Source organism: Cyprinus carpio, chromosome B15 (genome assembly GCF_018340385.1).
Source record: "Cyprinus carpio isolate SPL01 chromosome B15, ASM1834038v1, whole genome shotgun sequence".
Taxonomy (NCBI): domain Eukaryota; kingdom Metazoa; phylum Chordata; class Actinopteri; order Cypriniformes; family Cyprinidae; genus Cyprinus; species Cyprinus carpio.
The window spans coordinates 27,120,576-27,192,664 of record NC_056611.1 but is presented as its reverse complement, the minus strand read 5'-3'; the positions used below and the strand labels follow the sequence as shown (position 1 = coordinate 27,192,664).

The following is a 72,089-nucleotide window of genomic DNA, read 5'->3' as shown; positions in this document are numbered from 1 at the left end:
TGTACAGTATTTATCAGCTGTTTGGACTCTCATTCTGACGGCACCCATTCACTGCAGAGGAACCATTGGTGAGCAAGTGTTATATTTCTCCAAATCTGATGAAGAAACAAATTCATCTTGAATGGCCTTAGGGTGAGTAAATGTTAAGCAAAATTTTAATTTTGGGGTGAGCTATTGCTTTAAAAATGAAGGTTCCAGAAGGGGATTTTCATAATGATGCCATTGAACAACTATTTTGGTTCCCCAAAGAACCCTTTAGTGATCAGAACCATTTTTTTTTCTTAGTATGAAGAACATTAAAAATCTAAAGCAGCCTTTTCCACTATACACTCTTTAAAATAAAGGTTCTTTATTAGCATTGGTGGTTCCTTGAAGAATCTTCAACATCCATGGAACTTTCCATTCCAGCAAAACGCCTTTACAGTGGAACCAAAAATGGTTATGCTATTGCATCACTGCAAAAAAAAAAAAAAAAAAAACCTTTTGGACCCTTCATTTTTAATAGTGTAAAGAACCTTTTGGAGAATGGATAGTTTCCATGGATGTTAATGGTTCTTCATGGAACCATCAACGTAAAAAGAAGAACTATTATGTGTAAGAGTGTAGAGCAGTGTGAACATTCTGCTAAACATTTCATTTTGTGCTCCACAGATTAAAACAAGTCAAACAGGATTGGAACCACATGCAGAGTGAGTCAAATGTTCATTTTTGGGTGATCTGTTCCTTTAATCATGGAAATTATCGCATTTGTTGTTGGTGTCACCAGAGCATGCATGTCTGCACTTGGCAGGGTTAGTGTCACGTTCTATTTCATCACATCCTCCCAATTCTTCTCTCTTTCTGATGGATGTTTTGGCTCAGCTGCAATTGGAGATCCCATAATGTGCTTTTATTCGCGACGAACAACTGAAGCATTGTGCATTTGCATTGCAGCGGTATGTAAATGTCATTAGGCATTGCGTGTAACTGTGCATCTCTCTCTCTCTCGCTCTCTGTGAGTGTGTGTGTGTGTCCGTATTTAGCGTATTAACTTTATCGGCAGTGCTGTCAAAGGCGCACAAGTCAGCGGCCGCATCTCATTATGGCGTGCGACTCTCCATCTCAATGAGCAATGCAGAGACTGAACACACACGCAAGACACATCCTGCAAAAAGAGAGGGAACTGTGTGTCTGTGAGAGAGAGAGGGGTGGGCGGGCATGCATAGTGGTTTGTTGATGTTATTCAAACATAGAGCTGCAAATCTGGTGAAATGGGGAAACTTTGATCAGACTCAGATGGGAAGAGGTCATCACACTAGTACAGAAAGACAAGACCGAATACTGCAGTGATGCTCTAAACTGGTGATGAAAGGTACAAAAGCGCACTCAACATGCACTTGACCACAGTCTTCATCATGATGACCACAACTCATGCATGCTAAAGTACTCTAAACCCTTGAAAACATAATCCCACCCTAATAACACTGCACATGCAGAGAATCACAAACCATTAAATATCACATTTAAGAAAATATGGACACTTTGTAGGGCTGTAACCACCAAAGACACTGTCCTCCTTAGTTGTCCCCTTTGTGTCCAATGAATTGTCCCAATTTTAAAAAATAGTGTTTAACCAATGTGGTCTGATTTTTAAATTTTAAATTTGATTCCCATAATCTTTTGCTTTTAAGTTAATTGGCTTAATGCTTTTGGTTCTCCAAAAAACACCTTTTTTTAGGGTCCTTTAAAGAGAATAGTGCATGATCGAAACCTCTAAACCCCAAAACAAAGAGGAATTATAGCACACAAGGATCTTTATGCAAAAAAATACAAATAAAAAAAATAAATATTTAAACCCTATTGTAGACTCATATCTCTGTGTATATGTATAACGCAGTGTATAGATTACTTATTGTGAATTATTATGCACTATTCGCGCACCGTATTCCTAGCCATCATGTTAGAAGTGTAACTCACCGATTTGGACACTGCTGGGAAAAGCCCCTTCACTGAGTCCCCACAGCAGCGGAATCAACACCAGGATCCGCATTCTGTCCGAATCAGAACCCGTCTGGACTCATGGATGGATGGAGACGAGATAGTGTGACGGGAGGGAAATGAAAGGAAATAAATGGGTAATCTCTCGAAGGGAGTTTCAGCAATCCATCCTATAAGCAATCCGTGTGTTCCCCGTAGTATCCACTGGAGAGAGAAGAAGAAGAATCTGTCCGGATGAACGCTTGAGAGTGAGAGAGAGAAAGAGAGAGAGAGAGAGAGAGAGAGAGAGAAAGATGCGCGCGCACGCACGCTCACTCTGCGCTCTTTGCCTCTGAGGTCTTTGGCTTTTCAGCTGTGTTTGCTGAGGCAAGTACCGCTGTTACTACTGCTCATACGGCTAGATATTTAAACAAACCCCTAAGCATGCCAATTAAACTTGAGCGAGTTACTCATCCCGCAGACGTGAACGATTTTCCTCAAACCAAGTGTCTTTGCACGCGTCTTGACTGAGTGATCAGACGCATCGTTTTCACCTGCTGGACCAGAAAACAGTGGAAAAATCCCACAAGAGAGCATATTGAAGGAGAGACCAGAGCCACAAACAGACCAGCATATCAAAGTGACTTGAGGGTTGATTCCTTTGACAGGAAACGAACATCATAACAACGCCCGAGCGATCACATAGTAACACGCTAAAACACTCACTTCAGACAAATTGAAATACATGTAATAGTTATAGAAAAAGCAAATAAATGGTATATATATAATAAAAGAATAAAAGTTAAAACTTTTAAAAATGAAAAATGTGTTAATTATTATACACAAAATATATAATTATTATATTAAATGTTATATTAATATAAACAATTGTTATATTCATTATTATATAACTTCTATAAGGCTACATTCTTTTAAATAAATTTGTATTTATCGGATTCAGTCTGAGTGAATCACCTAACCTCTTAGCAACGCCCTGATACCGCTTAACCCCACGCATGAAGCCGCTCGATTGCCTCTTTTATCAAGTCGAGCGCCGTATACCCGTTTGCTGAATATAATATTTCGTTATAGACGCGTTTTTTGTGTCCGTTTTAAACATGCACTAGATGTTCGTCTTTGACCCTTGTTTATATCATGGCGTTTTCTGTTAAGAACAGCTCAACTTTTACAAACGCGCCGCGAGCCCCCCTTGCGTTCGGTTCCATCCCAGTGCGCTGCATCTGACTGCTTTTGAACGCTAGAATACGTCCTGCGTGAACGCCTCTGAGGATTCGCCTGCAATATTTACAGACAGAAACATGGTGTTCAGGGGTTAGTGCACACTACTTCTCTCTCCTTCTGTTCTCTTCTGATGTCTTTCTCTCGTGTGCAACACAGTATGAGCTACAATTTCATGTTTCAGCTTCAATAAGAGTGAATAGAATAGAATAGAATAGAATAGAATAGAATAGAATAGAATAGAATAGAATAGAATAGAACAGTGTAGAGTTGAAGAGAATAGAATGGAATATAGAAAAGTAGAATAGAATGTAGTTGTAGGGAAAAGAATGGGAAAGGAATCGTGTACAGCATAATAGAATAGAAAAGAACAGAACAGAGTTGTAGGGAAAAGAATGGGAAAGGAATAGTGTTCAGTAGAAGAGAATAGAATAGAAAAGAACTGAATAGAATGTAATAGAACAGAATAGCCAATAATAAGAACAGTTGAATAAAGTGGAGTTGTATAGAGAAAATATAAAAGAACTGAATAGAGAACAGTAGAGTATAATGGAGTGATAGAGAATAATAGAATGGAACAGTGTACAGTAGAACAGAATATACTAAAACAGAATATAGAACAGCATAATAGAGGAGTTGTATAGAAAAGATTGGAATGAAATAGAAGTGTACAGTAGAATAGAATAGAAAATAACAGAATAGAGAACAGTAGAATAGAATGGAGTTAGAGAATAATAATGGAACAGTGTACAGTAGAATATAAATATACTATAACTGAATATAGAACAGTAGAATCAAGAGGAGTTGTATAGAGAAAATTAAATACAATAGAACTGAGTATTAGAGTATTAGAGAATAACAGTTTACAGTGTACAGTAAAATAGAATATGCTATAACTGAATATAGAACAGTAGAATAGAATGAAGTTGCATAGAGAATACAGTTGTACAGTAGAATACAATATAATAGAGAATAATAGAACCGAAGAGTGTATAAAAGAATAGAACAGTATAATAGAATGGAGTTGTAGAGAATAATAGTGTACAGTGAACAATGTACTGTAGAATAGAAAATGCTATAACTGAATATAGAACAGTAGAATAGAGTGGAGTTGCATAAATAATGGAATGGAATAGAAGCTTATAGCAGAATACAATATAATAGAGAGCAGTAGAATTCAATGGAGTTCTATAGAGAATAACAGAACCGAAGCGTGTATAAAAGAATAGAATATAATAGAACAGAATATTATACAGTAAAATAAAGTAAAACAGATAAGCGTACAATGTAATAGGATATAATAGAATAAAAGAGAACAGAACTGAATGGAGTTACGTAGAGAATAATAACAGTGTACAGTAGAATAGAATATAATAGATCAGAATATAGAACAGCAGAATAGAATAGAATAGAGTAACAGAGAATAACAGAACAGAACAGTGAACAGACGAACAGAATATAGTAGATCAGAACAGAGAATAGTTAAACAGAATGGAATTATATAGAGAATAATAGAAAAGAACAGAATAGAGAACAGTACTAGAGAATGGAGTTATATAGAGAATAATAGAACAGAACAGTGTACAGTACAATACATTACAGACTATAACAGAACTGAGGAGAATAGAATATAATAGAACTGAGGAGTCTCTATCTCGATGTATATAAAAAAATAATAATGAAATAAAGTGTAATAAAATGTAAAAAATAGTTTCAGATGTTACACATGATGCACATATAGCTAGCGTATAACAGAATAGAGTAGCACAGGAATATAGAATTTGTACAGTGCATAATAAAACAGGATAGCAAACTTTACAAGTACAAACACCCTGGCAGTGCAATAACACTTAGCATGCAATACAGTTCACAACACAGTAAAATAAATAATGTAAAGTACAGTATAAATGGTGTTTGTGCAGGTAAAGAGCCCTCTCTCTCTCTCTCTCTCTCTCTCTCTCTCTCTCTCTCTCTCTCTCTCTCTCTCTCTCTCTCTCTCTCTCTCTCTCATCCTCTGACTGAAAACTCTGCCGCCGGAGCACGTGCAGCCCATAAATCCATCAGGCCTTTTCATTCCAGAGCAGCCCGGATCAGTTTCTCCTCAGCGTTCACCTCTCTAAAAAGGTTTTCGTCCCCTCACATATTTATATATTCTCCGGTTAATATACGAGTCGGCGTTTTACTGCTTTATGACATTTGGCTCGTTCCCGCGGCACGGGTCTCCACGTGGCCACGCGTCTGGTCGCAGCTGTGTCTTATTGCCCATTCATAATCGTTACGGCCTCCGGTGCCGCTGACAGACGGATTGTGGAGGCTCCCTCGGTTTCTTTAGAGACTTAAACGACAGAAGCTTGTCTCTTGAATGGTTAGATGGCTGGAATATGGCGTATGGCTGCTGTAATCATTAAGAGCGATCAGTGAAGGGTTCCTGTGTGTAATAGAGTGTGAATGCTGCTGTCCGTGGTGCTGAATGCTGGACAGAGCCACCAATTGCTTTTTAAACAATAATAAGTAAGTAAAGAAATGCATTATTTTAATTAATTTTATTATGCATTAACATTTATTATTCTGTAACTGTAAATATGCAATATTATTTTTCTAAATTAACTAAATATCCTGGACTGGTCAACTTTTTTGACCTGTTTTGTAACTTTTCATACCCATTCCCATAAAATACACTGTTTTTGAACTCTGTTTTTCTCACCGAAGCTGGATTTATTTGATCAAAAAATATATTAAAAACAGTAATATAGTGAAATTTTATTACAATTTTAAATAATTGTTTTCTATTTGAATATATTGTAAAATGTAATTTATTGCTGTGATCAAAGCTGAAATTTCAGCATCATTTCTCCAGTCTTCAGTACTTTGATGAATAGAAAGTTGAAAAGAACAGCATTAATTTGAAATCTTTCTTAACATTATAAATGTCTTTATTGTGACTTTTGATCAATTTAATTAATCTTTGCTGAATGAAAATATTAATTTCTTTTTAAAAAATCTGACAGCAAAGATTTTAACAGCATTATATACTATTTTTTTTAAATAAATACTATTTTTATGTGAAAATTGCAAATAAATTTAAAGAACAAATTGTTTGTTGTTTCCATTGTACAAAAGCCAAAACTAATTATAAATATACAATAATAAATATAAACAATCAAGTTTTTTTTTTTTTACTTTTTTAGTTACAATTTAGTATTTATGTTAGATTTAGCTTACAGCGTATATATTTTTTAGACTATTAGAGTAGTGTTACATGTATAAACCTGTACTTTCAAATTAAATAAGTAAAAATCATAAAATTACAGAGAATATTGCAATTAAACCTGCCTTTATGTATAATGCATATAATGCAAGGTATTAATAATGTACATTGGAATGCATTATATCTTTTCATGAATAATTGTAACCAAAGTTAAATTGCATTAAAATAATATAAGGTTTGTTTGTTGTGTGTTTTTTTTTTTCTAAAAGGGTAACAATGCATAGATATATCATAATGTATTAAACCTGTGGTTAGAATTATTCATGCAATGCATTGTAAGGTGCCACTTAATTAATATTACTTTTATAATGCATTATATATAAAGTGTTACCAGTATTGCCTTAAAATTACAGTATGTTATCATAGTACACAAAACTTTTATTTAAAGAGATCAGTGGAAAGTTGAAATCTCCTGATGTTGGAGCATTCGAGGTGTTGTTGTGTCTCTTGGTGGGCTCTTGTGCAGTGGTGTAGTAGTATCTCTGTCTGTGAGGCATTACTTTGATGACTCTCTCAGTGAGGTGTAATGACTCTCTCGCTCTCAAAGACTAATGGCCCTCCTGAGATGTTATTAAAGAACTGGATGGCTCTGATTTTAGGGGCATTTCTTTTTACCATGTTGAGCATGTATTTCATGGAGGTCGTAAGAGAATTGATGCATGTGAAATCTCTCTCGCTCTATATTCGTGTGTTTCTCCACCCCGCTTTACCTCCTCCTTTAATACCCTAAAATCAAGTGCTTCCAAAGAAAGCTTTCAAAGGATGTGCCGATCAATGGAGTCTGGAGGGACGTATTGGATCCTAGTGCCAGAGAAAAAGAGATTCAATTTATTGATTAGATAAAAAGTAACAAGAGCAATTGGTTCAGTTTCACACAATTTCATGAGAAACTAAACCACAAAATAGCTCTTCGCTTGCTTTCCCAGTGGAAAGTTATATTGCTCAGAGACTGCTACTTTATAGCTCAGGAGATTTTGAGTTCTTGTTCATTACACATAAACTTTTCCCCTAAAATTACTTTGGTGACAGAATAGAGAGAATATCCATCATACAAAAGCTCTGATATACTGTAAATGTAAATATCAGCTCAGATCATGTGATATCGTTAGAATCTAATGAGAAATATTTGAGCTCATATTGAGATCTCAGACTTTTCTTTTATGGCTTTTCTGATGTAATAAACTTGCTCGGTAGTTCACCTGGTACAGCATTGCACTTTTATTTTGCTTTGAGTCCCGTAAAACACAATAAAAGTGCTCAAAGACTCATTTAATCAAGCTAAAATAGCATGGTAACTTTAGTTGTGTAATAATGTAATAAAATGTTGACAGATTCACATTTATCTGTATCAGTTAAAACTGAACACACTTATTCTGAACCACTCATTGGGCATATCACTCTGAATGTGTCATGAAATGTACATTAATAATCATAAAAAAATGTTGCCAGATTCACATTAATCTACTTTAGATAAATCCGAATGCACTTTTAGTGCCACTCGCTGGACATTTTATTTCCAAACTGCCACATTTCTTACAACAACCAGTAAAAAAGCTGCCATATTTATGATAATGTTTTGGATAAAACTGAACGTGCTTTTAGTGCCACTCAATGGACATTTATTTTCAAAATGCTGCGATTCAGACAACAAACAACAATATGGCTCTTACAAAAACGTTACCAGATTCACAATAAACTGATTTGGATAAATCCGAATGTGCTTTTCCACCACTCATTGGAAATTTCACATGGAATGTATCACAAACATAAAAAAAATAATAAAAAAAGCCAGATTTATGCCAATCTGTTTTGGAAAAAACAGAATGTGCTTTTAGCGTCACTCATTGGCAGTGTTGGGTAAGTTACTCAAAAAAGTAATCCACTACAAGTTACTAATTACTTCTTTAAAATTGTAATTTGATTACATTACTGATTACTGCATTTAAAAAGTAATCAGATTACTAATTACTTTACTTTCAAGTTACTTTCAAGTTTATTTTACTTTTCAAGTTATCAAACCTAAGAAAAAACACTACAAAGTGAAATCTATAGTTCTTTCAGTAATTTATTAGTGACTGAAAAAGTACACAGGTATCAAAACAGCTACTTGAACGATCACTTGCATTTTTTCCTGATAACAGCAAAAAAAACTAAACTTTTTGATTGTACAGATAAGAGTAATACATCATTTGAAACTGTAAAAGGTCTACTTTTATTTGTATACACTCGCAATATAAACAAAACATTGTGCTTTTGTAAAATAAAGAAATCAGACAGGGTGCGCTTTCTGCCGTCTCAGTTTCCGCGAATATTTTTCTGAAACGTGTCACTAAAATGAATGAAAACTCAGTGAATATTTGACACACAGACATGAGAAATATTTCTAAAGAAAGATTGAAGTGTCTATTTTTAAATGAAGTAAGTCATGTCGAAAACAAGTATTCCCTGTTAAAGTAATCCGTATGAAACCAGTGCAAGGTACAGTCTCTCCTGTCTGAACTTATTATCACTATTATTATCACTATTCATATGATAATCATTCACGTGACACTCGCAAAAACACCTTCATCACCTCCGTAAACAAAGTGTGAAGATTCATCAAGTTCATCTAGGTTACTTTTAGTTTTTTGAAGAAGACGCGCTGTGAGGAATATGCTTGTATTTACCTCAGAAGAAGAACGCGATGTGACACATGGCTTGATTCATTGGAGGAGATCATTTCTAATGAATCGTTTTTTGAACTTATATTAGTGTCATTGTGACATAAACTTGTATGCATTTACGGTTCTAGTTGAACTTTTCCCAAATTATAATGTCAGACTAAAATATGTGAAATCAAGTGCAACATTTTGAAATATGTTGCACGTTTCATTGCAACTAGATGTTGTACAATGCGTCTCAATGTTAGCTCGCATTCTCAGGTGATTTATTAAATGGAATACTGATGTGCAAATCATGATTTTAAACATGATTCATAACACTGCATTTGTAACTTAAGTAAAGTCATTTTATTGGCATTAGTAACTGTAATCAAATGACATATATTTAAAATGTAACGCATTACTTTACTGCGTTATCAGGAAAAGTAATTAGAATACAGTACCCATCTCTGCTCACCTCATTTCTGAACTGCTTCAATTTGTATGTCAACCATCGTAATAAAATGCTGCCAGACTCACATTCAGCTGTTTCAGATAAAACCAAGTGCACTTTCACACCAAACATGCAAGAAGCAATGTAAATGTCAGCGTTTTTCTGCTGAGCCTGTCCTATGTGTTGATCTCCACACACACAGACTGACACTGAAGTGCTCCTGTTTGTGCGAGTATTCAGCTCATGTCGTAGCACACAGGGCGCTGGAAGGCTAGCACGCAGCATCTGGGTGCTCATCTGCTTCTTAATGACATGCTAATGGCGTTAACGTGCTGCTTGCTGTGGGCGCGAGTGTGTGTGTGTGTGTGTGTGTGTGTGTGTGAGTGTGGATGTATCAATAAACCCTCACGGGCTGAAGTGCTCTACAGCTGAGCTCGTAACACAGTTCAGCAGTGCATCTGTAAGTCCTGATGTTCTCCCATGATCCTGATTCAGATCTACATGACTGTGACTAGACTTTATATTAGAGGATTGATGGTGATGAATAAAAAAAGTTTCTATTTTGCATAATGATAAAGCCTGTTAAGCAAACAGTATGTTTGTAAAACACTGTAACCAATCCTCTCTGTTGATAACCATACAATTGCAGAACAAATTTTAGCATTGCATTGCTTTTTATATTTGGTTGATAGACTTCAGTGTTGTTAGTGTTAACTAAAACTAATCTCATCTAACTAAAACATAAATATTAGACCAAAAACGTAAAGCTAAAAAAAAAATTGAATCGTTGACTTGGCAACAATCTGGAAAAAAAAATTACTAACTTTAATTACAAAAACTTAAAATGTAATCAAATTGAAGAAAGCACAAAACAAAATAGCTAAAATTAAAAATATTAAATTAAATATAAAAAAATATTGTAATATTATATAAATCAGTGTTATTTTAGTATAATTGATATACTATTATAGTTTATTATTTTGAATAAACAGTTTGAGTGTTCCTGTGGCTTAGTGGTAACACATTGCATTAGCAATGCAAAAGGTTGTGGGTTTGATTCCCAGGGAACACGTTAGGTAAAAAATGTCAGTCTGAATGCACTGTAAGTCGCTTTAGCATCTGCTAAATGTAAATGAATTAGATTTTATTTTTATATTTTAAGTATTCACTTTAATTTAAAGTTTTAATAATTTTGTTTTATTAATTTTTATATATTAGCCTTAGATTAGTTCGTTTTATATATTTCAGTGTTTCAAATTTAACTAAACATAAATGAGAAATGTTGTCAACTAGTGTACTTTTTATGTTTTATTTCAGTTATCGTTTCTTCTATTCCAAGTAAAAAAAATAAAAATTTATTTCAGTTTGTTAACTATAATAACCCTGATATAAATTATATTTAAACAAAACAAAACACTACTTGAGTTCTTTGTTGATGATCAAACCTGCAAAGTTGATGTTAACATTGCTGTTTTGTTTCTTTATACAGTACGTCATAATTTGAGCAACAGAATGGTTCTCTAATATCCCACATCCCTCCAACAGATCCACGTACAGCCACTCGTATACACATGAGTGGGACAAACTCTGGCATGTCCAACGTTCGTGTGTAAAACTGTGGTCTGAGTAAGTGCAGGTGCTCATGAATATTCATCATACGGAGAGAAGGCGCCACTGTCTGATCACACGCCGTTAGCATGTAAGTAAGTGAGGGAATCATACAGATAAATCTCATCTGTAACACATGATCACATTAGTGGAATACTTTAGTGTTAAAATGGAATTATTTCAGTCTGTTTCATTGACCGTCATTCCAGACAAGCTCTTTCACTTTGATGTATCTCACTTCTTCATACAGTAAAGTAATAAAAAAGTAAAATGTGGTAAAAAAGTATATATTTATATATCTACAATCCAAAATTTATGACATAGTTTATTATTATCGAATTGCATTTTTTAAAAATGTATTTAAATAATCCTATTTTCAAAACAAATGTATTCATATTGCTTAGTATCAGTGTAAATCTGTTTATTGTTTAAACAAATGTATTCAAAATATGGCTGAAGTGTTGTTATGTGGTTGTTAGGATGTTGCTCTGTGGTTGCTAGGCAGTTGCTGGGGTGTTCTGGATGCTGGGTGGTTGCTATGCTATTCTGGATGCTGGGTGGTTGCTAGGCAGTTGCTAGGGTGATCTGGATGCTGTATGGTTGCTTGGTGGTTCCAACGGTGTTCTGGGTGGTTGCTAAGGTGTTCTGGATGCTGGATGGTTGCTAGGGTGTTCTGGATGCTGGGTGGTTGCTAGGCATTTGCTAGGATGTTCTGGATGCTGTATGGTTCCTTGGTGGTTCCAATGGTGTTCTGGGTGGTTGCTAGGGTGTTCTGGATGCTGGATGGTTGCTAGGTGGTTGCTAAGGTGTTCTAAGTGGTTGCTAGGCAGTTGCTAGGGTGTTCTGGGTGTTGAATGGCTGCTAGGTGGTTACTAGGGTGTTCTGGGTGCTGGATGGTTGCTAGGAGGTTGCTAGGGTCTTCTGGGTAGTTGAGACTGAAACAAATTGGATACTGTATAAATATTGGCAAAATAATCTGTTTTTTGTGTATTTGTGCATTTAAAACACATTCAGTGTATTAGTACTATTACAGGAAGTTTATACCATTTCATTTTGTATTTGTCGGACAAATATGTATCACATCACAGATTTATTTGTTTGTTTGTGTTAAAACTAAATCAATTAAAATTTTATATCCAATTTAAATACATATCTCATAATATCTCTTATTTATCTCATATTTTCTTAGTAAACAATGGGGAAAAATGTCTGAGAAAGACTTTTAATGGCAAATTTACTTAATGAAATCTCAAGTTCATTTGTTTACATTTTAGATGCTGTTAATGTTTATATTTTCTCTCAAAATGTCTAAGAAAATGTATGTGTGCTGGAACTTTTCATAGGAATACCTACAAAACCTAATGAGATCACATTGCAATTACAGATCGTGCAATACAAGGCTGCTTTCCAGCGGCAGAAAGAAAGTTTAATGAGTAAAATCTGCTCCGAATGGTGTTTCATAATTACAGCTCGTTCCCTAAAGGACCAGAGCGGTGCAAGACACACAGAACGAGAGAGAACATATGCTAACATCATTTTATGTCTCTTTAAGACAACCGAACAACACAGTCAGCAAAACCAGAGCCGAGCGTGTGGGATTAGTGCGCGTGAAATATGAAAGAGTCAAAATTAGAAAGCGCATCGCTGATTATGAGGACTCTGAAACTTTGCCAGCGCGTAAAAGAGAGTTTTAATGATCCGTTTTTACAGTGGGATTTGTAGCACGTAAAAATGAGCTAAATGCAGTGTTGGGGAGTTATCAGTTGCATGTAATGGAATTACGTAATTTAATTACAAAATACATGTAACTGTAATCAATTACAATTACTGAGAAAAAAATGTGTAATTAAATTACAGTTACTTATGAAAATGTCAGCGTCACTTGAATCTAGCTTGCGCTCACTGTTGCAAACGAAGCAGTTCCAGGGGAATGACGTATGAGGTCAGCTTTGTGCATGCGCCGCTCAGAAGTGACGCACGCGGAAACGCAGCTGAAAGATCAAAACAAAACAACGGTCACTAAGTAGAAGTACAAAACGAGGATTTTTTCAAAGAAGAATGTCAGAGGATTTCGATATATGCCAAGAGGAGACCGCATCACTGACCTCATACGTCATGCTCCCGGAACCTCTCCAGTCTACAACATAACGTTGGTTTTCATGAGACTCACCGGCGCATGTGCAGCGCTGACCTCCATACATCATGCTCCCTGAACTGCTTCTGTGTACAACAGTGAGCGCAAGCTAGATTCAGGTTATTATTATGTTTTGAATATGGATATTTTTCTTACTAAAACGCATCAATTCACCATGCAAGGCACTTTTTTTATGGAATGGCGCTTTTATTTAACTTCTTTTGGACTGAAGCAATGCAGCACCTGCTGACTGCAATGATAGAGCTTGAAAGATCAAAGACAAATTTGAATATAACTCTGACTGGATTCGTCTGAAAGATGAAAGTCATATACACCTAGGATACCTCCGGGGTGAGTAAAAGGCAGCCTAAAATGCATACAACATCTACATTACTGTTTTGGGGAAGTTGTGGCCTAGTGGTTAGAGAGTTTGACTCCTAAGGTTGTGGGTTCGAGTCTCGGGCCGGCAATACCACGACTGAGGTGCCCTTGAGCAAGTACCAGATATGGGTGTCATGTCATAAAACATTTAAACACTATTTAAACACTGACTTTAGTCTAGCGTGAGGTAAGAGCTCTCAAAATAACTCCCGTTATAATTACTGAAGCTATTTACACTGTGAAATTAATCTCTTACTTCGCACAGTCAGCGAGCGCGCACACTCCACAAAACTCTGCCGTTTCAGCGATGACTCATCTGCATTCATCAGCTCAACAGAATCGTGTGTGATTGGATATAATGCGCACTGCTTTAAAAACACGTAAAAAGAAATGTTTTTATTTCATTTTCACTTTATTCGTGACAGCCGTTATAGAATTAGTTTAATTGTGCAGTTGCATTTTGTCCAATTTTGGTGTTTTTTTATTTTTTTAACATTACGTTTCCAGCTAAATTCTTCCTACTTCTTAGATGGAGGGCTTGTGTTTAAAGTGTGATGGTGTCTTCTGCTCCTGAGGGTTTGTTCTGCGTGTGTTTAAGGTACAAGAAAAATGCATAAAGAACAGAATTTTGCTCCTTTGATATTTTGTCCTCAACAGAGTGAATCCCCATGATAGTTTAGTGCTGAGACTGCAGTTAGTGTAGTATTAAACAAAGCTGCCACAGCACTTTTTAAATGTATGACGCTAATAGTGAAGTAATAATGAATTGTAAAGTAATGCTAACACAAACAGTACGTCATAAAGGGGGTCAGTCATATAAGGACAGTTTTATGCAGTGCAAGTTAGGAGTCTAAATATAGCCTTTTTAATTTGATTACAATTTCATAATAAAACAGAATTAAATATTAAATAAACTAAATATGTGGTGTGTCAGGAAGAATGTCTCCATAATTGGTTAAAATTTATTCATTTTGATTTATTTACTATTATTTATAACAACAACACTAATAATACAATTATTATTATTATTATTATTATTAATGGGTAAATTAATTTTATTTTGAGCAAGTTTGATAGTCCATCCAGTTTTTTAATTTTCTTTCATAAGAAATGTATACAACATCTACATTACTGTTTTCAGCATATTTGGAAGATATTATTACATAAATATATATATATACAATTATTATTATTAGCAACAATAACAATAGCAACAATATAAAATGTCTTCCAAATTTGGAATTTTTTTTATTATTATTATTTTGAGCAAGTTTGATAGTCCATCCAGGTTTTTTTGTTTTTGTTTTGTCAGAAATATGCTCAGTATCTACATTAGTGTTTTCAGCATATTTTTGAAAAATAGAATAAAAAAACTGAAGTTACAATCAAACTTATCCACTCTCAGAGTTGTTTAGAGATCTGGATTTAATGTTTGTTTATTTATTTAGTAGGAATAGAATTATAGTTTGAATAGACATGGATGGTAATTCACAGAGTATTATAACAAATATATAGAATATTATTGAAATTCAGTGTATTAAATTGCAGAATTGTCTGTCTGTCTGACTGATTAATGCACCAAAGCATTTTTACACCTACTGTATAACATTTGTATATGCAAATACTGATGCATGTGTTTTGGCGTTTTTGAAAATCCCTGACAGAGTACACACTTCAAAAGTGTTTGCGTAAATTGTAGTCCGTCATGATTTGAGAAAATTTGACATTGCAACACATGCTTTGGTTGATCGATGAGACTCTCAATCAGGCTGATTTCAGGCTATCACAGCTCTTTCCACACACTCAGATGGTTTAAAGTAGCTGTCTGGGTTTTTCTTAAAGAGAGTCGTTATGTTTTTACGATGTTTTCTGTGCTCGACACTCCTCTAGCACGCCTCAGCTTTAAGTATGCATGATGAAGCCAGAACCATAGAGGAGAGGAGGAAGACGGGATGAAGAGCGGATGAATAATTGATTGGTGTTTGGCAGCCCGAGGCTCAGGCATGCTGTGCCGTTCTGTAGTGCATTGTGGGTAAATTCTCTGCGTGCTGTATCTCGGGCGTTTTGGGTTCTCAGTGGTGAACGGATAAAGTTGCAAAACAACACGGAGCGTTTCCGGGTGTCTGGAGCGCATATCGCTGTGAAAGCTGCTGCGGCCACATGACTCTGTTTAGTTGCTTTATGGACTTAATTAAGATGTGATTCTTAAACGAAACAGCTCCAGTTTAATGGGAGATTTACAAAAGGATATGCTGAAAGCAAGAACACACACTCACACACATACTGAGGCTGTTTTTGTGTGATTAGGTAAATATCTGGAAGTGTTTCTGAAGGCTCTGTTATCAGTGAAGTGAAGATGAGTCTAATGCCTGCCGTTAGTGAACCTGCAAGCTGTTACTATCTGTCTGTCTCTCTCTACACACAGAGAATATCACAGAGACTTGAGGATGGACTCTTCTGTCCATCCAAACACCCTTAAACCTTCATGCAAATAACCACAGAGAACACATTAGAAACTATATATCAACACTCTGACAACCATCCATAGTGGTAAGCAATTGTTTAAATAATCATATTTGCAAAATGCATTTATTCAAATAGTATTGCAAGCACCAAGCACTATGTTTACCTCAGAAAAAGCATGTTTTTTGATGAATAAAAAGTTAAAAAGAACAGCATTTATTTAAAATATTAATCTTTTGTAACAATATACACTACTGTTCAATAGTTTGGGGTCAGTAATATATATTTTTTTTAATTAATACTTTTATTCAGCAAGGATGTGCTAAATTGATACAAAGTGATAGTAAAGACTTCTATTGTTACAAAAGGTTTCCAATGAGCGTGTGTGTGTGTGTGTGTATATATATATATATATATATATATATATATATATATATATATATAATATAAAATATTTTGCATAATATGAATTATACAACAAATAATAATAATTCATCATAAAAGTTTAGGTAAAAATATATTTAAAAATGTAATCAAAATGATCAGCAACATATAATAATAGTATGAAAATAATAAGTAATTTGTGGGCTTCCTTCACACACACACACATGCACACACAAACAGTAACTTTTTGTAATGTTTTCTTTAGTTATTTATTCCTTTTATTCTTCCTGAGAAATTTAGAATTTTTTCTTCTGTGGTTTGACAGGAGCTGTAGATCTTATGAGGATGTTGAGAAACCTTTAATTTTTTTGTAATGTTTTAGTCTAAGTGTATCATCTAGTTCTCTCTCTCTCTCTCTCTCTCTCTCTCTCACTCTCTCTCTCTCACACACACACACACACACACACACACACACACACACACGCACACACAGTGTTTATAATGAGGAGAATCGCGTCTGTTCTTAATGGGTTATTTTTCTTTGTGCCGGGATGAAAATGTCAAATGCCAGTCAGAAGAGAACTCCTGCCAACATCCAAAGGGTGAGTGTGTGTGTGTGTGTGTGTGTGTGTTGGTCTGAAGTGACTGTGATTTAAGCTTCACAAACCCTCTCCACAGGTGTGTGTGTGTGTGTGTGTTGTTCATCTGTTCCAGGCTGTTTAATGTAGGACACACATCCAAGATATTCACACACTTCAGGTCAAGAGTGCAAGTTTCAGCTGTAATTTATTTCTGCAGCATTCATTCCTTTAACACTGAACATGTATTTATTCAAAAATACATTCAAATGTAATCCTTTTCTCGGTTTTGCAAGAAAACACACACACACACACACACACACACACACACACACACACACACACACACACACACACACACACACACACACACACACACACACACAGTATATATACAGTATATAGGCCTACATATCACAGAAAAGCTCACAAACAAGCCCCTAATAAATACTCAGTGTGTTGTTGCTCTGTTGATTTCCCTCCTTCAGCTGCGATATTTTAATTACGGAAATGCTCACAGACACGCCTCTAATTAATAGAGATGACATGAAAACGATGTGATGAATATGCAAACGCTGCGTTTACAGCGGAGCCTGTTTTCATTACTGCACAGTGTGAAAATACACAAACACTCACAGTGATGCCAGATTATTAATGAAATGCACTTCTGAGAGATTCAGAGCCTCTGTGTCAGTCGTGCTGAATTATTGTAGTAATATGATTTCGTTTAAGTGTGAGAGGTCAATATGTCATCGACTGTGAAGGTCTGTTCTGAAAATGAGAAACTATTCATTTTGCTTGAGAGGTCAAATGACAGTCAAACAAATGATCACAAGAGCAGAATACATGTGTATATGTGGGTGACTTTTATTATGCTTTCTTGGAAAATATTACCTGCTAACTATCTTTTGTGTTCCACAGAATAAACAAAGTCATACATGTTTTGAATGATGTGAGGGTGAGTAAATGATGAGATCATTATTACTACTACAGTTGATTAATGCTGTTGATTCTGGCTAAAATATGAAATAATACAGTCCATAAACCATAATAATGCTTCCTCCAGTGAAAAAGTGGTCTGGTCTGAATCAGGAGAGAAATCTGCACAAATCAAGTCAGAACAGCTCTAAACAAATATGTGTCTGGATTTTGATGTGAGAGACAACAGGAGATGGACTTTTTCACTGGAGGAAGCGTTATTATGGATTATGGACTTGTGTTTTAGCCAGAAGTGACCGTTTAAAGTTAAAAACATCTTAATGCTGGATTTGTTTCAGCTTTAGTCTTCTCCAGATGTTAACTGATGAACTGGAGTGCTGTGGATTACTTGTGGATTATTGTGATGTTTTTATCAGCTGTTTGGACTCTCATTCTGACGGCACCCATTCACTGCAGAGCATCCATTGATGAGACACTGATGCAATGCTACATTTCTACAAACCTGATGAAGAAACAAACTCATCCTAATCTTGGATGGCCTGAGGGTGAGCAAATTAAGCACATTTTTCATTTTTTGGGGTAAATCTTTTGAAAAATCATTTTTTTACAGTTGAAAACAGCTGTTCATTGTTAGTCTCATCAATGTTAGTCTCATCTATCAGCTCAGGTCCATTAAATAATATTAAAAGATACAACTTTTGATTTTTGTAATGTAGTAGTAAATGTTAACATTAATTAAGATGTTAAAGAAGTATTTTAATTGCTTGTTAATGGTAACGCTGTTAACCAATGGAACCTTATTGTAAAAAGTTTTTTTTTTTATTAATGTTGTGCATTTATGATGTGAATGATCCCAGTCAGGCATGATAAATGTTGACTAAAACAGCGTTTATTAGGCCACTAAGACATTATGACTGGAGTCTTAAGAAGATCTGTGAAAATTAAAGTCTTGAACTGTGTCCTTTATTTGAACTGTCACATAAGGAAACGTAACTAAAGCAGCAACCGCTCCAGCATTCACACTCTCTGGGGTGTGTGTGTGTGTGTGTGTGTGTGTGTGTGTGTGTGTGTGTGTGTGTGTGTGTGTGTGTGTGTGTGTGTGTGTGTGTGTGTGTGTGTGTGTGTGTGTGTGTGTGTGTGTGTGTAAGGAAGCCCACAGGCGTCTTTATCCTACTCAGATCTGACCAGGCCGGGCTGCAGCTGGGTAGTTCTGGCCCTGAATACTCTCACACACACACAGAGCCGGAAAGGGCCCAGGCTATACACACGCTGCCAGTCCACACAGCTGAGCGGAAGATAAGATACGCGTGTCTCTCTCTGTCTGTCTGTTTGTCTATCTGTTTCTCTTTCTGTAGATGTGTTAAAAGTGAACACATTTCTATTTCTTCCTCTGAGTTTTAATGTATAATATAATATAATATAATATAATATAATATAATATAATATAATATAATATAATATAATATAATATAATATATGTTTTTAAATAATATATTTATTTACTTTTCATAATGAAGTAATTATTAATAATAAATAAATTAATTTATTATATATATTTATAATAAATTTAAATGAATTTAGACATGTTTTAATGTATGACCTAAATTGTATTGTTAATAATTATTATTATTATTATTAAAAAGTAAATAAATAATTCTATTGTTCTAAATATTCTTATATCAGTTCTAATGGGTGTAATAATATAATATAAGGTATTCTTATATATATATATATATATATACTGTAAATTAGTATGACATATGAAGGTTCAGAGGGAAGATTTGTATTCAGACTAAAAAAAATTGCATTTGCAATTACATTTGCATTTGATGGTTTTACAAGTGTAATTTAGGTTATGGGAATCTTTTATTTTTTTATCTACATTTCTTTATTGCACACTTTGTAGCAGTTTTTCCATCTAACTTTAAAGTCCCTTTAAGGCAAGTCAGTTCACTATTGTTAAGAAGTGTCAGTTAGATTTTTTTTATGTTTTTGAAAGAAGACTCTTCTGCTCACCAAGCCTGCATTTATTTTATCAAAAAACAGTGAAAACAGCAATATTATGAAATATGATAACTATTTCAAATAGCCACATATGTGAATCTCTGTTAAAATGTAATTTATTCCTGTGATCAAAGCTGTATTTTCAGCATCATTACTCCAGTCTTCAGTGTCACATGATCTTCAGAAATCATTCTAATATGCTGATTTGCTGCTCAAGAAACATTTCTGATTATTATCAATGTTGAAAACAGTTGTGCTGCACAATATTTTTGTGGAAACTGTGATACATTTTATTTTTCAGGATTCTTTGATGAATAGAAAGTTCAAAAGAACAGCATTTATTTGAAATCTTTTGTATAAATGCCTTTACATTCACTACTCAAATAACTACTAATTTCATATTTCATAATAGTCATCACGAGCAGTAGGTAACTACTTATCTGTTTAGCTAGTCAGCGTTTAGCTCATACGCTGTAAATATCTAATGTGCTATTTCTGCAAATGTACGCACAGCTGCGATGATGCATGAGAAACAAAAACGCTTCATACGCAGAGCCAGCATGTTCAATAGTGTCACAACTAATCAACGAGTTTGACCCACTGTGTGCAACAATGACATCTGGAATAATATTTGGAGAAAAAATATAGACTTCTCAGGACATGAATTACTTATGCAAAACAGCGAAATGATTTTTATGCAAATCTGTTTGGTGAAAATTTACCCTTCATATGTATTCGTGTGTGTGTGTGTGTGTGTGTGTGTGTGTGTGTGTGTGTGTGTGTGTGTGTGTGTGTGTGCGTGTGTGTGTGTGTGTGTGTGTGTGTGTGTGTGGCCACCTGACAAACGTTCCCTCTTGTATTGTTTGACATCCTCAGCCTGCTGTTCATGATCACCCAGAGCGCCTGCAGTCGCGCGTGCGTTCGCTGAAGAATAACGCTATTTTAAGACACAACACACACAGCTTAAGGCCTTTGTGTCTCATTCTATTTGTCCCATTCAGGAGTGTGTGTGTGTGTGGGGGGGGGGTTAATAATCAGAGAACTCACACTTTATGAGTACATTGTGTTTGTATGTGTGTTGATGTGTTTAAAGGGATTGTTCAGCCAGAAATAATCATTCTGTCATCATTTACTGTCCTTCAAGTCGATCCAATTTTCTTTCTTCTGTTGAACACAAAAGGAGATTCATATTCTGTAGCTCTCAAATATCACACATTATAAAATATAAATATATTTTACATGCACACACACACACACACACACACACACACACACACACACACAGAATATGTAAAACAAATAAATGAGAAATTCTCAATAATATTAACAACACCACCACAGGCACAAGTACAAAAAAAAAATAAAAAAAAAATAATATCGTAAAAAAAGTATTCACTAAATACAAATAAACCTAAAAAAAAAATCTTTTTTTTTTTTTTTTTTTTTTTTTTTTTTTTTACATTATTTTACTTTGAAATCAGGTTTGTTGCAATTTATTATTTCAGTACATTTTATTGATAAATGTAATTTATGTTTAATTTATAATTTAGTAATATTTATTTATTTCATAATAGTTTACTAATTTAGTACAATTCGGTTATTATAAATTTTTTATATATATATTTTAATGTGATATTTAATTAAATTAATTTTGAAACAACCCTTATTATAATATATTTTTGAAAAACATGAGGCTGTGTAAATGAGGACAGAATTATTATGAAGTGTTGAACTTTCCCTTTAAGTCCTCCACACTGTTCTAATGACTTTATTAGGCATCTTTCATAAATCATTGCTGAATTAATATCACTCTGTATGAACGCAGCAGAGTTGGAAGGACACATTTAGGGAACATTAAGCAATGTTTAGCAGGCGTGACGTCCTCACAGGAGGATATAATGGATGGAGACGCTCAGCACACACATGCACATGCACACACACTCTCTTACACTGACGTGTGTGTGTTGTTTTGGCAGATGTGTGTGAGACGGATGGAGCTGAAGCTGAAAATCATTGCACAAATGGAACTTCTGAGGAAATTTGGACCCAAAAACACAAGAAACACATTTTCAATGTATTTTTGTCTTCTGATATATTGCATTAGTGGGTGAATCTCACAAAAACATATCCGGGTCGTATTTCACCCCCAAAATCAAAGGAAAAATAATATGTTGGATATGGAAAATAAATCCTAGATTTTTTAGATCATGAACTTTTTTTTTTTTTTTTTTTTTTGCATTGCATTGCATTGCAATATTATTTTCAAGACAATTAATCACATTCCCTACAAATTCATATTACTGTAATGTTTCCTGACGTCTTGCTTTTAAGGGCTTTCTTATTAATTTAATACAATACAATACATTTTTTTACCATGTTTTACTGGGGTGGGTGGGTGACTTTAACAAACAAATCTTTTTTTAATATCTCCGTTGTTTCTAGTAATGTTAAAAATTTAATAAATTATATATAATATCAATATAAAAAAATATAAAAACCTTCATATTATAAATGATATTTTATATATGTATTTTAAGTGTATATTTTTCACTTGTTTGAACACTTAAATTATCATTAACTTAAATTATAGTTATTAGAGTTAACTAAAACTAAAACCATAAAAGATATTATTACTTAAAATAAAATAAACTTTAAACATTGAAATATATAAAGGCTAGTTGCCAAAGCAACATTAATCATTTTTGCTTAGTTTAAGTGCTAAAACAAATCACTTAAACTTAATAAAACTATACAGACACAAAAAATACTAAAAATGTCAATGTTAAAAGTGGTAAAAAATACAATAACATTAGTACAACTCTATCTAACTGTCACTAAAATTTAAAATAAATAATAATAATGTATTTATTTTTAGTTTTGATAGGCTTAGATATATTTAGATGTCGTACTCCTGCAGTGTGTTTTTACAGAGTCTGAGCCAAGTCTGAGAACCGAAACAGAAAACAACACTCCAAATGTGATTTTCTACTTCAGAGTTCCCAGAATGCTGTTCTGTGCCATAATCAAACACAAACAATCTTCATAACTTCAACCAAGCACGCAGAGACAAAATACCACCCTTTGGTCTGTATGAATAATTAATAAAGCACATCAAAAAATGGAGCGAAACACATGCAGGACTCAAACGGCCTCAGGAAAATGTTCCCGCTCTTTCATCACTATTAAGATATTTTATATTTTGTTAAATTCTTATAGTTTATAATAAATCAAGACAAAAATGGGAGAATTGTTGTGAGATGCTATTATAGTTTTTGCTAATATTTTTATATATATATTCTGTATTTATTTTAATTTTAGTAAAAACATTTTTTAATTTTGATGTGTTTTGTCTTTTTAATAGTTTCTGTTTTTATTTATATCTATGTTTTTATCAGTTTTTATTTATATTTCAGTTTTAGCTATTTTAGTAAAGTTTACTTGGCACCTGGCTGAAATAAAAAGTTTTTTATTTTCTTTTATTTTAGTTAACATTTATTTTATTTAAACTAAAGAAAATGTTTTTCTTTTATTGATTTATTTTTAATTTAGTAATAATTAATTAATTAAATGTAATTTTAGTTTTAGTTAAAAATAAACACCCTGATGAGAAATGTTTTTATTGATATATTCATATCTTTTCAGAAATTTTAGGGGGAAGAGACTCAATTTGAGCTTATATTTAAGTCTGATAATAAAAAAACAGAGATTTTAATGTGTTAATGAAATATGATACCCCCTTAAATGCAAATATTATTAATTTAATGAGGAATGCTCAAGTTCATATTAAGATCTCTGACTGTTTATTCCAAACAGTGCTGGCTAGAAACTGATTACATGTTGTCTGGATTACATAATCAGATTCCAAAAACTTCCAAAATTATGTATTTGTAATCCATTCCAAAATTAAGTACTTGGAATCCATTCCAAATATTTCAAAAATTAAACACTTGTAAAGCATTCCAAAAATTCTAAAATTTAAGCACTTGTAATCAATTTTAAAAATGTAAAAAAAAACCAAACAAACAAACAAAAAAAACAATTAAACATTTGTAATCATTCCAAAAATTCCCCCTAAAAAAAGTTTTTTTTTTTTTTTTTTGGTAATTTGATTATATTATAGTACATTTAAAAATACTTGTAATCACATTGCAGTTACTTTTTATTGTTTACATGATTACATATTATTCACAAAATAGCAATAAATCATTCATCATTTATGGTTTCTTGTCAGAAAAATATCTTTCAACTTAATATATTTAGTTTAAAGATCCTTATGATTTTAAGGTAATATGTTATTATAATAATTAAGTATCACATGCATGTTCACGGTTCTCTGACACCGATTAATGGTCACATATGTTGTTATTTTAAAATGATTTATTTAAATATATTTTTCTGATTTAATTGAGTAAAACTGATCGATTAATCTGATAAACCCCCTGCAGTTCCTTTACGAAGCCTACTTTGGGAAACCTTGACCTACTGATTAATGCACTTTATGTAGTTAATAACAACAAATGGAATATATTTTATTTTTCTTTGTGTTTTCCTATTTAAATTAAGATGTTCCTATTTAAATTAATGAGATAAACAACTTAGCGCAAAAGTAATCAAAAAGTAGTAAAAAGTAATCTGATTACCTTAAATTTTGTCATGTAATCTGGAATCAGTAACGGATTAGTTTGTAAGTAATCTACCCAGCACTGCACAGAAACATAGAAATGAGGTACAATTTGACATACAGTACAGTAGTGTATAAAGCTATAAAATGAATGTGGATTTTAATTAAACATTAAACTTTAATGTTTTAAATCCAGAGTCTTAGACATTGTTGAGATCTCATCTGAAACTCTAGATTGCATCCATCCTTTCTCTATGTAATCTTATTGTTCAATTTGATATTATTACTGTATTGAATACTCAAATCAAAGCTCTCTGTCGATGAACTGAGGGATCTGATTGGCTGAATATGGGCAGTCAGTCTCACACACACATGGATATGCAAACAGGAAACTTCACTTATTCAGTAATTATATATTAATGCATGAAGTTGCGTTACTAAAGAGAGTCTCTCAGCTCTAATGCAGTATATATGTTCCGTCTCTTGCAGTTTCTTGTATTTTTCATCAAACGCTCGACTCGGTGAGCAGCTGAAAGTCGTGTGTGTCTTTCCAGCGATGAAATCTCGCAGTGAGTCCCTGCTGTCGCGCTTCTAAAGTTGCTTAGTAACTGAGGAAGTGAAGCTTTCGTACAACTTCTGACTGTGAGCATATGCTGCACACACACACACACACACACACACACAAACTCAAACACTCTTGAGAGAAAGTGTGTGTTGATAGTCTTAATTATCCAACTGATTGTAGAGATGAATGAGAGAGACTGAGAGTGGAGACAGACATTAATAAAGACAATCAATCAACTCATTATGTGTGTGCAATATGAGATGTGTCATAAATCAGTATAAAATTATTCAGTAAAACTTTTATAGTCTGTATATATAGGAGCTGTATTAATTTATTTTTAAAAGATTTTTATACTTTTATTCATCAAGGATGCATCAAATGTCACAGTAAAGACATAAAAAATGTTGCAGAAGATTTCTATTTCAACCAAATGCTGCTCTTTTGAACTTTCTACTCATCAAAGAATCATGAAAAATAAAATGTATCTCAGTTTCCACAGAAATATTCAGCAGCACAACTGTTTTCAACATTGATAATAATCAGAAATGTTTATTGAGTAGTAAAACAACACATAAAAATCATCTCTGAAGATCATGTGACATTGAAGACTGGAGTAATGATGCTGAAAATTCAGCTGCGCATCACAGAAATAAATTACATTTTAATGTATAGTCAAACAGAGAACAGATGTTTTGAATTGTAATAATATTTCATAATATTACTTATTTTACTGTATTTTTTTAAATCAAATAAATGCTGCCCTGATAAGCAGAAGAGACTTCTTTCAAAAAGAATAAAAATCATACCTACCTTAAACCTTTGAATGATATTACTTGTACTTAAGTATAGTTACTTCCTGATTTAATGTATATATCACAGTGCATATGAGAAGGTATGTACTATAACTGTGATCATTTATAACAACATACTCCTGATGCATTATAATACATAAAGGATGCGCTGTATATTCAGTCTATATAGAGAATGGTACCAGTTATTCCTGATTACATCATCTAACAACATTTGTCTAGGTTGATTCTGTAGGTTACCATAGCGATTAAGCAAAGAAACTTTTTAGTTCCTTAACTACAAATTTGTTGTCACGACTTTCGTCCCTAACAACAGTAACATGCACAACCACGCAGTCACGAATCAACCCTAAACCAACCTCTAAATGAAGTTTCTTAACCGTGTTCTGTAAATGAGACTTGATAATTTGTTGCTTAAAATAGCTGATATTTTCCTCCTCGTCGCATTGCTCAGAACACGCTGAAGTTTTAGTCACTGTTGGTTTAAAGTGAGCAGATTTACTCCTCACATGAAGCTCTACTCCAGCTGATCGACTTTAGTTGCTAAACTGACTTGATAGGACACACACACAAATATCAGGAGAAGTCCATTTTAATCATTTGTACCTGTTTTCTATTGATTTTGAATCTCCGTACTTAATGAAATCTATTTACTATCAACATCTCCATCAACTCAGTCCACCATCTTTAATGGATTTTTTTTCCACTAAGCATGTAGTAATGCATTCTAGGGTTGCCTTTTCTGCAAATGATACACATAATACTGCTGGATCTGTTGCCTGAGTTTTAGCAAACATTTTCAATATGAAAGATTTTTATTTTATTTAATATTTTTTTTTTTTTTTTTTTTTTTGTAAATACAGTTGGGTAACATGTGAGATGTTATAGAAAGATAGATAGATAGATAGATAGATAGATAGATAGATAGATAGATAGATAGATAGATAGATAGAATACAAAAAGATTAGAAAAACTAGTGTTAGTTTTTTTATTTGTATTTATTTATTTATTTATTGTAAGAAAACAAGCAGTTAGTAAATGAATAGAGTGCAAGTATTCTTTTTTTAAGAATAGAATTAGAATAGAGAGTGCTAGAGTTAGAGGGTCAGAGAATGGAAGGAAGAGATATGTTTTTAGCTGATTCTTGAAGATGGTTAAGGACTCAGCTGCTCGGATTGAGTTGTGCAGGTCATTCCAACAGGAGGGAACAGTTAATGTAAAAGTCTGTGAAAGTGATTTTGTGCCTCTTTGAGATGCACATCTAGAGGCACATAAGTCAGAAGTAATAAATTTAGGTAAAGCGGTGCAGAGCAGTGGTGGTTTTGTAGGTAAACATTAATGCCTTAAATTTTATGCAAGCAGCTATTGGTACCAAATGCAAATTGATAAACAGAGGTGTGACGTGCATTCTTTTTGGTTCATTAAAAATTTATCGTGCTACCGTGTTCTGGATTAATTGTAAAGGTTTGATAGAACTGGCTGGAAGACCTGCCAAGAGAGCATTGCAATAGTCCAGCCTGGACACAACAAGAGCTTGAACATGGAGATGTGAAGCATCTCACTGTCTTTGACTTCTTGCTCGTGTATATGAAAGTGTGTCATGCTCCGTCGCCCTGCCGGTGAAGAATTAACACAAGCCGCTCTCTGTTCTCCGAGATTGTGATCAGTAGGGTTCGCTTTGTCCTTTCATCTTCTGAGAGAGAGGAGATCTTGTCGGGCAGATGTCGAGACACGGCTGTAAGTGAAAGTGTGTGTAATACGAGCAAGCAGGTTTGCATTCGAGCCCAGAATAAGACAGGAACATCCCGCTGGAGTTTGTTTACTAGAGGAATTGAAGCTGAAGGGTCGAGGCAGAATCACGGCGCATATGTAGGTGAAGTAAATGTCAGTGAAAACATGAGCCGTATGAGTGCATCCAAATGTCTCTGTAAAAATAGTAAAACCTACTTTGTCGTTCTAAGAGAAAAACAGCTTCATATAGAGACATAAGGGGCAGAAAGCTTTTTCCCTGCAGGGTTAAGAAGGATCGTAACCCCGAGACAATCACTCTCACACTCACTGCACATGTGCCAATGGGCTTTAAGCACATTTGTTAGAGTAGATGTGTGTGTTCATTTACACACACATTCATGCTGCAGAAATAGACCAATATATAGGGCCCTATGATTTCTGCGATGTGGAAACCGTGGACAAAATGAATCCAGTCATAAAAACGGAATTTACTGTAAAACTCGGAATGTCATGTAATTTGCCAAATTTTGGATGGATAAATCAAAAGTAGCTCAGTACATAAAATGCAAAAATTCCATTTAAATATGAATTCTGCATGTTCTTCATATACAAACAGAAACCTAAAGGTCTTCACAGCAACCCATCAAAATAAAATTTCGGTTTAACTTAAAGTAGCCCATCAAAAAATAAAATTAATCGGTTAGTATAACTTAAAACAGACATTATGTCACCAGACAATATAACTTTATGTCATGATGTGTTTAGTACTCGTCCAGCTACAGTATACTAATACAATTATTTAACATGACAATGTGTGAAAACATTATTTCATTAAAGGAATATTTGTTGTCACCAGAAATTCTGACAGGATTTAGCAGAAAAAATTAAAAAACAAAAGATAAATAAACAAAAATAAAATCATATAGTGTATAGATTATTTTTAATAAAATTAATTGTGATGCTGTTTACTTTTGATTATTAATATTTAATGAAACCCATTAACAACCAGAAAATCTTAACAGACAGCCTTAGAAAACCACCTATACAGAACAAAAACAGGTTAATATATAAAAATCTAAATCAGCTTAACAGGTAAAAATAAACAGCACCTTATTTAAACGACAAAACACATCAACAGCTAAAAAAACACAATCACTAAACACCACTCTTCGCTATGCAGCGTGCGCACTTCTAATCTCGCAGGGTCGAGATGTGCGGTGGAAGCTCGGAAGGTCTAAGAGCTAAGCTAAAGCTACAGTTGCATTTTTCCCTCGCTAATCAGGTTGGAGGAGTTAACGACTTCGCATCACCCACAGTAAGGAGACAGTTTGGATGGGCTGCAATGTCAGGTTTAATTAACACAAGAGCACCCGATAATGTGTTTACATGAAAGACAAGAGGTGGTTGGATTTGTAGTATAAGAGCACACATGTAAACACCGTTAATGAGTGTGCTTACATGATTATGCCTAATAACATGACAATGTGTGAGGTCAACATGTAAACACCGTTAATGAGTGTGCTTACATGATTATGCCTAATAACATGACAATGTGTGAGGTCATAGAAACACCTTTAACTGGGTTCATTCATCAAATAAAGGTCATAAACTGGTCAGATTTGTGTCAATTACACCAATCTTGCTCTGCTTTGCGCAACTTTTTCTGCATTCTGACAGGATTTTTCCATGAAGACTGTTCACGTCTATTAAAACTTGAAAAAAAAAGATAATTAAATTTTTAAGCACTGTTTTCTTGCTTTGTTTTGTTGTAAGAATAAGCAGATTTTATATAGTTATCAGCATAATGTTGTGTGTATATAAACCCACTCAGTGACAACATAAAACCAACTCACTTAAACCTAAAATCAACTTACCTGATATACGATACAAATCAACACCAAAAGACAACACAACAAACACCAAAAAAGAACAACCTAACCAAACCAACACATCAAAACTCCTTAGCAACCACCTAGCAACACCCAGAACCCCTTCGCAACCACCTGGCAACAACCAAAAAATCTTAACAACCACATAATAAAATACAGAACAGCTTAGAAACCACCTAGCAACACCCAGAACATCTTAGCAACCACCTGTCAACACCCAGAATACCTGAGTAACCATCTCCAGCAGCCTTAGCAGCCATTAGAACACCTTAGCAACCACCTAGCAACATCCAGAACACCTTAGTAAAATCAAACTCCCAGAACACTTTAAAAATCACCTAGCAACATCCACAAAACCTTTAGCATCCACCTAGTAACATCCAGAACACCTTAGCAACCACTTAGCACACACCTAAAACACCTTAGCAACATCTAGCCAAAATCAAGAACACCTTAGCAACCACCTAGCAACATCCATAACACCTTAGCAACCATCTATCAAACACCCAGAACACTTTAGCAACCATCTAGCCAACATCAAGAACACCTTAGCAACCACCAGAGAATCTTAGCAACCACTTACCAACACCAAGAACAGCTTAGCAACCACCTAGCATCACCCTGATATAGTTTAGGCTCTAGTGCGTGTCTACGGGATTATTTCAGCGGTTTTCTGGTCCAGCAGGTGAAAATAGTTTGTCTGATCACACACTCTGATCACACTGAACAACGCACATGATTTGAGGACTCATTCATGACTGGGTTAGAGATCTGAGTGTTTGCAAACGAACGAATACCACATGATTTGTCAGTTCTAACTGGCTGCATGGAAGTAATCATCATGGAATGAGATTATGTTTGGAATTGTACTCATGAATATTAAATTCTCGGGCTCAGTGATCCCAGTTTTGGCTCATTATTGTGTCAGTTTCTCACTGTGTGAAACAACAACATCTAATATCTGCTCAAATAAACCAAGAGAAGAGAGGAGGGTGTTTGTTGTGCGTCTAATTTGTATTCTCAACACACTCAATATTCCTGTAAGACCTTACAACCGGTTCAACCTAAAACTATGTGACTTGCTGAAATGTGCTGATACTTTATTGGTAAGCAAACACCTAGCAACACTCAGAACACCTTTGCAACCACTGTAGCAACACCAGAACATCTTACCAACCACCTAGCAACACCAAGTCTTAGCAACCACCAAAGCAACACACAGAATATCTTAGCAATCATCAGTACAACCAGCAACCAACTCCCAAAACACCTCAGCAACCACCTACCAACACCCAGAATATCTTAGCAACGCCTAACAATGCCAAACCTTAGCAACCACCATAACAATACCCACTTAGCAACCACATAGCAACATACAGAACACATTAGCAACCACCATAGCAACACCCAGAACACATTAGCAACCATATATCAAACACATAGAACATCTTAGCATTAGAAGACCACCTATACACACAAAACACCTTAGAAATCACCTAGCAACATCCAGAACACCCAAGCAACCACCAAAATACCTTAGCAACCATCGATCAACACCCAGAACACCATAGAAACCATCTAGTGAACATCCAAAACATCTTAGCAACCACCAAACAACACCATGATCACCTTAGCAACCACCTATCAAAGACTTAGAAACCACATAGCAACACCCAGAACACCTTAGCGACCACCTAACAACACCGAACCTTAGCAACTACTTAGCAATACTCAGAACGCCTTAGCAATCACTTAGCTACACCCATAACACATTAGCAACCATATGTCAAACGTCCAGAACATCTTAGCAATCATCAGACCATCTGTATAACAGTAAGAACATCTTAGAAACCACCTAGCAACATCCAAAACACCTGCACAACCACCAGGTTACCTTAGCAAACATCTTGCTAACATCCAGGAGACCTTAGCAACCATCAAAACCCAAAAGATCTTAGCAACCATCTATTAACACCCAAAACACCCTAGAAACTATCTAGGAAACATCCAAAACATCTTAGCAACCACCAAGCAACACCATGATCACCTTAGCAACCACTTCTCAAAGACCCAGAATGCCCCAGAAACTACTTATCAACACTCAAAACATCTCAGCAACCAGCAACACTGAATCTTAGCAACCACTTAGCAATACCCAGAACACCTTAGCAACCACTTAGCAATACCCAGAACATCTTAGCAACCACTTAGCAATACCCAGAACATCTTAGCAACCACTTAGCAAACACCCAGAACATCTTAGCAACTGCAGAGCAGCATCCAGAACACTGTTGTCACACACACACACACACACACACACACACACACACACACACACACACACACACACACACACACACACACACACACACACACACACACACAGCACACAAAATGAGAAGCAGCACAGCTGTATTTCCGGAGCTTTCCTCAAACACTCTCACTAATGTGTCCGCCGCAGTTGTTCAGGAGACATACACGCACGCTAAAGAGAAGAAGGCAGCGAACAAGAGGTGGGAAATGGAGGGAAATCCATCTTTTTTAAAGTCTAATGTAGGATGAAAGCGTGTGACAGGCCGTACTCTCGCTCTTTAAAGTGCTTTTCCAAGTCCAGCGGCGCTAGCACCAGCGTTTTGATGGATGGCCTCGTTCAGGGTTCAAATTCTGTGAATAAAGACCATAAGTAGCCTGGAACGGGACTAACAATCCTTCAGCCCAGCCTCTTCTCTCTTACCACCTCTCAACCATCAACCAACATCCAAAACATCTTAGTAATCACCAAGCAACACTCACAACACCTTAGCAACCACCAGAACATCTGAGCAACCACCTACTGTAGCAACATCCAAAACACCTGAGCAATCACCAAACAACATCCCAAACACCTTAGTAATCACCAAGCAACACCCACAACACCTTAGCAACCACCAGAACATCTGAGCAACCACCTACTGTAGCAACATCCAAAACATCTTAGCAACCACCAAACAACATCCCAAACACCTTAATAATCACCAAGCAACACCCACAACACCTTAGCAACCACCAGAACATCTGAGCAACCACCTAGCGACATACAAAACACCTGAGCAACCACCAAACAACATCCCAGACACCTTAGTAATCACCTAGCAACATCCACAACACCTTAGCAACCACCAGAACATCTGAGCAACCACCTAGCAACATCCAAACACCTGAGCAATCACCAAACAAGATCCCAAACACCTTAGTAATTACCTAGCAACACCCACAACACCTTAGCAACCACCAGAACATCTGAGCAATCACCTAACAACATCCCAAACACCTTAGTAATCACCAAGCAACACCCACAACACCTTAGCAATCACCAGAACATCTGAGCAACCACCTAGCAACACCCAGAACACCTTAGCAATCACCAAACAACATCCCAGACACCTTAGTAATCACCAAGCAACATCCACAACACCTTAGCAATCACCAGAACATCTGAGCAAACCACCTAGCAACACCCAGAACACCTTAGCAATCACCAAACAACATCCCAGACACCTTAGTAATTACCTAGCAACATCCACAACACCTTAGCAATCACCAGAACATCTGAGCAACCACCTAGCAACATCCACAACACCTTAGCAATCACCAGAACATCTGAGCAACCACCTAGCAACACCCAGAACACCTTAGCAATCACCAAACAACATCCCAAACACCTTAGTAATTACCTAGCAACATCCACAACACCTTAGCAATCACCAGAACATCTGAGCAACCACCTAGCAACACCCAGAACACCTTAGCAATCACCAAACAACATCCCAGACACCTTAGTAATTACCTAGCAACATCCACAACACCTTAGCAACCACCAGGACATCTGAGCAACCACCTAGCAACATCCACAACACCTTAGCAATCACCAGAACATCTGAGCAACCACCTAGCAACATCCACAACACCTTAGCAACCACCAGAACATCTGAGCAACCACCTAGCAACACCCAGAACACCTTAGCAATCACCAAACAACATCCCAAACACCTTAGTAATTACCTAGCAACATCCACAACACCTTAGCAATCACCAGAACATCTGAGCAACCACCTAGCAACACCCAGAACACCTTAGCAATCACCAAACAACATCCCAGACACCTTAGTAATTACCTAGCAACATCCACAACACCTTAGCAATCACCAGAACATCTGAGCAACCACCTAGCAACACCCAGAACACCTTAGCAATCACCAAACAACATCCCAGACACCCTTAGTAATTACCTAGCAACATCCACAAACACTTTAGCAATCACCCAGAACATCTGAGCAACCACCTAGCAACACCCAGAACACCTTAGCAATCACCAAACAACATCCCAGACACCTTAGTAATCACCAAGCAACACACACAATACCTTAGCAATCACCAGAACATCTGAGCAACCACCTAGCAACATCCAAAACACCTGAGCAATCACCAAACAACATCCCAAACACCTTAGTAATCACCTAGCAACATCCACAACACCTTAGCAACCACCAGAACATCTGAGCAACCACCTAGCAACACCCAGAACACCTTAGCAACACCTGTGTGTTTGTTAGTCTCCTTTGAGTGCATCCTTTTTTTTTTAAAGCAGAAGAATAGTGCAATATCAGTATTAGTATTTGTGCAATATCAAACAGTTTGTTCAGTAGAGGTTGTTAGTCATGAACAGAACAGACCGTATTTCTCATTCCTTTATCTGTCTGTACCAGTTTTCCACCTGCAGTGGTTTGTTTCTGAGTGTCAGACAGACAGTATGAGGCCCCGTTGACTCCGCTGTTGACCTCACTGACCTGCTGAATTAGATTCTCTGTAGCGGGACTGTGGCTGTTTTCATATACTGCAGCTTTTCCAGGAACAGGTATTTTGTTCCATAAACTAACTGTGTGACAAAATGTTATTCCTGTAAGATAGAATTGCACACACAGCTTCAAAACGAGAAAGCAACCAAACACACTTCTGTGTAAATTAAAGTTGAGCATTGTGATGCATTTCACTGAATTAGTTTATACAGATGATTCTTTAAAATGATTTTCATTACTCCTCCGTGATTATAGATGTCAGTAATATAAAATTGGTTACTGTTTTTTTAATTAATTTTTTATTACTTTTATTACGTGTATTTTTAAATGCTGTAGTCATAATTTGGATCTATGAATGTTTTTTGTTCCAGACAAATACGGTTCTAATTAAAAATAAATAATAATATTAATAATAATGATAGTAATTTATTTGTTTGTTAATATTTGATAATATGTAATATTTTTAATTAGTTTAATTTGATGTACTAAAATACTAAAAATCTACTAAAATAACATTTTTCAAAAAAAAAATGACTGCAACTTTAAAAATTAAAGGAATGAAAATGGAAAATATAGAAATATTAACTAATTATATATTATATATAAACACACATTCATATAAATTAAGTTATATGACAAATGTATTTCACCTAAATTGTCAATATAGGTACTTTTTATTAATATTATAGTTTGACTGTTAAGTAATTGAGAAATGCATTTCCAACCCATTTTATTTACATAATGTGACATTTTTTCTGAATGAAACAGGATATTCAAGTAAGTAATAAGGTGGTAATTGGTTTTATCCATCATAAATCATTAACTGGATCAAGAAAATGTTTATTACAAACAAGAACGCAGGCAGGTGGTTGGAGGAGAGTGTTTGAGAAGTCATTTCACAGGTGGAGAAAGTTATTACATTTTGATTAAAAATTAATTTAAAAAAATATATTTGCACATTTGCTCCCCACAAAAATAGCAAATGGCATGTCACACACTATTGTACTGTAATTGAAGTATTTTTTTACACATTAGTACTGAATCAGAAGAGAGAAAGAGACAGAGATGGAGGACTTTCATGGAACCCTTACAGCTATAATGCATTAGAAATATCTGCTCACCGCATTAAAAATACAGCCCTGTCAGCATGTAGCTTTACATTAACACAGAAAAGCCATCTATCGCACAGCCTTTTTATCTAAAACAGTCTAATGTTTCAGTCTAATGGGAAACTGGCACAGAGTCACATGCATAAATAAAGAACGAGAGATAAACACAGAGAGAATGTTTTTATTGCTCACAGGTTTCTCATTCGCTACTTGGACGAGTTTTCACTCAGATGTTTCTCCAAAAAAATCCATCTCCATTTAATCTCATAGTTGTTTAGGAAATTAATCTGATATATTAAAGATTAGAGATTTTTCTGTCCTATGGGGAGAGGGGTATAAATCTATAAAATATTATCGGGCAAAAAGATTTAATTCGGAACACGTCATGTTAATTTCTACGTGCTTTCTCTAATTAGTCATTACAGAACATAAAATATTTGAGCCTGAAGGATTTATGAATTTCATCGGTGTATTACAGGATTTAGAATCTAAATAATGACACACACACACACACACACACACACACACACACACACACACACACACACACACACACACACAGCATGTCAAGGCGATGTAATTAGTGGCATTTGTAGAATGAACTGATTATGTTAAACGGTGTTTAATGCTTTGGACGGAATGATTGTGTCTACAGTAATTACGGTCAAACGGTTTAATAATGAACATTACTGTCTCACACACACACACACACACACACACACACAAACACACACACACACACACACACACACACACACACACACACACACACACACACACACACACACACACACACACACAGACTGAAACAGAGGAGAGCAAACAGTTCATCATGGAATAAAAACACTAAACAAAATTTAGGTATATTAACATATATAAAAATAAATAATAAAAACTATTTTTGTGTGTTTAACAAATAAATATTACCATTTCATACCATTTTCATATTTTAAATGTAAATAATACATATTCCATTTCTTTAAATATATGTTTAACAGTTTGATTTACTGTATTAGTGTAAAATAATCAGTTTTTATGTTCTTTCACTCTCTCACTGGCCTTCAAAATGAAACAGGCTGTTTGTGCTTTGACTTCTGTATGCAAATGAGCTCCGTTCTGATTGGCTGACTGCTGTGAACCAGTATAGTTACACTGTTGCCCATCAGGGCGGGTCAAGTTGTTACTGAATATGTGTTGATATGTAAATGTGGGCGGTCATATGTTAATGAGATGTTGCTCTCGTTTTTTTCAACCCCTCCCCTCCAATCGCTCAGCTTCTTTTCCCCACTTTTCAAAATGCAATCAATATTCTATCTATCTATCTATCTATCTATCTATCTATCTATCTATCTATCTATCTATCTATCTATCTATCTATCTATCTATCTATCTAATCTATCTATCTGTCTATCATTTTGTCTCTCTATCTTTTGTTCTATCTTTCTCTAGGGATTCAGTCCAAATGGCAGTACATACACTTATATTAAATGTTGGGTTTAATATGGACAAACCTAGCAATTGGGTTGGGTTAAATTTAGAATATTATATATATATATATAATATTAGCTATATGCGTGTATTTATGATGCCACAAAACCTTAAATAGTATTTTTAACAATATATATATATATATATATATATCATTAAATATATTGTGATTATTATATATTTAAATGTATAATATTGTATATCATGTTTATATATTATTTATTTTATATTATATAAATATATGTCTTTCTTCCTAATTTATGTATGTGTGTGTATTTATGATGTCATGAGATCTAAACCCCTGAGCTCTGTGTGTGTTTGATAATGTTGAGAGTATTTTGTCGAGTGAACTCCTCCAGATCTCTGGTGCTGTGTGTGTAGAGAGCAGTGAACGCTCTGTAGGGACCCTGTGAATCTGAACGCAACTTCTTTTCTCTGTTCTTCCCTCCATCCATAAAAAGAGAGAGCGAGAGGGAGGCGGGGCATTTCGGGGCTTTCTGCAGTAGGACGCTCTCTGAATAAAGAACAGATCACACACACACACACACACACTGATGTGTGTCCTATTGTAGCGCAGTGTGTGTGTGTGTGTGTGTGTGTGTGTTGGTCTGAGTGCAGAGACTCCATCTGAATTCAGAGTGACTCTTATCTGTCTACTTAATTCAGTTAGAGTGAAGCACATAAACTCGTTACACACACCGCTTTAATTAACTGAAGTAGATAAGAGACTGAGAGCGAGCACATTGTGCCTCCGTTTTGTTCTGTCATCTCTGCGAAGTTTGAGCGATAAAGATCATCCATCCATTGATTCTTCTGCACAACAAAAGATGAGAAGAGACAGACGAGCACACAAACACACACAGACAGCAGACCACAGATCAAAGCGCTGATGCTTTCTGATGCTTCAGGAGAGATTCCCGCTGTCACAGGATCCCCTCTCCTTCCTCCTCAGCTTCCCTTTTATCTTACCGTATGGAAAATTATCCCAGATTTTTGAACATTTGTTGATGGATATCTTGGAAAGTTTCAGCTGTAAAATCTAATTTCAAAGCATGCATTACAAGGATTTTACCATGGTTTAGGGAGTAAAATTGCATTGAAGGTGGTAAAGTCACAGTAAAATATGATATATAATAAATATTAATAAACAAATATTTCAATCCAAAATTTCAGTGTATTTCAGTAAGTACTAGATGCATTGTTTTATCATAAAAAAAACATAAACAGGTACATAAAATGAACTACAGTAATGTACAGTACAGTAGTTCATTAGTCTAGATGCGGTTAAATAGCAATGAAGCAGAAAATGCAGTCGCAGGTGTATTTTTATTTTTATCATCCAGTTGGAAGTGAAATTATTCTTTTTAAAATATCTTATATATGGACACCTGTGCGTATGAATCCTTTTAATTCTATATAAATGCGCCAGCACTATATTACAATTATGCATTTTTATAATAATTAAAAAAATAATTTGTAATGATGTATACATTTAATATTTTATATTAGATTTATTTTTACATTTTCTGTTTAAATTTATTTTATTTTTATTTATTATATTATTTTTATTTTTTTATTTATTTAGTCATTTTGTGCATTTTCAAGAGTTTTAAAAATAATTTTAAATATTTCTAAGTAGTTTTAATTCATTTTTATTTTAGTTACCAGTTAGTAATTTTAATACTTAAACATAAAATTATTTCAGTTAGGCAGCAATTCCTGTTTTCATTTAATTTATGTTTTTCATCTAAAATGTTTATATTATTATCTTCAGTTTTAATTAAGGATGACAAACCAGGATAGGGGTCACACAGATGACACAGTATTTTTAACTCGGTGAAGGGTTGTTGTTTAGTACGGGGTGAAATTTCCTGAATTAATAATACCAAGAAATTGCACAAAATACGTCTCTAACTAGCTGCAAATACCTAATGAATCTACCTGGAAATGAAAAAGACATCATAATCTGTTCCACATCACCATGAGACAAAAACAGATCTATTAACACACACACACACACACACACACACACAAACACGGTTAGTGTTATTTGAGAGGTGCTTGAAAACCCTGAAGGATAAAGAGAAAATTAGAGTTTGTATTCACTGTTGATTTCAGTCAAATGCTTTTTATTGTTCCTATTCCTGGAATACTCTTCCATTGTAAGTTCATTACTGTAAATGCAGTTTGTTCATTTGTTTTCTTAACTTGTATTGAACCTGAATAATTCTGACTCTTTTGTACGGTTGGTTTGTACTGGTTGATATTCAGCAGGTGTCTGGCATCTGTGATGATGCTTCTGACTGATGATGAGTTGTGATTTTTGTGGTGGATTCATCAGGAACAGGTCTGAACCGCTTTGACAGTCAAGCTCTTTGTTATAGTCTATAAACTTCTGCACTACCAGTGAATGTGGAGCTCAAATAATCATAAAAACACACCACATGCACACAAATACAACGTAAAAGAATCAATTTTTAATTTGATTTGAAATGTTTATATATGTTTCAATACTGAATTAATTACATTGAACATTATTATTTTATAAAGCACTGATGTTTTTATTGCTGTTGCTGTCATTTTATCAGCATTATTTTAGTATTATGTACTGTTTTATTTTTAATCAATATTTTAAATGTGATTCCTTATTTTTTTCAGCTTTCATCATTCTCATATAATTTCTAAATAATTTTAATTCATTTTTGTTACCATGCAAAAGTGAAATCACTCACCAGTATGCTCACCAATGCTGCATTTATTTGATTAAAAATACAGTAAAACAGTTTAATATTATTACCATTTAAAATATCTGTTTTTTATGTGAATATATTGTAAAAATTTATTTTACTGCTATGATCAAAGCTGAATTTTCAGCATCATTATGCCAGTCTTCAGTGTCACATAATCCTTCAGAAATCATTCTAATATGCTGATTTGCTGCTCAAAAACATTACTGATTATATATATATATATATATATATAGAGAGAGAGAGAGAGAGAGAGAGAGAGAGAGAGAGAGAGAGAGAGAGATTATGTTTATGTGTAAACTGATACATTTTATTGTTCAGGATTCTTTGATGAATTGAAAGTTTAAAAGGACATCATTTATTTGAAATAGAAATCTTTTGTAATAAATTATAAATTTAATGCATCCTTGTTGAATAAAATGTATTTCTTTTTTTTAAACCCTTACAGACTCATAGATACTGAGCCCGTTGCAGTGAATTCTGGGTTTGCATTTTGCATGAGATAAATATGATGTTGCTTTAAAATAGTAGTGATAAGAATGCATCTTAGAAGGCAGCATGACGTCACCGTCTACATTCTGAACAGCCTTTGCATCTTAATTGCATCTAAGAAGCCTTAAAAACATTGTCTAAGTAGGCAGCACACTAGGTTTGTGTGTGTAATGGATAGAGAAGGAAGCAGAACAGAGACGGACCTTCAAGGTCACTGCACCAACACACACACACACACACACACACACACACAATACCTAAGCTGCCTCTTTAACCAAAGTCCTGTCTGAAGATTATGCTAATTGAGAATTTTAGGCAATTGTATTGTGTCCAGTCATAAAGATTTTGTTAATTATGAGCCAGTTTAAATGATGGACTGATGAATTATCTAATTAAGGCTGCAGAGCGACAGAAGACTCTCTCTTTCTGTGTGTGTGTGTGTGTTTAAGGTACCTAGTCAGCATTTTTCCCGCCATCTGGCAGGAACACAGGTGAGATCTGATTGAATAAAGCTAATGTGATAACCACACACACACACACACACACACACACACAGTGAGCCCAGATACTTTTTATTCATGTTAATCTAATCGAGTTTGCTTAGTGTTGAGGGAAATTCAAAACACACTCACTGACACATATTTATCGCCCATCAGGATGTCATAAACCATACAAATCCACTCAATGGTTTCAATCAATAACTGCGCACACACACACACACACACACACACACGTCTGATGCCTTCAGATGAGGTCTGAGCTCTCAACTTCCCGCCGTTTGTCAGATTTATCTAGCAGGAGATGCGACTTCATAAACGCGCCAGCACTGCGGTAAAGGACTCCTGTGTGTTTATCCTGTGTGCTGCGGGTGGGCTTAGTTATCAGACCTCACATTAACATGACACCACACCTCTGCCTGATCATAAATCACACCGAGGAAATGATCTTGATGGTAAGATAAAACGAAAGAGTGTGGGACTAAAAATAGCTCTGCGCTTGGGTCTGTATGTGATATAGTTAAGTTGTGTTGCATTGCATACCGTGCAATAAAAGGTCAGGCCAGAGAGATGCAAACTGGTCAATGCACTGCATTCTGTGGCACTAATAAACCTCAGAACTCAAGGGGGCGATAGAGTTTCCTTCAAGTGTCTGTCATTAATCCAGATGTTGTTATTCAGGTGATGCTTTTTAGCAGCTCAGTGTTGCATGCTGCTGTCTTTGCTCGTCGTCTGCCGTCAGGTGCTTGTCAGAAGATGCTTCTGAAGTCCAGTTGTATGTCAGTGAGTGGTCAGACAGAGAGAATAAGAATCTAGCTGGCCAGCTTATAAGAGAAAAATAGAAAAAAACACTCCTTTATCCATCTACAGATGAACTGAAACTGCAACAGCTAATGAATCATAATAAATAGGCCACCCATCACAACTGAAACTCTTCTTCTCATTTGTCACTTTGATCATATTTTGATATCAAATCATCATAATATGTGACTCTGGAGCACAACACCAGTCTGAAGTCGCTGGGGTATATTTGTAGCAATATTTGTAGCAATAGCCAAAAACACATTGTATGGATCAAAATTATCGATTTTTCTTTTATGCCAAAAATCATTAGGATATTAAGTAAAGATTATGTTCCATGAAGATATTTTGTAAATTTCCTACCGTAAATATATATCAAAACTTAATTTTTGATTAGTAATATGCATTGCTAAGAACTTCATTTGAACAACTTTAAAGGCGATTTTATCAGTATTTAGATTTTTTTGCTCCCTCAGATTCCAGATTTTCAAACAGTTGTATCTCAGCCAAATATTGTCCTCCTAACAAACCATAAATCACTGGAGAGATTATTTATTCAGCTTTCAGGTGACATATAAATTTAAATTTCGAAAAATGTACTGGTTTTGTGGTACAGGGTCACACATTAATTTTATAAAATAATCTTATATTTCATAATTACTTGATTTCCTAGCAAATAGTAATATATTTTATATAACCAACTTTTATCTTATCTCATATTTTATACTCAGAATTACTTGTTTTCCATGTAATTATAAATATATTCTATATTATTTGTATAATATAATTTTCATGTTTCAAATTACTTGATAAATATATTATAAATTATTTTTAAGAATAGCCTACTTCAAAATTCTTTAATTTCCATGTCATAAATTATTCTCTAATTTCCTAACTTATTTCCAAGTAGTATTAATAAATGTGTTTTTATAATAACTCCATTTATGTTATATATAACTTTTTATATAATCCTATATTTCTTAATTACTTGATTTACAAGTAATTATTCATGTATTTATAATACCAAGGGTGTAGGTTTATTTACATTTAACAGCGGACAACAGACATTTAATTTTTTGATCAAATATAGAAGTCGCTAGATATTGGTAGGTACATGTCATAGCATCTCTACTAAATTCTACACCCTTGTATAATACATTTTTACAATACAGTCTTATATATCATAACATAATTATTAATACACTATATATTCTTTGTTTATTATATAAATGTCATGTTTCTTAATTACTTGATTTCCAATTAATTACTATTTTATTTTAAATTATTTGTTTAGAATAGAATCCCACATTTCATAATTACTTAATTTCCATGCCATCAATTTATTTTTTATATTATTTTGATTCTATAATCTCCAATTTCCTAATTAATTTCTAGTATTATTAACATATTTGTACATTAGTTAATTATATTTCACATTTCATAATCTCTGAATAATTATTAATATATATTTTATATCGTTTCTATAATATTATCCCATATTTAATAATTGCTTGATTTCCAAATAATTATTTAAAAAAAAAAAAATCATAGTATTTATTTTATAGTATAATTTCATACTTCATAATTACTTGATTTCCAGGTAACTGTTCATGTATTTAATATATAATACATTTTAATAATACAATTTCTTATTTCAAAATTACTTTTCAAGTCAGCAAGGGGTTAAATAATTTTGAGCGCACCGAGACTAAATATTGTGGAGCTACAGGAAAAATCACATCTTCCTCTTATTTATTTATTTTTATTTTTTAATCTATCTGGATTATCTGTTTGTCCAACTAAAGCAAGACAGGGGATGGGATGTAAGGGGAGACACAAGTGTAATTTACTTTAGTAGTAGTGAATAAATTTCACACTTGACCTGTAATTGTCTTGCTAAAAGCTTCAGGAGCTTTAACCCATGATATAAATACAGATCTGACTGATCATGTGACTTCAGCAATAAAACCTTCCTCCTACTGCATGTTCTCTGTGTTAAAAGAGACGGAACTCATGGCTGGATGCACAAGATTCACTCTACAATGCCACAAAAACTCATGCAGGTCATATGCTGCCTCAAAACCAAAAGAAAAAAATAATAAATAATAAATTATATTTTGAATAACACAAATGAAGCCTACATTAATATTTAATGCACTGCACCATTATTTTCGTGACAATTGAGCATATTTTCCTATGTACTGTAAAGCTGGTGTGTGTGTGTGTGCTGCTCTTGTCCGTATATTTGTGAATAATTAGGAGTTTGCAGTTGTTCAATGCCACACTGAGCGTCTTTGTCATCCGCCGTCTTTGATTATGATGTCGCCGCTGAAGAATCCCATGGAATGTGGCGGAATGCTGCGGGAATCCAGGAATCATTCCAGACCGTCTGAGCATTAACTCTTTCAGGACAGTACAGAGAGAGGGAGAGGATGTTAGAACTCGATTTTAAACCTTTGTATTTTATGAACACGATTTTAAACACATTATAAGTGCTTGAGCGTGCATGTCTCACCACCACAATGCTAATGGTTGCTAGGGTGTTGCTATGCAATTCTGAATGTCATTACAGCATGCATGTTGCATGGATGCTCTAGTTGGCTCCTGTGGTGTTGCAAAGTGGTTGCTAGGGTGTTTTGAGTGGTAACTAGGATATTGATATGATGTTGCTAAAGTGTTCCTAGGTGTGTTGCTAGTGCATTGCTTAATGGTTGCCAGAGCGTTGCTATGATGATGCTAATTTGTTTTTAAGTGCTTTGCTAAGTGATTACTAAATGTTCTGGTTGCTAGGGTGTTTTGAGTGGTTTTCAGTGCATTGTTAACAGTTTCTAGGGTGTTGCTATGCGGTTACTAAAATGTTCTGGTTTCTAGCGCATTCTGAGTGGTTTTCAGTGCAGTGCTTGGTGGTTGCCAGGGTGTTGCTATGTTTTTAAGGCTTTCCTAGGTTCATTAATTTGTGGTTACTAAATGTTCTGGTTGCTAGGGTGTTGCTATGATGTTTCTAAGGTGTTCTCAGATACATTGCTATGTGGTTACTAAAATATTCTGGTTGCTAGGGCATTCTGAGTGGTTTTCAATGCATTGTTTAATGGTTGCCAGGGTGTTGCTGTGATGTTGCCAAGTTGTTGTGATGCGGTTACTAACATGTTCTGTTGCTAGGGCGTTGCTATGATTTTGTTAAGGTGTTCTTATAGGTGCATTGCTTAACGGTTGCCAGGGTGTTGCTATGATGTTGCTGTGTGCTTACTAAAATGTTCGGAGGTTTTTTTAGTGCATTGTTTAATGGTTGCCAGGATGTTGCTAAGGTGTTACTATGCATTTACTAAAAAGGTTGCTAGGCTTAAGTAAAAAGAGACAGATTTAAGGAATTATTCATGTCTCAAGTATAAACACTGTGGGATGTTTAATACTTAGTGTTGGAACTGTAAGTACAGTATGAGTAAACACCACTAAAAATGACATGTGCAACTCTTAGATAAAACACTCGTTGGATGTGTTGTCCATTAGTGCAGCAGTGCAAACATGTGTTTAGTGCAAAGCAAGAATATAAACAGGCGGTTTCCTGTACAAACACATTTAGATAAACTCGGAGTGTGTGTGAGAGAGAAATACAAAGACATAAAGATAAACATCAAGATGTACGCTAGAGTTTCTGTGTCAACACTATGTACACTGGTCCTGGTTACCCACAACACCTCACACACACACAGCGTCCCGCAGGAGGTAAATAGTGACACACCCTGAGCTCAGAACTGGACCGGGCCGGGAAAGCAGGCACAGTCTGGATCAGATCACCTTTATTGCTCTCACTCAGGCCTAGACCTGAATTCTGCGGGGTTTCCCCTAAACTTGGCAAAAAATACATGTGAGAACCTGCCACATACAGTCAAGTCTGCTTACCCTGGATGCTTTCACCTCTTGTTGTGTTCTCCTGAAATCTGTATTTCGATTTAGATTAAATGTTTACTCATTGACACTTTATGAATTAATAGTCTCTAATCTAATTGTCAATTTAACAAATATAAATGATTGCAACTTGCGGAATTAAACACACGTGATGAGGTCATGTGACAAGCGTACTCCTGTTTGAAACGTTTATCTTCACCTACTATTTAAAAGTAGTAGGCAGTATACAGTGCAGTGACTAGTGAGTTTTTATTCCATAGCAAACACTTCCAATAATTCAGATCCCAGAGCGGTAATGTCCGCATCTGATAAGGTGCAATTGTTCATGAGGAAGCATTACGTAAACACTTATTAAATTATATTTCTACACATTAGACTTAATAAACACTGTTATAATTCACTGAGAAAGAGTTTGAACGCTGAATTCAAGTCATGGCCTGCAGTTTGCTGAATGTTTGAATCCCGTGTTTGTTGTTTCTCCTCAGGGGAAACTCAAAACTTTTCTTGCGGCGAAACAAACAGGAAAAGTGTGGCAGCGTTACGCACTGAGGGAAAGTATTCCCGCAAACACTCAGTAAAGCGCGCCCCACGGGCGTTATTTCCTCGTCCTGACTGGATGAAGGGGGTCCAGCCCTCCTGGGCTTCCTTTCTTTCTCCTTCCATCTCTCAGCAACTCACCAACCCGATCTTTCAGCAGGAGTTTGATGTGTGAACTCTGGGAATCCATCGGCACCCCGCGCGTTATTGTTGCCAGGACACTTTTCTCGCGTCCTCGGGTTTCCGTAAATGTTCAAGGAATGGAAAGTATTCTGGTGGAATTATAAGCTCGGGGTCAAACGGGACACAAGCAGATAAAGTCGAAGGTTCTGGATTCCGCGGCTTGGTTTATATGAACCTGTTCTCCGGGTCTGCGCACGAAACTCCGGGTCCATGTGGCGCTTCTGGATCACGCATCAGCAGACGGTTCGGTTCCAAATCATGTGGCTGCTCCTGTGCTCCCTCATCGCGGCGCTGAGCGGTGAGAATTACGCCACACAGGCCCAGGTGATGTCCTCCAAAGCGCTGAGGGCTTCCAACGCACGCAGCAATGGTAAGTTTGGAAGATACGGTGACCCCAAAAGTAATTTAGGACACTAAAGCGAGCGTCCTCTGAGCTCGCATGCCTTCCCTTTTCGCTGTCGTATTAATCAACTTTTTAGTGCATGTATGAAGTCTGAAGTTCACACAGGTGTTCTAGCTAGCAGGTGTAGAAGTTCATCACATTAGCTATCGACATGCTCTAGTACCAAGCTAACAATATGTAGTCTAAGAACGTTTTGCTAACGTTACCTTTAAGTTATGAACACTTTGTTCCTGAATGTTCTCTCTGAAAAGTCGTGTTTGAAACGTTTTAAAATCTTTTTTTGTTTGTGGAAAAGTCAAATTTTACAAACATCACGGGAATGTTACTTTTATTTGTTCTCTGAACATTTAAAGAATGTTAAATTAACCTTGAACTAAACTGTTGCAGGAAAACATAAACATTCAATGAAGTATTGTTTTAAACATTTTTTTAATGATTAAGAATTTTGTCTGAATGTCTGAACATTCCATTTTATCATCTTGCAGAAAATATAAGAATGTGGCTTTTAAATGTTCTCTGAACGTTCTGCAACAACATTTAAAGAACATTCAACTAAAATGTCTAAGAAAAATGTCATTGTGAACATAACATTTGATCATTTTGCAATCATTATGAGAATGTTTTAGAATGATCAGTGAACATTCAAAAGTAACAAGTAGCAACGTTTAAAGAATGTTAGATGAACATTCAACTAAAATGTTGCAGATAAAACATTCCATGAATGATGTATTGTTTTTAATGATGCTTGTTTAAAACCATTTTTCTTTTTCTTGGTTGTGCAAACATAAAGGGAACGTTCCATTGTATCATTTTGAAAGTATTATGGGACTTTTATGTTACTTTTGAATGTTTTTTGAACATTCTGAAACAATTAGTAACATTTGACAAACGTTGCATAAAGATTTAAACTAAAATGTTTCAGAAAAAAAAAACATTCCACGATAAAGTTACAGACGTTTTTGTGCTAATGTTATGAGAACATTATTAAAGAAAAGCTAATGTTCTGTTAACGTTTGTTCATAACGTTGAGAGAACCTTGACAGAACGTAAAGGAAGTTCTGACAATGCTAGCTGTTTAACCACAAACAAGAACAATGTGTTTTTTTTTTTGCATTGATTGCAATCAACACCAGAACTATTATTTTTTATTTCAAACCATGCAAAACTGTTTGCTGAGTGTTCTGCTTGTAAACAGTGCTTGTGCTGTCCGTGTTTACCATAAATGTCACTTGTTATTTTATTATCTAATGCAGTGACATTTAGACATTTTCTAGTGTCTGCTGAAATACTTTGACAGCAGTTACTTAAAATTCATTGCCAAATACTTCAGACAAGTGCCATTAGTTGAGATCAGAACTTTGCTTTGATATTTTGTGATCTCATGAATGACATTCAGACATTTTGAAGTGCTGCAGATGAATGTTCCTCATGCAGTTTTAGTTGATGTTGTGATCAGCTGAAGCGTGTTATGACAGGTCTACAGCTCTCTGATCGTCTCTGCTCATGTCACGTGCCTGATTTCAACAGCGCTGTTCTTCTCTGCAATCAGTGACTGTGGTAGGAGGATCTTTAACCTGTTCCTGTACTCTTGTAGCTCAAGCAGTAGAGTCTAATGATAGCAACACAAGGTCAGGGATTCGATTCCCAGGGAATGCATAAACTGACGAAAAGCTTGAATGCAGTGTAAACATTGCTTATTAAGATTTGATGGGATGAAAAGCTTGATTTTGTTTTGTGTGTGTGTGTGTGGGGGGGGGTACCTTTGAGGTCATCTCTCTCTCTCTCTCTCTCTCTCTCTCTCTGTGTGTGTGTGTGTGTTTTAGTTCTCCAACAGGTGTCAGACACCTGTAATGAATATTAAAATATTCACTGCAATATTAGGTTTGTTGACTCATAATAACACTATTACTCTTTGGAATATTTGGAGTTTTAAATTTATTTTGGATTTTTTTAAATCCATTTTGAATAAGTTATGGTTCAATTAAATAGTCTTGCAATGCATAATTTGTACTTTTTAATATTTCACTTGTTGACTTTTTAAACGAACCATAAATTATTAAAAATATATTATATGTGGTATCTGAATCATTTTTATTTAAGTAACACTAACACAAGATTAACAACATTCTAGTCACAAATTAGTGATTTTGTTGTGTTTTAAATGTCTACAGGTTTATTTCTATTTTTTTTTTTTTTTTTTTTTTTTTTTGAGAAGTGTTGCTTTGGCAACTAACTAACTAAAGTTTTTTTTTTTATTATTTCCATTAACTATTTTTTATATATTTTTTTTATTTCAAGTAACTTTTTTTTTTGTCAAGTAACCCTGCTCTCAATTAAAAATGACATGCAGTCGGGTTATTTTACCATTGAGTATTTTTCCCCGCATTTTCTGTTTCCATTTGAATTTTAGTTAAACTTTTAATGACTTTGTTGTGTTTTTGACATTTTTACCTTAAAATGACATGCATAATTTTTGCAAGAATAAACAATTTAAACAATTAGGAAATGATGTTTAAATAGTTGTACTTGAAACAATTCACACCATTTGAAGTGTCAGCTACCCTTGTACAGGGGTGTGTGTGTGTGAGAGAGAGAGAGAGAGTGATGTGGCTGTTGTGTTTGAGCATCCATGACAGAACTGTTGAGTTGTGGATGTGTGTGTGTGTGTGTGTGTCTGTGGTAAAACAGCTGAAATATAGTTATTTTAGGACAGTGAGTCACAGGGTGTCCCGGTTTACACCCAGCCATCAGTGATGAGGAATCTGGTATGGGATTCCCCACCATACACACACACACCCACTTCTTGAATTGTGGAAGGAATTATTGTCCCTGTTGCATTGTGTGTGTGTGTGCTTTGTAGGTGGTCTGATTATGTATGAGTAAATAAACAAAAAAGAAAAAAGTCTTTAACTTAGGTGTTTCCATTTAGTCGTGTGTGTGTGGTGGCCTGTTTTCTGTCATTTTTTACATGCAGACAGGAGGATGTGTCTTTACTCAGCATATTTCTGTCTGTATATCACACACAGCTGTCTGCTAGTGCACATTCTTTCATCGTTTTGAACAGAAACCACATCAGGCTCCAGTTATTCACTCTGTGTGTGTGTGTGTGTGTGTGTGTGTGTGTGTGTGTGTGTGTGTGTGTGTGTGTGTGTGTGTGTGTGTGTGTGTGTGTGTGTGTGTGTGTGTGTGTGAGATGGAGGAATCCATGACTGTAAAAGTAGTTATAAACCGTGACAGACAAAATGAGCCCTCAGTCACAGATCTGTGTGTGTGTGTCTCAGGGTGGGCATGTTTCAGCACTGGGTGTATCATCTCCATTAGCTCAGTGTTTCCCTCATGAAATCAGACATCTGTGAGCTGCATGTCTGTATGACGACACACATCTCTTATTCCCTTTATATCTGTGATTTTACAGCATGCAAACTACTTATTCTAGAAACAATGTTGTTGAAAGTACATAAGTTAATTAGGGAAAAATAGATCAAATACTCCAAGCGCTGCAGAATTTGATTGCCTGTCATTCACAATGTTTTGCAAATTCCCATTTTCCCAATATATTCCCAGCTGTCTGCTTCAGCACTTTATTTGACAAGAAAAAAAAAAAGAAAGAAAAGAAAAAACAGTGTTTTGTTGTGAAGAAAAGAATTGTTGTATTTTTCATGTGATTGCATTTTAAAAGCCAGGTTAAACAAAAGTTTAACAAATTCATTTGATTACCACAGTTCTTGATGATAAATTTGTTAAATCTTAAAAAGGCAGAAAACAGAAAAATTCAAAAGAATTTGTAAAAACATAATAAAGATTTCATGGGGCCATATTGTTGTTAAAATTGGTAAATTATTAATTAACTTATTGGCTTACCAATGTTTTTTTTTTGTTTTTTTTTTCGTTTTTTTTTTAAGATAAATTTGTTCTACACTGTAAAACACAGAATCTAAAAAACTAAAACAAAAATACTGCTCATAATCTAATCTAATCTAATCTTATAAATAAAAGTCATTAAATTGGTAAAGGTTTAATTTTTATTATTTTAAATTTTTATTTTTTTACCACAGGTTTTGGCAATATATTTGTATAAAACCATAGTACATAACCTTAAATATAAATAAATAAACATGAAAAAGTTGACTTTGTAAAAAAAAAAAAAAAATTAAATTGCTAAAGTTTTTAGTTCACTGTTTTTAGTGATAAATTATATAAAATAGGAAAAAGAAAATCTAGAAAAATTGAATTTCTGGAAAAAAATATAATGGAATTTGTAAAAAAAAAAAAAAAAATCAATAAATTAAAAAAAAATTGTTCCCTAATATTGTTACAACTGTATTAAATTATTAAAGTTTTGTAAATTCATAGAAATAAAATAAGTTTTTGTTCATATACAGTACAGTACATTAAGAAAAATGTAAACAATTACAACAGAAAACAATTTGGGAAAAATTAAATTTTGGAAAAATAAAACCGTTGTTATTTGTCCAAGTCATATAACAAACCTCTATTGCTGTTTTTAATAAGTCAAACACCAAGCAAACAAAACACAATGTTTTTAAAAGCAAATTACACATCATTAAAAAACAAGAGCTGAATGTGAAGTCGGTATCCAGCATGTGTTAATAAGAGCTGGCTGGAGTGTTGATGGCTTGGCTTTCATAACGCTGCAGTTGAGCACTAATTGATTTACTTTCTTACGAGTGATGCCCTGAGTGTGTGTGTGTGTGTGTGTGTGTGTGTGTGTGTGTGTGTGTGTGTGTTTGTGTGTTTGTGTGAGTGTGTGTGTGTGTGTGTGTGTGTGTGTTTGGCCAACACTATCCTCATATTAAGAATAATCTTGTGTGTGTGTGTGTGTGTGTGTTGCTAACACTCTCCTCATATTAAGAAGAATCTGATCAGGGATAGTACAAAAATAATGAAATGCACACAGAAACGCTTCATTATCTGTGTTGAACATGTTCTGTGCACTGGAGGCTTGTTTCCTGTGAGGTTTTATTTTTGCAGTATTATGTTTGTGCTCTTCAGCATCAACGCCTTGTAAGGAATATAAACAGCCACTTAAACTCTTTCCTTTCCCAGATTCTCCCAGGAACACGGCGGTTTGTGTTTGCTGTAATATAATTAATGCAGAAAACATGCTGCAAAGTGGTTCAAAGTCAATCAATAAGAGCATATTGTATAAGTTAGATTACAGTAGCTCAAACAGTACAGTATTGTTCCAATAGCAAACTCGGTACAATCAAATAGGTTAGTTAAAAAAAAGTAAACAGACTTATGAACAGCAAAATAATTATGTACTTGAAATTAAAGAAAGGTGTTGCATACATTTATTGCATAGCAAAATCAATAATTATTAAAAAAACTTCTCTTCTCTTCTCTTCTCTTCACTTCTCTTCTCTTCTCTTCTCTTCTCTTCTCTTTTTATCTCTTTCCCTCTTTCTTTCTCTTCTCGTCTCTTTCTGTTCTCTTCTCTTCTCTTCTTCTTCACTCTCTCTTCTCTATCTTCTCTTTCTCTTTTTCCTCCCTCATTCTCTCTTCTCTTCTCTCTCTCTCTTTAACCATAAACATTTGAATGCATTATAGTAATGAGAATTTGGGGAAATAAAACAAATAAAAAAAAAAAAATTAAAAAAAAAATAAAAATGAGAATTTGGGGAAATAATGCAAGTAGGAAAAAAAAGATTAATAAATAAATAAATAGGCCTCAGTTTCTTTGCAAAATATATCATTTGAATGAATAAATTATGTACAGACAAGTATATGTATTTGTATGCACCATTATATATTTTATGCAATATCTCAGTTTTGCAGATTTTTTTAGTAATTTTGTTGTTTGTCTCATTTTTAGTAGTTTGTGTATATATATATTTTTATTAATTATGATTTTATACAGTTATTTACAGTTACAATAATTCTGATACATGCAAAAATAATGAGAAATGAGACAACTAAATACTTTTTCAGTTTTAGTTGATTTCTAAAATGTAAAATTCTATTTATTTATGCATTCATTCATTTATTGTATGTATTATTGTATTTAGGATTTTTTAATATTATGTTGTTAAATCATAAAATCTAAAATAATCATATTTAACAGAATTGGCATGGCAGCAGATACAGGAGTCTGTTAATGATGTCATTCAGCTTCTTCACAATAAATCCTGATGGAACTTTTGGTTGCTATGGATACAGGAACAAACGTTCCAATAGAATATTAGCGCACTAATAAACTGAGGCGAGTGTGCTGATATAACGTGTGTTTTGTGTGACTCTAGACGTCCAGAAATAGATTCTGCTTTGGGTTCCAACTGTGTAACAGTTTCAGCATGATCTCTCACTCAAGCACAGAGCAGCACGCGAGGTGAGAGAAACTACAAATAGATGGACACACACACACACACACACACACACGTCCTCAGGGTGGGAGTCTGAGTGTGTCGTGTCTCGATGCTTCTGTAAGTTCAGCTGAAACGGTCTGACAGCGGGGTCACACACACATACACTGATGAGTCATAAAGCTTTATGCTCGTGTTTGACCTCTGACCTCTAGCTGTCAATAGAAACACATGCTTTCTGAACTCCTGTCCTAGGAAATTCTTCATGTCTTCAGATGGATTTATCTGTAGAGGAAATAGAGAGAAAAAGAAAATATATTTTGTGTAATTTTAATGGCCGTTTTGCTTAAGAAAAATATGGTTGGTTTCTTTTTTCTTTCTTTCATGTTTTTTTTTCTTCATATTTTCATTTTTGTTTTATAATTTATATTTTTTGTCTTTATTCTATATTTTTATTACATTTTATATTTTTATTTTATTGTATATGTTTATATTTATTTCTAATTTTGGAATTAAATATGATTTGGGCATGTTTTTATTTTATTGTAATTAGTTAGGTGTGTGCATGTAGGTAGGTAGGTATTTATTTATTTGTTTATTTATTTATTGGTTTTATTTTTAGAATGAAATATGACCTGGGCAAGATGGAAGAATAAAATTGTTGTTCACTCTCGGCATCTAGCTCTGAAAATTGAAATGCAACATAGTTGAAATATTGAGAGAAAGAAACAGACAGAACATGAGACACAAATGAATGTTTTTATGAACTGGTCAAATGTATGATTTACTGTTTAGTTCTTGTTGAGATGTCTGTTGTGTAGTGAAATGAGTCGTGGAACCGCTTCTCATGTTTTTCCTACAACCACGGATAGTTGCTATCGTAGTATTGTTTGAGGTTTTATTTTTATGTACACTAGCAGTCAAAAGTTTTTAACGGTAAGATTTTCAGTGTTTTTAAAGAATTCTCTTCTGCTCATCAAGCCTGCATTTATTTGATCCAAAGTACACCAAAAGCAGTAATATAATTGTGAAATATTTTTACTATTTAAAATAACCTTATTTGAATATATTTTAAAAATATAATTCATTGCTGTAAATTTAATTAATTTTCATCATCATTACTCCAGTCTTCAGTGTCACATGATCTTCAGAAATCATTCTAATATACTGATTTGCTACTCAAAAAACATTTTTTTTTTGATGATGTTAAAAAATTCAGCTTTGAAACCACAGGAATAAATTACATTTTAAAATGCATTCAAATAGAAAATGGTTAGTTTTAATGGTAAAAAATATTTCAAAATGTTAAATTTAGCTGTATTTTGGATCAAATAAATGCAGGCTTGGTGAGCAGAAGAGACTTCTTTAAAAAAAACTTTTGGCTGCTAGTGTAAGTTAGTGTGATATAAAGTATTTCTGATAAACTTGACCCTTAAAGGCAGATTAAAACACAATGAACTGTGACTGATCTCTTTATATGTCAATCAGGGGTGTGTTTCCTAAAAGCAACTATGGTCGCAAGTTCCGTCATTACCAATAGATTTCAATGGAACGAACTACTATAGTTAGCTAACGATGCTTTTGGGAAACGCACCCCAGACGGTCTCTTCCTGTCTAAGTGGGTGGTTCTTGACCAGGATGACCTTAATTGTGAGCCACACACACACACACACACACACACACACACACACACACACAAACACAAACTAACACTTAAACACACCACACACACACACACACACAGAGTCAGGCATTATTTATGATCTCACACATGCGTGCATGTCTAGATTTGTTTTATTTTTCCTCTGCTCTTCAGCGATGGAGAAATATGTCTGTTCAAAACACTTCAACACAGCACACACCTTTTGATGTTGTATAATGAGATCAATCTATTATTTATTCTGACTACAATGAAAGACTCATTTATCACAAACTAAAGTCTTTTGACTAAATTCTTAGGCACAGTTGACAACCACATAATGAATTGCAACAAGCTCAGTAAAAGCAATTCATCCTGGATGGCATATAGCATTATTTTAGTAATATTTGTAAATTATTAATATTTCAAGTGAGCTTGTTTTTTAGGTTTTTTTTATATTACTAATTAGGTTTAATTTAATTTTATTTACATTTAATTTATGTTAGTTTAATCTTAGTTTTTATTTGTTTCTGGTTAGGATTTGTATGGCTTCAATTTAAACTTATTTCAGTTGGTTGTCAATGCAGTTTTCATTTAATTTATGTTTTTCATTGAATGTGTATATATACCTGTATTTTATTAAATTTCACCTTAATTTCAATTAACAGATTTGTTTTTGGATAGTTTTTAGTTAACTGTTATAACACTGAGGAGACAAAACCTAGAGAGATTATAAAATACGTATCATTTAATTAATACCAGAACTAAATGATAAAACAAAATAAATTTAGTTAAAAAGTGACCATATTAAAAATACTTGTAATTCACTTAATACCAGACCTTAATGATAAATCAAAATAAATCAAGTTAAAAACTGACCAGATTACCTGCAGTAATTTGATATACTTGTAATTAATTTAATATCAGAATTTACAAATTAAATGAAGTTAAAAATTAGCCATATTGCTTAATTAAATATTCTTGTAATTCACTTAAGAAAAGAATGTTAAGATAACAAATTAAATTTAATTGAAAATTTACCATATTACCTACAGTAATTAAACGTGCTTGTAGTTGAATCAATACCAGAATTTACTAATTAAATGAAGTTAAAAATTAGCCATATTGCTTAATTAAATATACTTGTAATTCACTTAAGGAAAGAATGTAAAGATAACAAATTAAATGTAATTGAAAATTTACCATATTACCTACAGTAATTAAACGTACTCTACCAGAATTACTAATTAAATGAAGTTAAAATTAAGCCATATTGCTTCATTAAATATACTTGTAATTCACTTAAGAAAAGAATGTAAAGATAACAAATTAAATGTAATTGAAAATTTACCATATTACCTACAGTAATTAAACGTACTTGTAGTTGACTCAATACCAGAATTTACTGATCTAACAAATTAAAAACAAGTTAAATATTGACCATATTACATAAATACACTTGTAATTTAATACCAGACCTAAATTAAATTAAATCAAATAAAAATGATATTTAATTACTTGATTAAATATACTTGTAATGCACTTAAGAATAGAACGTAATGATTAACACATTAAATAGAATTAAAAACGCACCATTTTACCTAATTAAATTTACACTTAATCCAGCTATTAATGATAAAATTAATTAAATCAAGTTAAAAATCGACCTTTTACCTAATTTGTGTGTGCTGTGTATTTTTAACCTTATCAGATTATTGTTAATTGCTATGTAACACGTTTTAAATCATTAATGAGGTTCTCTTTCTGTTGGGTTTTTGTCTTGGATGTGTGTACTGTATTCAGTAGACAGTGAGGCAACCTACTTTCTTCTGTCCTGATGCCTGTCATGAACATTTAATCTGATTTAGATCTTCACAATAACAGACGACAGCTCATATTTTAACACACCAAACTTTAAGAGCTTTTAGAACTGTGTGTGTTTGTGATGAGTGTGTACTATGTACAGTGTATATTTGTTCTTAGAAAGTTGAAGCAAATTGGTGTTAAAGAATTACGGTGTGTGAGAGATTGTGTAAATGAGGCTGTTAAACTCAAAGCTGCTAGACTGTCTGTCAGTATCACACATATAGAAGTGACATAAGCGAGTGGTGTGTGTGTGTGTGTGTGTGAGAGAGAGAGAGAGAGAGAGAGATACAGCGGCCTTATTCCTGTGTGTTTAGTTCATTTAAAAGCTCATTGGTCAGCAAGTTGTCATGGTGATGGATGGTGGCCCTGTTCCTGCAGTATAGCCGTAATCACAAGTGTTTGCTGCATGCATGGATCAGTAATCACTGTGTGTGTGTGTGTGTGTGTGTGTGTGTGTGTGTGTGTGTGTGTGTGTGTGTGTGTGTGTGTGTGTGAGTGCTATGGTGGTCCTGAGTCAAGGAGCTTTTGGAAATGAAAAAATCATCATGGCTGCATCATTTTGACATCATATCGGGTCAATGTCGTCACTTTCGTTTAGCGAACCATGAACTCTTTCGTTTTCTTTACAGCGATCAGGTGTGCTCATTGGTCTGATTTAAAGATTCATGACCTGTCACATTGAATGATCTTTGTTTTTCTGTTGCATAACATCTGCTATTTTTAATAATTTACTTTTGTGGGCTAAAAGCATGTCTGTCTTTTTCTATAGACCTGTCACCATTTCTCCATTTCTGTCTTACTTCTCTCGTGTGTGTGTTGTGTTCTGTCGGAGATTCTGTGGTCCATTTCAGTGAAATCAGTTCAGATATTAAGCTCAAATTCTAATAATGAATTGATTGATGTGCTGAAGAGAATCAGAAGGGATTTCAGGTTAATTCTTTATAATCAGATGTTAATTCGGTTCACTTTTCTGAAGTGAATCAAGTGAATTATGTTCTTTTTCTAAAGAGAATCAGGAGTCAGTTAAGATCACTTCCCAAAAGAATGTGTGTAAACTCACTTCACTTCCTGAACAGGATTCAAAAAGAATTAAGCCAATTTTTTTCTGAAGAGAATCAAAAGTGACTTGTTCTTTTCCTGAAGAGATTTAGAAGTGAATTGTGTTTTTGTTTTTATGGGAGAAAATCAGAAGTGAATTTGGGTAACTTCAAAAAAGCGCATCAGATGTAAATTAGCGTTTTTTTTTTTTTTTTTTTTTTTTTTTTTGTGAACAATAAGAAGTTCATCAAATTCTTATTATAATAAGATTCAGAAGCATGTGAACATATGTAATGTTTCTGAAAAAAATCAAACATAAATTTAGCTCTTTTCCTGAGGTGAATTATAAGTGAACTAATGTTGTTTTCTGGAAGAGAATCAGAAGTGAATCCAGATCATTTCCAAAATAGCATCAGAAGTAAATAATCATCTCTTCCTGAACAGAACTAAGAGTTTTTTTAAGTGAATCCAAAGTGAAATCACTTCTTTTCCTGAAGTGAATCAGAAGTAAATTCAGATAATTTCCCAAAGATCTTCAGAAATAAATAAACATCAGTTCCTAAATAGAGTTAGAAGTCTCTTTTGTTTTGTAAAGAGAATTAGAAGTGAATTTAGTTTACTTTGGATCTGAATAGAATCTGAAGTGACTTGAGTTATTTTGCTAAAAAAAAAAAGAGAGAGAAAAGTGAATTGTGTTAGTTTCCTTAAGGGAATCAAAAAACTAATTCAGATCACTTCACAAAGAGCATCAGATGTAAATTCACTTTACTTCCTAAATGGAACTGGAAGTTAATTAAGTTCTTTAAACGAAGACAGTTTTGAGAGGAATTCATTTGCTGTGGATCTAAAGTGCTTTTAGCTTGTTTCCTCGAGAATTAGAAGTAAACTGGTCTATTTTTCTGAAGAGAATTCAATTTGAGCTGAATTTATGCTGTTCTCTGAACTGAACTGGGATGAACTGAAATGAAACGGATTCTAACCTTTGTATGTGTTGTATTTGTGTATATCTGTGTGTGTGTGTGTGTGTGTGTGTGTGTGTGTGTGTGTGTGTGTGTCTCCAAGAGTAAATGCACTAACCTGTCCAAGTTGTGACCAGTAACAGACAGCAATCACCTCACAGACTTGTACCGGAAGGAAGAGGTCGTAATGGTCAAGGGCGGAGGTCACGTCCAGAGCCCGCGCTTCCCCAGCTCTTACCCCCGCAACCTGCTGTTGTCATGGAAACTGCTCTCGCCGCCACACACGCGCATCCTGCTGGAATTCGATGCTCAGTTTGGACTGGAGGAGGCAGAGAATGGAGTCTGCAGGTGAGGGCGGAGCTTCGGATGGATGAGTTCATGAATAATGAATTGGATCTATGTAAATGTTTTAAGTGGAGGTGGAGAATGGAGTCTGCAGGTGAGGGCGGAGCTTTAGAATGGAGGAGTACATGAATAATGAATTAGATGCGTTTAAACATTTTTGAAGTGAAAGTGGAGAATGGTGTCTGCAGGTGAGGGCCTTGAATAATGAATTAGATCTATGTAAATGTTTTAAGTGGAGGAGAAGAATGGAGTCTGCAGGAGAGGGCGGAGCTTCAGGGTGAGCGAGTTCATGAATAATGAATTAGATCTATGTAAATGTTTTAAGTGGAGGAGGAGAATGGAGTCTGTAGGTGAGGGCGGAGCTTCAGGTTGAGCGAGTTCATGAATAATGAATTAGATCTATGTAAATGTTTTAAGTGGAGGAGGAGAATGGAGTCTGCAGGTGAGGGCGGAGCTTCAGGCTGAGCGAGTTCATGAATAATGAATTAGATCTATGTAAATGTTTTAAGTGAAGGAGAATGGAGTCTGCAGGTGAGGGCGGAGCTTCAGGATGAGCGAGTTCATGAATAATGAATTTGATGTATTTAAGAGTTAAGCTGAGGTGGAAAATGGAGTTTTCAGGTGAGGGCGAAGCTTCAGATAGTTGATTTCATGAGTAATGAATTAGATTTGTTTACAGGTTTTAAGCAGAGAATGGGGTGGAGCTTCGGATGGAAGCGTTTATGAATAATGTATTAGATCTATTTAAACTGTTGAGAAAGTGTCATTTTGACTCTTTGGGTTGGTCTGGTAAAGGTATGGTAAATATTTAACAGTTTAACAGGCATCAAAACCTAAAGCCCTTTACATAGCTATAGATCAGATTAATTCATAGGAACGTTGATCCAGGACCTCCAGGCGCATGTCCTACATGGTTAAATCATGTTGTAACACGTGGGAGAGAATAACAGGTTTGGTTCTCATTCTGCATTTCTGGACTAGAAATAAAGGCCTGAAGAGTTAAAACATGATATGAATATTTAATGAGCAGAAAGCCAATCAGAGCGAGTATCTGAGCGCAGTATGTGTGGAGTCACTCTCGGGTTACGGGTTTGTCCTTGAGGTTAGAGGTTTTACTGTGAATCTGATACTTTATAAAGACCCCCGAGACATCGAGACTAAAAATAACGCAGGAAAAACACAGATGAGAGATGAGGTGAATTTATAGGATGAGAAAAAGGCAAGGCGTGAAACAAGGACAGAAAAGAAACTTAATGTTTTATATTTTTCTGTGTAGATGTACACTGTAGATAAAAGCATGACATCACATCACGTTACCAATTACTGCATTGGTTTTATATATTACTATATGTACCCAGTGCCAGCACTGTTATTATAAACTAAAACTATAAATCATCCTTGTTAATTTATATGAAGCTGAAATAATAGAAAATATAAATAGAATTAGATGAAGAACTTTAATTAGAATGAATTAGAAATGTTGCATTGGCAACAAACTAAGCAATAAAAATAATAACCTAATAAAACTTACAAAACCGCACAACACAACTGCTAAAACTTAAATTAAAATTAAAACCGAACTGAAAATATGAAAATAAGCTAATTCACAATACTAATAGATATTATTATAGCATATAAAGAATACTAAAATAACATACAAAACTGCAGATATTATAATCATATTAATTTTTATTCTATTTAAATGTATTTGAGGAACAGAAACGAAGCATTTTTGAAGTGGCCCTGCAGATCTGTGCAGGGGATGTACTGACAGGTTTGTATGTTGCAGGTATGATTATGTGGAAGTGGAGGATATTTCTGAAACCAGCACCATCATCTGGGGCCGCTGGTGCGGACAAAGAGCTCCGTCACGGATCACATCCAAAACAAACCTCATCAAGATCACCTTCAAATCAGATGATTACTTTGTGGCAAAACCAGGATTCAAAATCTGCTATTCACTGCTGGTGAGTTTCACTGCTGTTTGCATTATGGCAGATTATTTTTGAAAGAAATTAATACTTTTGTTTAGCAAGGATGCATTAAATTGATCAACAGTGTCAGAAAATGCATGTATAACCTTACAAAAGATTTCTATTTCAGATAAATGCTATCCTTTTGAACTTTCCTATTCATCAAAGAATCCTGAAAAATGAAATGCATCACAATTTCCACAAAAATATTCATCAGCACAACTGTTTTCAACATTGATAATAATCAGAAAGTTTATTGAGCAGCAAATCAGCATATTATAATAATTTCTGAAGATCATGCGGCACTGAAGACTGGAAAAATCAGATTTGATCACAGAAATATATTACATTTTACAATATATTCACATAGAAAAGTTATATGACATTATAATAATATTTCACAATATTACTGTTGTAGTTTTGATTACATAAATGCTGTCTTGGGGAGCAGAAGAGAACAAATCTTAACCACTACAGAAATATAAAATATTACACACACACACAAAAAAACCATGATGTAAAATGAATAGTTGGTCTATAACAAGATCTGTCTTTTTCATATCAGGTTTATTTACTGAAGCTGTTGTGCACACACTTACAAGCGGATTCTATTGAACGGAGGAATGATAGCAGATGATGTGAGAAATATTTTACAACATTTATTGGGACTAAAGCCATCCTGCTTTATGACTAACTGCTCATGGCTTTCTTTCTCCACACAGGCCAAAATGGCGATAATCTGGTGCTAGCTGCTAGCATTAATATGCAATATGTTTTCTATGAGTGTAAAACTGTAAATTGGTGCATTTCCTTCAGAGCTTTGGGACACAGAATGAAAACAGACACCGGCACTGAAGATAAATGTGATGAAACTTCATTTTAAGAATTTTAACTGAAAAACCCCAATGTTGAGGGGATGTGGATGGTTTCCAAGGTGTTGCTATGCAGTTGCTAGGGTGTTCCGGGTGGTTACCAGGTGGCTACTTCTTAAAGTAACAGCTTCTTACCTGAAATGCTTTTTTACCTTAGATGAACTTACAAAAGTTTGGCTTAATTTAGACGTTTGTTTCTGAGCCAGAATAAGACAGACAAAGAGAGGTGTGAGCGACAGTACAAGAAAGTGTGAGAGCGTGAGACTGAAGTGAACGTGTTACCGCGGTAAAAACACTGATGTAATGCAGAAAGGTCTTAATTGAGTTGTCTGAGTTTAGTTCTGTCATTATCGCATATACATGGAGAAGCTCTATAATGAGAAATGTCTTTAAATCAAAAAAATCTAAAGAATAGTTCACCCAAAAATGAAAATGTGCTAAAAAATGTGCTCACCCTCAGGACATCAAAGATGTAGATGAGTTTGTTTCATTTTTAGCACATTTATATTTTTGAGTGTACTGCCCCTTTAAGGCTGTTGGTGTCTGCTAATGGCACAAACAGATGTGGAGAGTTTCTCTTCAGGAGGATGATGTGTTTGTTTCATAGTCCTTCTGTAAGCGTTGTTTCATGTTCTTGTAAAACGGGGATGTTTGTTCACCTTTTCATTTGGGATTAGTGAATGTTTGTAGATCATAACTGTGCCTTTTTGTTCAAGGTCTTTAACTATAATTAGAGAATTTTCCTTGAATGTTTTTGAGATTTGCATCTTTGTCATAAACTAATGATGCATGAGGAGTTTCAGTTTATATTTGTTCGTTTGTATTCTGCAGAAGGCATGTTGACCTAAATTAGAATAATTTTAGCCATGAAATGAATTCGATATTCATGTCCTTTGGAGAAAATCCATATTTCTCAAATCAACTTCACAGATATCATTCTGCTGTTTTAAAGTGCTATTTAACTAACCTGAAGTTCATGCAAAGTTAAATATTTAACTTAATTGATGCATTGAATAATGCATTAAGATATTTCTAAATGTGAGACGTTGAATTTTATGTGGTTTATTGTAGAGAAATTATGGTTACACTTTATTTTAAGCTGTCGTTGTTACAGTGTATTTATACATTTAAGTACTGAGTAATATTAAGTAACTACATGTACTTACTACTGTATATGGATAGGGTTTGGCTTATGGTTACTTGCATGTAATTATGCATAATTAAGTGTTGTTATAATAGTAAGTACATGTAACGTGTAACAAGGACACCTTTAAAATAAAGTGTTACCAAAATGATATGTGATTATAAATTGCATGTAAATTAGTGTAACAGGTTTTGTGGTTGGTAACATTGTTGTCTGTAGTCTCTTACTAAGGCTGCATTTATTTGATCGAAAATACAGTAATATTGTGAAATATAATTACAATTTAAAGTAACTTTTTATCTCAATAATAGCCTTTCCGTGCATTTTCTGCTATTATATATATATTTTTCTCCACCTCCTTAGCCATGGTTATGTCAGCAGAATCTTAAGTAGTTTCAGAGGTAGAGCATGTTGTTATATTTTGATGAAAGATTATTTTTCTTTCAAAACAACATGCACTGATGAATCCTGCACCGTAAGACCAGGAACATGTATAGAAGGTAACTGAGTCACATGGTTGACCTGCAGCTGCTGGACTTCAGGTTCAGCAGTTTATTCGGTCTGATCCGTCATGTGTTATTCCCTGAATCTGCGGTATTCCTGACATTTCCACATTCCCGCTCTGCTCCGGACGTCTCTGTTGGACATGAGCTGTGTGTGTGTGTGTGTGTGTGTGTGTGTGTGTGTGTGTGTGTGTGTCTTATCAGAGGCCATAGAGACGTGATCTCTGATGGGAAACATCATCATAACAGACCGCCCGCGACCTCTGACCTCCTTCTATTGTTTGCATTGCCGCAGGAGCAGATTTATGTAAGGAGAGTGGCAGCACAGGGAAGTGTATTTTCACAGCATATGGAGGTTTTAAAGTAAACTGCAGGGAAAAACAGAACATGTCAGTCTTCATGGTTTTGCATTTACATTTCTTAATTTCTATTAAGTTTTATTTTCAGCAACGGTTTCATAAATTGCTTTGTAGTTTTTTTATTTTGTGGGTTTATTTTTTTTTTTTTTTATATATTGAGGTTTTAGTATTAGAATTTTAGTTAAAGGTGTCTTTCTTAATACTTGTAGTTTTAGTTTCGACAAATATACAATACTTAGTTTCTTTTTCTTACAATTATTTTCATTCAAATTACAGTTTTTTTTTTGTTTTTTTTTTTAGTTTATTATTTTTGTTTATTTTGTGTTATTTTATGTCAGCTTTGAAAATGTTGAAAATCATGGAATTTAAGTAAACTGCAGGATAAAATTGAGAAGTCAGTCTTCAGACCAATACTTTTGCACTTACAAAATAAATTTTTGTTTTATTGTTGTTGTTTTTTTGGTCTTTGAATGTTTTTTATAAATAATTGTTACATTTATTGTCATTCTTTCCATGTTAAAATACTTTGAAACAAATGTTTCACCTTTGGACAGCTATACTTGTAGTTTTTTAATTTTAGTTTCAACCACAGTTTTTAGTTTTTTTTTTTTTTTTTTTTTTAATTTAGCATTATTTTATTTCAGCTTTCAAAAATGTCTAAAAATGTGTTCATTGCATATGGATGTTTTGAAGTATGATAAAACAATTTGGTTTTAGTTAATTTCAGCAAAAGTTTATTGAATTTGAGTTTAATTTTTATTCTTAATTGTTTTTATGGACATTTTAAGTTTCCTTTTTAGTTTGTTTTTCAGTCTCTCAAAGTTTAAATACTTGCAGTTTTAGTATAGATTATAAACTATACTTTTAGTTTATTTCATTTTAATATGGTTTTCAACTGCAAGTTTTAATGGATAGCTATTAATTCAGCATATGCAGGTTTTTAAAGTATTTTCATATTTTATTAAGTATTAGTTTCATTCATGTTGTCTTTTTTATATACTTTCAGTATCAACTACCTTAATAGTTTTTTAACCCGTTTACAGGTGTTTTAATTTTTTAATTTTTAATTTTTTTTTTATTTTACAAAAATGTTTTTATACCAATGATAGTTGCAATATACAATAAGAAATGCTGCTCTGAACACACTGTCTATATTCTATCCATCTCTCTTTCCTCATTATTGCTGTATAACTGTGGAGGAGGATTGATGGTCTTGTTAATTCGGGTCTCCTGATGGTTGTGTAATGCTCCCCTGTCGTTTATGGCCAGTTTTAAATGCCAGCGCTGTGATGTCTGTAGCTCCGCCTCCTCGGCCGGTGACATCATGAGTGATGGTTCTCATCTGAGTGATGGTGTTTGTGTTGCTGATTGCTGCTGCGTGTCAGGAGTGTTTCCAGTCAGGATTTATCAGCGCAGTTAATGACTCTCCCAGATTTCCCTCGCCGCTGATGTAGAATACGTAAATGATAACAAAAGTTTGAAGTCTCTGTCTGTTTTTCAGGACAGCTCACCTCTCGCATCTCTGACCAACTGGGAAGCAGTTACAGAGATGTCAGTAAGTATTAGACACTTCTAGATGATGAAACATGGTTCTTTTTAATTGAATTTCTGTGTTGGAGAAGCTGTTTTGATATTGTTTCTTCAGTAAATCCCAAATGGAGACATTCAGCAGAATGTTCCAGTAATACAGAGCAGATGTGTTGCAGGAAAGTGGGATTTTACAGTCTGTGTCTCTGTAGGATTTCAGGGAGGTTTCTGGGACGGACACACCACTGTCTGCGGTCGCGCTAGACAACGACATCGCCAGCGTCAGCACGGTGGAGGAGCTCCTGAAACACATGAACCCCTTCACCTGGCAGGAAGACCTGGAGCAGCTCTACACACACACACACTACTACAGACCACGAGCTTTCCACAGCGACCGCAAACACAAGCGTGAGTCACACACACACACACACACACACACACACACACACACACACACACACACTACTACAGACCACAAGCTGTCCACACCAACCGCAAACACAAGCGTGAGTCTCACACACACACACACACACACACACACACACACACACACACACACACACACTCACACAAGCTCAGAGACATTCACCGTTATCCATTCACTGTTAGTTTTTATGAGGCAGACGGAGGTGATTTCCTCCCGTCTCTTCATTTATACCTCCCTTCCGCTCTGTCCATCCAGAACAGATTGTGATTATGTGAGTCATAAGTGAGAGAAAAAAAAATCCAAAACAACACACTGGAATGTTCTTCACAAAGTACAAACACACACACATGCACTGATCTCGTGGCCCTGATGAAGTTGAAACATTGTGTGTTTAATGACTTTGCCGGTGGAGAGTGTGTTTGTTAGGGTTGATATGTCTGCTGGGGTCAGGATGTAGTTTGACGGTGTCTATGGTTGTAGTAAACCCCGTCCGTCTCGCTCTTTCCCTCTCAGTTGATCTCGACCGTCTCTATGACGACGTGAAGCAGTACAGCTGCACTCCGCGCAATTTCTCGGTCAATCTCCGCGAGGAGCTGAAGGCGACCAACGCCGTGTTTTTCCCACGATGCCTCCTGGTGCAGCGCTGCGGGGGAAACTGCGGCTGCGGCACAGACAACTGGAACTCCTGCAGCTGCAGCGCCGGAAAAACCGTCAAGAAACTACACGAGGTATCCCACAATGCGCTTTAATGAATTACTGTTTTCAAACAGGTTTCCAAACACTCCCTCTATCTGCCATTGGTCAGTCAGACAGATAGCCCCGCCCCCAGCATGAAATGTTGAAGTTTTGAGCGTGTGTGTGTGTTCATACTGGTATGTGCAGCTTCTTATGTGTTTGTCAGGAGCGTTTCTTCTTCCTGTGGAGTTTGAGCGAGTGAAGTGTGTTCCTCTCTCTGCTTATCAGCTCCAAACACACACACATGCTGTATTTTGTGTGCTGAAACTCCAGTGTATCTCTCCATCCATTCGATTTCCATTATCCTATAGCTCACACACACACACACACACACACACACACACACACACACAGACTTCACTGCCTTCACTTGTTTCTCCGTCTGCTGCTGTTTTCCTCTGATCAGTTGTGACCAGTGTGACAGTGTTGTTCTGTGTGAGATTATCAGCCAATGACACACGAAATCCATCGAGACACACACACACTCACACACACACACACACACACACACACACACACACACACACACTCACACACTCACACACTCACACACACACACACTCACACACACACAGCTGTAAAGTGTGCTGTCTGTCTCTTTTTCTTTCCCGTTTTTTTTTAATGTCCTGAAATAATAAAACACATGCACACCCCCCTCAGGGTTAATTAATAGGACAATGCAGGACAATATAGTAATTCTCGCTCTCTTTTCATTTTCTTTGGTTTTTATTGTGAATTTTGATTAGCTTTTTTTTTGTTCACTTTTTTATTATCATCAGTGTAGGTTGGTTATTTATTTATTTATTTAGTGTTTTCAGACTGTCAAGGTTGATATATGATATGACATTTGATATAATTCAAATGTTTAACAGGGTTAAATTTTAAACATTTAAAGTATTTTTAATAACAATGTTTTCAATTATTACTTTATGATAACTAATGTAGTTAATAATGTTAACAAATGGAACCTTTTTGTTAAGTGTTACAGATATATGAATTTTTAACTAGAAAATATTATTATATTATAATACTGTATTATATATTATTATTATTATATTTAATTTAATTTATTTGTGGTAGTTTATGCCACAAAATAATGTTGAATTAAATTTCCCATGTTGTTATTATTTTTTACAGTGGCTGATGCATGTATGTTTGAAGAGTATTGCATTTTAATGAATTTATACTTATTTTATATAAAAAATATACTTTTAATTATATATATATATATATATATATATATATATAGAGAGAGAGAGAGAGAGAGAGAGAGAGAGAGAGAGAGAGAGAGAGATGTATTAAATATATGTTTATATAAATTAACAACAAAACTCTGATCATATGAAAAGATGCACACTCCTCAATAGTCATTAATTAACATTTAAGATGATATGGTAATGTCTATAAGATATTTTTAACAGATTAGTGAGTTCTTGAGTTTTTCTGTGTTTGTTGTCCTGTGACTCCAGTGAGATCAAGTCTGTGCTCCGTTTACTGTGTTTTTATTATTTTGTGCTGGTCACATGACTCATAATAACTCATATAAAACATTATTTCAGTTGCTGTAGCTTCAGTAGCGGTGCAGGAACAATGAATGTTTTGAACAGTTTGTTGACTAAGTGAAATCCTGAATAACATCTGCAGCTGTGCGCATTCATCTACATTCTGCTTTAACTTCACAACATGTTAACACCATTAACTGAAGACACACAAACTTGAAAACATTTCAACCTGAACCCTGTCTGACACAATCTTGTGTTAATAATCGGAGTGAGGCCTCATTTGATGTCTGATGCATTCTGGGAGATGTAGTTGCATATAAAGAGACGTGACATCAGCGTGACCCGGTCAGCTGCAGTGTGATTGACAGCTGTCACAGAGCTGTCACTGTGCTGCTGTTGTGTAGAATAATACTGTTACCACGGCAACATCCGCTAAATGTGATTGGCTGCGGCTGTCAGTGCTGACTAATGTGAGACAAGCGCACACACACACACACAGATATATGAGCTTCGGTACAGAACATACGACACATGTAGAGGTCAAGGGTCAAGGACGGATATCGATCGTTAAATCAATGAAGACAAATCTACTTTGTCGTGCCGTGATCAAACAAAGAAATATCCCTGCGGCTCCAGACGCACCTGCAGCTTTGGCTTTGGTTATTTTGATAAGGAATAAATATTGTTGTAAACTGTTACAGTTATTCTAACGGAATGTTCCGGGTTTAATTCTACAAACAGCATCTGCTGCTTTATATCCATTAACACAGAAAATCATTTAGACTTACTCTGCAGTTTATTTTTCGAATGAAAACAGTTAAAAAAATTTGTTTTATAATGTTTGCTGCTATTTTTGTTTATTGTATACATTTAATTTTTTTATTACTGTTGATATAACTTGCAATCGCACCCAGAGCCTTACTTTTAAGTTTCAAGGTTATTTCTTTTATTTCTTGATCTTTATAATTTTTTCTTAATTTTATTTCTCCGTATGTTATTTAATTTTTAAAAGTTAACGTACAATTTTAATTGTTATAGTTAAAGAACCATATTTGCTGAATTGAACTTTTTACATTTATTTGCAAAATATTTACAAATTTAGGTGAATTTGATTGGGTTTAATTCTCAAAGAACAAAATTTGCTAAATTAGATTTTTTGTTGTTATATTTAAAAAACGTACAGAATTGTACAGAAATGTATTTGATTTATTGAAGTTTAGTTATAAACAATTTTTATTTTATTTTACATTTAGTCTGTAAAGAACAACATTGGCTGAACTTAATTTTATTTTTAGTTAACTTGAGTAAAATTTAGCTGAATATGATTTTTACATTTAGTTTTAAAAGCAACAATTTTTTTTTGAAGTTATTTGATTTTTATGTTTAACTGTTAAAGAACAAAACTTGCTTATTTTGTTTTCATTATACAGTAGTTAAGGAACGAAATATGCCGATTTTTATTTTGACATTTAACTGTTAAATAACAAAACTTGCCTTTTGAATTTTATATTTATTTGTTATAGTTAAGCAAAAAAAATCCTGACTTTAATTTTATTATTTTTTTTAAACATTTAGTTATAGTTACAAGTTTTTGAATTTATTTGGTTACAAATGCTAAATTTATTTGACTCTTGCATTTAGTTGTTGTAGTTAATAGCTAAATTTACAAAATTTCTCTTTTAATATTTCGTGTGTGTGTTGTCAGGTGCTGAAGTTTTCTCCAGGTCCGAGTTTCTACAGGAAGAAAACACGAGCTCAGTGGGTTCTGGAGGAGATTCACCTGCAGCATCATGAGAGATGTGACTGTGTGTGTCAGTCCAGACCGCCGCGATGAACACACACACACACACACACACTGTACGCCATTCAGATGTATAGCTACAGGTCATGCGTCCACCTAAACAAAAACCCTATTACTAACACAACAAACACACACACACACACACACACACACACACTCGTCTTCAGTTTTCTGTTCAGTGTTGGGAGACTCTGATATAATGTAGCTTCTCTGTTTCAGTTTTATTATTATGGTTTATATGTTATTGTGTCCAGAAAAGTCACATGGAACTCACCAATGGAATGTAAATTAATATTAATGAGGCTTTTGCTCTCTGAGACCAATCAGAAGCCAGAGCTCCCTGAAGGGGCGGATCCCTCACAATCTGATCCAAGCCAGTGTTATTTATTAAAAGAACTGTCTTTTTATATCTGTGATCATGCTGTTGTATGTGGCTTTTTTTTCTCTTTCTTCTCGAGTGACTCTTATAAAAACACCCCAAAATGAAAAGAAAGAAACATTGTTTAAATTAGATAAAAAGCCTGCTTTTAGGTATGACTTTTTTTGTTTTTTGAATGCATTAATTTATGACAAATAAACTCATTTAACCACTATAGAAGCCTGTTTCTGCTTTAAAATATGATTCTGCAAGTCATAATTTTGCAAAATGCATCGCATAAGAGAATTTATCACAATAATAGCTAAGCATGTCATACTAATGAGACGCTTTCTCGCAATTGAGTTGGAATTTTTATGAGAAACTAAGTCATTATTAAAATGAATTTTTCTCAAGTCATGTGAGGTATTTTAATTTTTACGATAAAATAAGTCATGAGAAATTTCATACGTTTCTTTTCGGAGTACTGCAGGTTTTTGGAAATGCAAGCTTTTCTTAAAGGACTGGCATTAATTAGGAGTCGTTTACAAGACAGAGAGCTGAAACCATTCAGTTGTGCTCAAGATCACATTATTATGTGAAATATTTCAATTTATACAAGAAACTAAGTTATTACTACATTAATTTTATGAGTCACTGAGAAATATTTGAATTTTGATGCAAAACTAGGTCATTAATACATGAAACGTTCTCAATTCATTATTGTGAGAATTTTGAATTTTTATTAGAAACTAAGTCATTGTTACATGAAATTCAATTCAAAGTCATTACTATGAGAAATATTTACATTTTTATGAAGTCATTTTTTACACGAAATTTCTCAAGTAGTTATTATGAGAAAGTTTTGAAATATTAGAATTTTTACGAGAACCTAAGTCATCACATTCGTTTTTCTCAAGTCACTATGAGAAATTAGAATTTTTATGAAAAACCAAGTTGATATATTAAATTTCGCAAGTTATTATTACGAGAAAGTTTTGAATTTGTACGAGAAACTAAGCTTACATTATTTTTTTCTCAAGCCACTGTGAGAAATATTTGAATTTTTACAATAAACAAGTCATTCGTGTTAAAAATAAGTCATTAGTATGAGACATTTTGGAATTTTTACGTAAAAATAGGTCATTACATGAAATTTCTTAAGTCATTATTAGAAATGTTTTTTTTTTTTATGAGAAACTAAATCATTATTATATGAAACTTTCTCAAGTCAATATTATGAGAAAGTTTTGAATTTTTATGACAAACTAAGTCATTGTTACATAAAATTTTCTCAAGTCATAACTATGAGAAATATATGAATTTTTATGAAAAACTAAGTCATTATTGCATGAAAATCTCACAAGTCATTATTATGAGAAAGTTTTGAGTTTTTACAATAAACTAAGTCATTATTATGAGAAATTTTGGAATTTTTATGGAAAACTAAGTAATTACATGTCATTTCTGAAGTCATTATTATTAGAAAGTTTGGAATTTTTATAAAAAAAATCAGAGTCATTATTACATGAATTTGCCTCGTCATTATGTGAATTATTTTAATTTTTACAAAAAAACTAGTTACATTAAACTCAAGTCATTATTATGGGTAAGTTTTGAATTTTTACGAGAATCTAAGTCATTACAATATTAATTTTTCCTGAATTCACTATGACACAAAATTGAATTTTTATGAAAAACCAAGTCATTACATGAAGTTTAGCAAGTCACTATTATGAGAATGTTTTTTCTTTGTTTTCAATAATCTACATCATGATACATTTTTTTAACGGAAAAACAAAACATTACATGATAATGTCATTATTATGAAAACATATTGAGTTTTTAAGAGAAACTAAGTCATTATTATGATAAATATTTTACATTTTATCAGAACCCAAATCATTATTACATTAATTTTTCTCAAGTCATTATGAGAAATGTTTGAATTTTTGCGATCATCTTTGAGAAATTTTTTAATTTCATGAGACACTCAAGTAATCATGATATTAAATTAAGTGATTATTGTAGATGAAAGTGGTCTGTTGATGTTTCATCAGC

General features: G+C 34.3%; 1 protein-coding gene and 1 pseudogene across 2 annotated transcripts; one reads left to right on the top strand and one right to left on the bottom strand.

Annotated features, from left to right (window-relative positions):
- LOC109073550 overlaps positions 1–2,226 on the bottom strand; it is a 77,930-nt pseudogene extending 75,704 nt beyond the window's left edge.
- A 43,577-nt stretch (positions 2,227–45,803) lies between these two features.
- LOC122139891 (platelet-derived growth factor D-like) lies at positions 45,804–70,271 on the top strand. Of its 2 annotated transcripts, none has more exons than XM_042740117.1 (7): positions 45,804–46,627; positions 58,623–58,833; positions 60,620–60,797; positions 65,183–65,236; positions 65,421–65,616; positions 66,149–66,363; positions 69,578–70,271. In XM_042740117.1, exons 1-7 carry the CDS (start codon positions 46,468–46,470, stop codon positions 69,704–69,706), a joined length of 1,143 nt encoding a protein of 380 aa, XP_042596051.1. In that variant the 5' UTR covers positions 45,804–46,467; the 3' UTR covers positions 69,707–70,271. The 2 variants fall into 2 exon arrangements, with proteins under 2 accessions (XP_042596051.1, XP_042596053.1); XM_042740119.1 differs by having other exon boundaries at positions 45,816–46,627; positions 58,647–58,833.
- Positions 70,272–72,089: the final 1,818 nt, after the last annotated feature.

Excerpts from the sequence above, each read along its gene's own strand:
- LOC122139891 (XM_042740117.1), top strand. The coding sequence starts at position 46,468 with ATGTGGCGCTTCTGGATCACGCATCAGCAGACGGTTCGGTTCCAAATC. Across the intron at positions 60,798-65,182 it reads AAATCTGCTATTCACTGCTG|GACAGCTCACCTCTCGCATC; the intron begins GTGAGTTTCACT and ends TCTGTTTTTCAG. Across the intron at positions 66,364-69,577 it reads CCGTCAAGAAACTACACGAG|GTGCTGAAGTTTTCTCCAGG; the intron begins GTATCCCACAAT and ends GTGTGTTGTCAG.